Source organism: Peromyscus maniculatus, chromosome 19 (genome assembly GCF_049852395.1).
Source record: "Peromyscus maniculatus bairdii isolate BWxNUB_F1_BW_parent chromosome 19, HU_Pman_BW_mat_3.1, whole genome shotgun sequence".
Lineage (NCBI taxonomy): Eukaryota > Metazoa > Chordata > Mammalia > Rodentia > Cricetidae > Peromyscus > Peromyscus maniculatus.
The window spans coordinates 12,491,523-12,563,611 of record NC_134870.1 but is presented as its reverse complement, the minus strand read 5'-3'; the positions used below and the strand labels follow the sequence as shown (position 1 = coordinate 12,563,611).

General features: G+C 37.7%; 1 long non-coding RNA gene across 1 annotated transcript; it reads right to left on the bottom strand.

The window, feature by feature from the left end:
* Positions 1-18,564: 18,564 nt before the first annotated feature.
* Positions 18,565-70,078, bottom strand: LOC143269474 (uncharacterized). Its single transcript, XR_013045895.1, has 3 exons — positions 69,993-70,078; positions 21,753-21,851; positions 18,565-19,050 (listed from the first exon to the last, which is right to left on the bottom strand). It is a non-coding gene; the product is annotated as an uncharacterized LOC143269474 (long non-coding RNA).
* Positions 70,079-72,089: the final 2,011 nt, after the last annotated feature.

Genomic DNA, 72,089 nt, shown 5'->3' with positions numbered 1-72,089 from the left:
AGGTGCCCTGAAAAAGTAGAAGTCATTAAAAAAAAAAAAACATTGGAGATGGAGAAACAGGTCAGCCTAAAAAGTGCTATCTAGTGTGTGAAAAGAATGTTAAAAAACAAACAACAACAAAAGACCTACAACAATAAAATCAGTCAGGTGTGAGGAGTGCTCTTGTAATCCCATCACTGGGGAGGTAGAGACAAGTGAATTCCTGGGACTAGAGAGCCACTCAGTACAGCCTATTTGATGAGTCCCAGGTGGGTTAGAAGCCTTGCCTCTAAAATAGGTGGAGCACACTTGAGGAGCACTACCCAAGATTATCCTCTAATCTCTATATACACTCACACACACACACACACACACACACACACACACACACACACACACACATACTCCCCCACATATACACCCCCCACACAAACATGCACACACATACAAAAACTAATTATTACTGCTGGCTTTGGCAGCACTCTCCAGTCCCAGAGTGTAGAGTAGGAGTCAACTTCCTGTACTCCATTGACTAGCTTCTGCTTCTGCACCCTTCCTGAATGAAAATGTTTCTGATCATCATGATCTAATGCTCTTCATAACCCCAGCACCTACTTCATGATGAAAGTACCAGAACCAGAAATTCCTGCCACAGTAAATAACTTAAAGACAAGAATTTTAGTCAAAACACTAAAACTTTTTTTCAAAGTAAGTAATTTCTATGTAAAAGTAAAAAAAAGACAGTGCCAGTCCAAGATCTGGCTTGTCCCAGAATTTCACGCATTTTGAAGAATGGAAGTGGTTACATTGATATCTGTATCTGAACGCATCGAATGTCCCTACTAGATATACAATAAACACGAAAAAGTAGTAGGGAAGTTTATACCTCTGAATTCATAGAACCCTCCTTAGAGTCCAGATCAATACCGCCAAATGCCTCTTTTATTAGGTATGTTCTTTTATAATTTTGTGAGCCTGTCAACTGTTTCATTAATATTTTATAACAGAGAGTAAATGTCTTGAGGTTCCAAAATTGTCATAAACTGCCCAGATTCACTCTGCTGGTTACTATGGCATTAAAGTCATTTGATAGGAGTACAGAAGGCTCTTGTCTGTGCATAGCTTCTATTTTCATAATGTAGACAGGAGAGATCTATAAAATCTAACTTTAATGGCGTCGAAGATTTGAAAGGGTATTTTAGAAATCTGTATACATTTTTATATTCTAGACATTGCTCTTGGTGAAAAATGCTTTGCACCTTTCCCCCCACAAACATCAGCCTTTTTTAGTTTTTTCATAATTCTAAAATCTGGGATCCTCTTTACAAATTGATAAGGAAAATATTAAGGTAGGAAGCATATGAATAACATCTGCAAATACATTCTTCTCAGAATAAATTCTGCTAGAATTGTAAACTATATTAGAACTGTGTTGCAATAAAACATGTCTTGTATGAATTCTACTTGACCTATCACTAAGAACTGTGTATATGAGAATGTGTGGAGTGTGTATACATGTGAATGTGTCTGTGGAAGAGTGTGAGTGTGTGTATGTATCAGATATATATATATATATATATATATATATATATATATATATATAGAGAGAGAGAGAGAGAGAGAGAGAGAGAGAGAGCAAATTTTAATTAGGAAATCAAGGTAAGTATTGCTAAAAGCTTTCTAATAAATGTCTGCACATTAACAGGAGCCCCAAATTTGCTTTTTAAATAGAGATGGTATTTAGGAAACATGTCACTGCTGAAAATTAATTTAAAGGTGTGCACAAAGAGATTTTTTCTCATGTATTTACCTTGAATATAATTAGACAAACCATAAGGCTGTAAGAGTGATCACATGTCCTCCAGGTTATTGCAAGCACCATTCTTGTTCTATGGGTGTGCATCTGTGTTGATGTGAAGTATCTATTGAGAGTCACAATTCTCCATCTTGGACATGAGTGTCACTACACTGAAGTACAACCGCTTGGACCACTATATGGATGCTCATGACCTGTCCTGTTAACATTCCATCTTGGATACAGTGGGGAGGCTCACAAGGTCTTCACGAGAGTCTAAGGTTATAGTTGAGGTATTCAATCAATTGATAGGGAAATCTTTGGTAGTGTACCTGTGCACAAGTCACTCAGGGGAATCCAGTGGTATAGATTTTCACTATTCATCCACGCTGTGAGGGAAATTCTTCAGTGGTGCTGTTCCCTGTATGTTGTCCAGGATACTTCTAATGGTGTAATTGTCCTTGAGTCCCTCACACTCTAGCAAGAAATCCCTATAAACTTAATCGTTTGCCAAGCTGACCTTGGATGAAACCCCTTGTGGTTGGTTAGTGCCCTTTCTATGTGTGGTAAATTAAGGCTTCTTTATGTCTCTTCAAAAAGTCATACATCAACAGACTAGTTATGATTTTGTGGTAAGGAGTGCTTTTTTTCTTTTCTATTCACTTTAACAAGGAATTATAAGGCAAGATTAGCCTCAGAAAGGCCTTCAGGAAAAACCTTCATGGTCAAAGGCAATCACTGTACAGCTTATTTTCTTAACTCCAAAGAGTTAAAACAGTGTGTCCAAACCTACTGCATGTACTCTCATGATGCTGTATACAAGAATCCATACAATGGGCAAGTTTGTATATAAGCAAGTATAATCTACAATTTACAAATTCCAGAAATCAATTATTTACTTTGTGTTCTTTTTAATTTACTAGCAATACCAAATAATTATCTTGTCACTGAAATATGTCAAATAATCCATATTAGTTTTTAGTGAGAACATCATAATTAAAACATTTTATTTTTGATAAAGCTAATGTAATCATAATTTAGCTAGTTAGTAGACTAAGTAAAATAGAATTAATGCTGATTTTGTTCCTAATTAGACAGAATGAATATTAAGGCTAGGAAAGATACTTCACCAAGATACATGTAACTAACTGCACTCTCATTGGATCTGAGAACTAAATCGTGATGTTGGGGAACATTATTTTAAAGTGTGTTGCTTTTTTCCTATTGCTTTTGTTAACAATTCAAAAATGTGTTTGATTAGATAAAATTAACCTGCGAGCAGGAGGCTGAGGCAGCAAGTAGCTGACAGGAAGTGGTAAGGAGGAACCACGTGTAGCAAGGGTTTTTAAGTGGGGCTGAGAGAAGGACACTGGGTTTTTGGAAGACACCAGCCAAGGGAGACGGTTAGCTACTTGCTATTCAGCCTCTCTGAGTGAGCAGAATTCTACTCCAAACCTTGAATTGTGAGTTCTATAGATTTAGATAAAGTTTCCCTTAGTACTTTTGAAAGAGTCAGTGCCTGAGGGAACAGAATCCCCTCAGGCTTTGACCCTTGCAGTGGAAGCCAAAGGGGCAGCCTCTGTAGATAATAAAAAACAGTGAACAACACTGTGAAACACATTGTCTTACACACTCTAGAATTATACAAAGAACTATTGAAACTCACTGTGTCTGAATCATCCCCAGTGCCAGGCAGTTGCTTTTGCGAACAAATTGGAAGTTGTTGTGTTTTGATAATTTTAGCAAATTGGTTGAAAAGAAATTAAAATATTCATTTGCAAGACCACAGGTTAGAAAATGCCTCCCGAGTTTTGTAATTCAGCCAAATATGAAAATCTGTCTTTAGAATCAAAATACTTCTCACTTTGGCGACAGAAATTGCATAATTACAGCTACATTTTTCAAATACATATTCCTTTTAAAATGTTTTCTCTCATTTGTAGATCCTAGATTTTATATCGTTACATAAAATCATGTGTGCATATATGCCTTGAAGATACAAGCAAACTGATAAAGGAGATTAGTGGAGGGAAAAGAGAGGTCATGGGAGAGAACATGGCCCAAGGACAGTGTATGTTTATAAGAAAATGTCTCCATGAAACCCAATAATATGTAAAATGAGTACAATCTAATAGAAAACAAAACAAAACAAGGCTGTGATAAAATGAAAGACATCACTACCAGAACTTCAGATGTCCCCACTACATCTACTTTTACATCCCTAGAAAGGCAGTCACTTGGGATTTTGTTTAAATAGCCCTAATTTGTTTACAACTTATCACATGAGTATGTATTTCTATATAACACAGTGTATAGTTGTATGTGGTTTCTTGACAAATTTGTGTGTGTCAGGGGGAATTAAACATACATTCTTAATGCGTTCTTTTCATCTTAGATTCCTTTGAAATGTAGTTCATTTCTCAATTTTTCTACAAAAATATGTATTAATATCTATAGACAGCTTGCTTCTGATAACTATGATCATAGGAATGATCTAGAAAATTAGAACAAATATATTATTTTTAAAAAACATTATGAAACTCATCCTTTAAGTTCAATGACTTTTAAAACTACTTTTAAGTTAGATAATCTTCTAAGTCCTATACAATCAATTAAAAATTTTATGATTATTCCTTTACTAATTTGTTTGTGTGTTTCAAAACCTTCAGTACTGGAGATCACATTTCATTAGTCCATTTGAAATAATGGGAATAGATGTAATGAGTTAGATTGTTGCAGGGGACAATCCATGAGATAGAAACATTGTCTTCTTTTTTTCAGAATAACCCCTCCTGTCTCCATGACATATGTACCAGCACCACTCTGTGTACCAAATAATAGGAAAGCATGTATTTGTTGCTTTTCTCTTTAAAATAAAATTTCAAAAATGTGGATAATTCAATATTTATTTTAGGTTCCTTAATGCAAGACCTGATACACATTAAGGGATGCCCACTCTGTCTTAGCAGAGCATGGTCACATTTGGGTCTTATTGAGTAGTTGCAGGGGTCACCAAACACCCTAAAAATCTGTTGGAAAATATCAGTCTGCATCAGCACTCAGAAAAGCACCTTTCCCAGAGTTCAGCCCAAGGTCAGCAGAAAAAGTTGATAAAAGCCTATGGGAAAGGAGTTAAGAAAGAATGGGGAGGCAGTAATATGGCTGTGAAGGGAAGAGCATTTGCTATACTAACTTGATGACTTGAATTTATCCCTGGAACTCACACAAACATGGAAGGACCCACTGCAGAAGGTATCCCTGAACCCACATATGCACCATTGCCACTATTGCATACACATTGCATGCACACACACACACACACACACACACACACACACACACACACACACACTACAGTAAAAGTGTTTTTTAAAAAAGAATAGAGATGCCTAGTCAAGGAATTACTGTTCTTGCCATGACAGAGTGTTGCACTCACTATCATGCTAGTAAATTCAGGATAACAGGGATGAGACAGAGTCTTCTGAAACCAACTCCTTATTACCCTTGACTCATAAAGGGCCACCGGATGGGCGAGAACAGGGAGAGCTGAAAGAGCACAGCATTCACCATGGGACACTAGATCCTCAGCATGGGTTGAACTGTTCTCAGATTACGGTCTATCTTCCTAGAATCTTTGTTATGGACTCCTTTTGTTTGCCAAGATTGACTGGTTTTGATTACGATTGTAGTACACAGAGGAAAGAGGAAAGATGCAAATCATTAATAGTATTGAATATACTCACACTAACATTTCATAAAATGTCATTGAAATGCTTGTGAGACACTGTGTATAGTATTATGGTGAATACTACTAACTCAGCCCTCACCGTTCATATTTTAATTTATTTTTATATTCGGTAATATATTTAATAGGTGTGTGTGTGTACATGTGCATGGAGGTCAGAGGACAACTTTCAGGAGTCCGTTTTCTTTTACTGTGTACATTGAGGATTGAACTCAGATCCTCAGGTTTGGCATCAAGCACCTTTGCCCACTGAGCCATCCTGCCGTCCCGAGCTTCATGTTTCAGAATGATGGTCACAATAGTTCAGAAGCTTACCTTTATTCACTAGATTCCAAATTCCTAAAAGTAATTACAGAGTTACTAAATGAAAATGATTTCAGAATCTGACCCATTTTGGGGACTAAGCTGCACAATTTGCTACTTGTGTGAACTGAGGAACTTAATATAATCATTGTGAGACTCATTTTTCTCAATGTAAAGCACAGATAATGATCCTTTCCTCTAAGTTTTGTGGTGATATCTTGTCCCCTAATATATTGTGCACCCTAATAAACATATCTGGGGTCAGAGAACAGAACAGCCACTAGACAGCCATAGAGGCCAGACAATGGTGGCACACACACACCTTTAATCCTATCACTTGGGAGGCAGAGATCCATCCAGATCTCTGTGAATTTAAGGCTACACTGGAAACAGCCAGGCATGGTGACACACGTCTTTATTCCCAGGAGGTGATGGCAGGAAGCAGAAAGGTATATAAGGCATAAGGACCATGTGGCAAAGTACAGATTTATAGAAATGGGTTAATTAAGACATAAGAGCTAACTAGTGAGAAGCCTGAGTTATTAGGCCATATAATTTGAAAATAATATAAGCCTCTGTGTGTTTATTTGGGTCCAAGCGGCTGTGGGAGCAGTGGGTAAGAGAGATTTGTCCTGATCGCAGGCCAGGTGGGACACAGGAAAACTTCTGGCTACCTTTAAGAATTCTAAACCTTTCACTCATAATGTAAGAGCACATTTTATCACATCTTCAGTAGAAGAAATCTCCTTGACATGAGTTCTATTTCACAGGTTTGGGGAAAATATGTTACATTATTTCCATGCAGAATCACTGACCAACTCAGTGAGAGGCAGCATGTCTTACTAACTTTTCTGAACAATTGCATGGCTTAATTAAAATTCTCTCTACTCAGGACCAGAGGTGATAAAACTTACCTCCCACCCACATCCCCTGCAAAGGTGAATAAACAAGATTTGGGGCAAAACTGCTTAAAACTGTTCAATGGGCAAATTTTATTGTTCCCTATGGTTGTATGTAAATACATTATGTACATATGCCATGTTTTCTTTATCTGTTCAGCTGAGGATCAATCATCTATTGATGGATGTAGCAAAAATCTTGAAAGATCTTATTAATATAAACAAACCCAGAGCCAGATACTGGGGTGAAAGCTGAAAGATCAGAAAAACAGAACAAGCCAAAGCTAAGCTCACCTCACCTCGCCAATTCCTTAGCTGATCTCGTTCCTCAAACTGGAAGCCCCTGAGTCCTCATCCAAATGGATCTCAGCTGAACTGCTGCTAAAAGCTAAAAGCTTAAAAAGGGCTCTAATTCCTGGTCCTCACACCTTATATAACTTTCTGCTTCCTGCTATCACTTCCTGGGATTAAAGACATATGTCACCATGCCTGGCTGTTTACAGTGTAGCTTTGAACTCAAAGAGATCCAGACGGATCTCTGCCTCCTGAATGCTGGGATTAAAGTTATGTGCTATCACTGCCTAAACCTATGTTTAATCTAGTGGCTGTTCTGTTCTCCGACCCCAGATAAGTTTATTGGGGTGCACATTATATCAACAACAGGTGGGCTTTGTGAATATTAGTGTTAATTGTTGACGTGACAGAATTCAAATTCACCTGGGAACTGGGTCTCTGGGCAAGCCTGTGGAAGATTGTCTTGACTGTATTAAGTGAAATGGGAAGTCCCGTTTAGGTGGCTAGTACCATTTCCTAGATAACATCCTGGAGTGTAAAGAGGAAGGGGGCAGAGCAGGGATCCGCACTCACTCTGCTCTGCTTCCTGGTTGTGGATGGGATGTGGCCAACCCTCTGAAGGTCCTGCAGCCCTCATTATTCCATTGTGACAGACTGGACTCTTGGAAGATGAGCCAGAACAAGCTATCCATCCCTCAAGTTGTTTTTCTCAAAGCGTTTTCTCACAGCATCAGAAAAAGGAATGAAGGCAGACATTCTGACGCTTACATTTTCTAGCTCTTGTGAACAGAGCAGCAAAAGTGTGTGTGTGTGTGTGTTTGTGTATGTGTGTGTGTGTGTGTTTGTGCGCTCGCACAGGTATCTCTGTATGTTGTTTTAAGAAAACAAATAAATATCCTATCAGTGTCAGTCATGCCATATGTGGTCACAGATTGACTGGTGTGTGTTTAAGAGTGCCCCATCTCTACACCTTACATAGATAGTGTAGTTACTGTAATGAATGAGTTAGTACATTACACCATGCTAAGAAAAATAACATTTCTCAAAGTAACAAATATTTTGCACAAAATGAACCATGTATGAGATCCACAACTACATGCCATTAATTTTCATAAAACTATTACAGTCTATATGGTTAATATATAACAAAACTCATAAATTATTAATGGGATTAAAAAATAGAAAGGCGTTTTATTTCAGAACACTAAGAAACTTTCTGTTAAACAATTTTTGGGTTGAAGAGGAAAGAACAACTAATATTCTAAAAGTATTCTTGAACATAATGAGGATGGCATTACCATCTAGCAGACTTCATGGAAAATATTGAAAATACAGCCTTAAGATCATCTCAAGAAAAATGAAAGGGCAACCAAGTGTTCAGAATTTTCTTTTTTTTATTACTAAGCCTTTTTCTGTTCATTTTACATACCAACCACCGATGTCCCTCTCTTCCCTCCTTCCACCCACCCCCAGCTTTCCCTCCCCAACCCACTTTCCAAAATGTCTAGCCCAGGCTGGCCTTGATCTTTTGATCCTCCTGCCTCTGCCTCCTTCATCAAATCCTGCCAGCATGTACCACCACAACCGACTAGAATTTTCAATTAAAAAGAACTTCAAAGTCAATAATGAAGCAAAGCAAAATACAGTACATTAGAATGAAATAATAAACAAAAGCAAAAATTCTAGAAAATGGATGTTTTTAATGAATGTACAAGTTTTTTGGACAACAAAAATTATTCACACATTTTGCCAAATTAATAAAGACAATGGAGAAAATAAACATACAAAGGAATACATGACTATAACAACATTGAAAGAGAAGAACTTTTTTATTTTTTAAAATTTTAGAAAATTATACTTTGAGAACTTTGCTGCAAATTGATTAAAACTGTTACAATTAATACATTCTTAATAGAATGTATTTTTCCAAAACATAACCTATTAGAGGTTGACTATTCCAACACACCAGTTTCTGTAAAAGAAAGACTTCAAGTTCTTGAGTAAATTCTCCACAGTTAAAATGGGTTAGCTAGTTCCCCAGAGAAAATGTGGCAGATCCTTCCAGTATGGATGATCAGGAGCTACAAGATAGGCTTTGAGTTGGGAGAAATAAAGAAAAATTCCCTAACATCTTTTTTCATGAACTCAACAATGACTGTTAAATCATATGAAACACACACACACACACATACACAGTTGTAAAACAATATATACGTGTTAGTGAAAACATAGTATGTAACTACAATACAATGTTAGTTTTTACTATCTATCTATCTATCTATCTATCTATCTATCTATCTATCTATCTATCTATCTATCTATCTGTCATTTATGGAATGCAAAATAGATTATTTCTTCTGTCCTGTGTGTGTGTGTGTGTGTGTGTGTGTAAAATGTACATGCTTTATATTATGTTCAATGTTTTTGTATAAATGTGTTGAGCATATATAAATTAGGAACAACACTAGTATTTCTACTTTCCCTTTCATTATTTAACACTATAGTGGATGTTTTGCTCAAGTTAATTAAATGAAAGTATGTAATAACTGCATATGAACTAGAAATCAAGCAAAAAACTCTCCATTAGCCAAAGGTCAAGAGAGTTCCCAGGAAACCTGAGAGAACTGATAATATTGCCCAAGAGCAAGTAGGGCACTAAAAACATGAATAATATATAAAAATCAATAATTTTTCATCGCAACAATAACCAGTTAGATATAAAGTGGTAGAGACATTTCTATTTTCTATTGCCAAAGAAAATGAAAACACAGAGAAACAAATTTAGTGGACAGTAAGTAGAACCTATAAAAAGTTTGTACAAAGGAAACACATCTACTTCTTCAAGAAGAGAAGTCAACATTATTAACAGTGTCATTTTTTTTTCTGAAAGAAATGTATAAATTTTATACAATTCAATAAAGTGCTGTTAGATTCATTCCATGAAGGCAAAAAACTTGATATTAAATTCAATGTGGAAAATACTAATGCAAGAATCATTTGGAAAGGGACTGAAAATATAGCTCAGTTGGCAGAGTATTTGCCTAGCATCCACGAAGCCCTAGGGTCTACCCTCAGCACCGCATTAAACCAGACATGCAGTGCACACTAATAATTCCAAGATTTAGGAAGTGGAAGCAGCAGCTTATGGTCATCCTTAGTTACTTAGGGCCAGCCTAGAATACATAAGGGCCTTCCTCAAACAAACAAGCGAACAAACAAACAAGAAACCACCAAGACACTACATCCGTCAGTTGCAGGGCACTGGGAAATCAATCTAGAAGTGACTGTGAACTCTCTCCCTGCCAGCTAGCTTTGCAGCACTGGAAGGTGTTGTGAAGGCTGTTGGAGGAGAAAAACCATCAGTGGTCTTAGCTAGCCCTGTACTGGGCCAGGTAAGATGTGCTCACTGGTGCAATAGTAGCAAGACTATGAGGCAAGCAACGTCTCTCTTGATTGAACTTGAGGTCTGCTCCACAGGAAGTAATTCATGCCTGGTATTATAAATATGGTTAAAAAAAATAAGTGGTTAAGAAGATCACAGGCTCTAGCCGGGCATCTACTACTGTGGATTTGCTAGTCATATTGTCAAACTTCCTTATATTACTGATGTTCATGCCATAGAGTTTTGCTGCTTTAAACCATGACGAGAGATGTTTCTTATTGCAGTATCAGTTAATACAGAGAATCATATAACTACTTCAAGTGCTGAGAATAAGTGACTGTGAATGCTCAGCAAGGTTGAGGCATCTATGTCAACCTGCAGTTCCCTCAAGGCTCAGAGAACACTGCAGAGGAAATAGAATAAAGAATGTAAGAGCCAGAGGATGGCGGTGAGCACTGTGAAATGCTATCTTCTCGACAGTACATGGCTGTTGCACAAGATCAAGCCAGTTAAAAATTCCAGTATGCATTAGAGATGGGCTCCCAAAGCCACATCTAGCTGAAGAGCTATTGACAGTATATAGCTGCAGGGAGAGTGAGAGTCATATTTTGGGGGAGGGGAGCAACCACTGATAGGCTGTCCATGCTCAGTAGATTGTTCTACATCCATGTACATATGAGTAGCACTAACAGGACTTAATGAGTTATTTAAAAAGAAGGGCATGTAGTTGGAAGAAAAACATGTTGAGGAAGATATGGAGAGAATTTGATACAGACAATGCGGGAGAAAGATGATCATATATCATTGTATGTATGTACAAAATTCTGAAGAATAAAGAAAAACTAAAAAGACATGAATTTGGGAGAGAGTTGTCTGTGAAGGGCCATAGGGGGAATTGGAATGTGGAAGTTAGGGTGCATGTAATATGTTACAATGTATACTTGTACTAAATTTTCAAAGCATGCTTAAATTATACTATTGAATAGAGAAAAATAAAAGAATATCTAGTGAGATAAAGAAGAGAAGTAGTATAGTCCTGGCACATACAAACAGACCAGGGGAGAATAAGAACTTTATGAACAAACCAAAGTGCTCCTGAAAGTTAAATATATGATTAAATGAGCTAACAAATCTCTGAGGCAAAGGTTGGCATTTTGATAGATGATGGTGAGGAAACTGGCTATCCAAGATGGAAAAGATAAATGTCTATGTCTCACACTATATGTAAGAAAAAATATCTCTCCATAGGAATCATTGACTTATAAGTTAACTTTGTGTAAAATTAGTGAGAGGAATCTGTATGATCCTCAGCAACCCTAGCAAAGAGGTTTCTAATTTTGAGGTGATATCCAGATATAACACTTTAAATGTTGATGAATTCTATGGTATTTGTAAAAACTAGTTGTGGTGACTATTCTTGGTTGTCAACTTGAGGGTATCTGCAGTTCAATAAAACCCCCAAATGGTGGAGCACACTCATGAGGGATTTTTTTTCTTTTCTTTTTTTTTTTTTTATAGTAAGAAATATTTTATTATGTATACAATGTTCTGTTTGCATGTATTTCTGTAGGCCAGAAGAGGGAGCCAGATCTCATTACAGATGGTTGTGAGCCACCATGTGGGTGATGGGAATTGAACTCAGGACTTCTGGAAGAACAGCCAGTGTTCTTAACCTCTGAGCCATCTCTCCAACCCCGGGGATTTTTTTTCTTAATGTTAAGTGGGAAGATCTCCTTCTAATCCGAATCTTTGAGGCAGCATGTTGTAGAATATTATTTGAAGGTGTGTTACTTTTGTTTATGTTGCATTTGTTTAACTCTGTGAAGCTGTGTACTGTGTCTGTCTGAAACACTTGATTGCTCTAATAAAGAGCTGAATGGCCAATAGTGAGGCAGAGAGAAATAGGCGGGGCTATCAGGCAGAGAGTATAAATAGAAGGAGAACTCTGAGAGAGAGGAAATAAAGAGATGTAGGAGCCAGAGAAGGAGGAAGACATCAGGGGCCAGCCACTCAGCTACACAGCAAGCCATGGAGTAATAGTAAGATTTACAGAAGTAAGAGAACAGAAAAGCCCAGAAGCAAAAAGTAGATGTGACTGTCTAGAATTAGATATGTTTCTGTAACTCACATTTCTCGAACTCTTCTGCCAAAGGCCTATTTTTTGCATGGGGTCATCCTTGTGATAGTTTTAAACAGAACATAAATTTTCATTATTTGAATTACATTTACATGAGGCATAGATCTGAAGAGTCTTTGGCCTCAAGCAAAGCTGTCCTTTGGCAAATTGAACTGAGAAGCATTTGACTGCAAAAGTCATGTCCACAACCGAATCTATGCTAAATGGCGTTTCAGGATTGAAAAGCAAATTTGTTTGCCTCATCCCCTAGTCAATTTATTGCTTTGATTTGTGTTTCTGCTGTGTATGCTGGTCTAGTCTGCAGGTAAATCCACCACAGCCTGTTTGAATAAATGGATGTTAATGAATAGAATATTGAGCTTTTTCTTGGCTAAATTACCTTTAACAAGACATTTTAGAGTTAATTTAATCAAGTGCCCTAGGAAGTTAGTAAGTGGCTTACTTAGTTCATTAAATGAGGTAAGTGGAAGAAAATAAAAACAATAAATACTGTAAAGTCTAGGTAATCTGATCATTTGCCACCTATTTTGAAATTGTTCAAGTGAAAAATGTAAACTGTTGTCATTAATCACTTTCCTCTCTGTCCTATATCCTTGAGGGGTAGATTGTTAAGTTTATTTAATCCATTTTATTAAACTCAGAAATGCTTTCAATTGTGTCTTTAAACCATATAGAAATAGTAGATAACACCTCTATGCAAATGTCTATATACATAGAGCCCTTAAGCAGAGAAACAAAACCCTGCATTCTTTTCTTACAGTGATACACATATTATTTTTAAATGTAACTGATAGGTAAGAGGAAATACATGGCTGTCATTTCTACTTCTGAGAAATGCCAGGCATTCTAAACACATGTGTCTTATTTAAAGTTTGCATTGAAGTTTCATTTTTTTAATGTCTTTGACACAATTTTGAGGCAAAAAAAGAGCTTTATTTTTCTTGATTTTTTTAAATTGAAAAACAAAGGTTCTGAGGTTCACAATTTTGAGGCAAAAAAAGAGCTTTATTTTTCTTGATTTTTTTAAATTGAAAAACAAAGGTTCATTGACATGAAAAGGTGATCTTATGATTAGTTTTTGCTAAGCCATTTATCTTGTAAATATTAATGATTACATGGCCTGGAGATTACTTGAAAATAACAAACACTTGACATTAGTCTCTCTGAGTTTAATATTGCACCATTCGTTTGTGCAATGTATCTGTGATTTCCTGAAGAATTTTCACACATTTTTGGAGATCCTCTATGAGGATCAGTCTCAAGAATACATTAATTGGAAATTGAATGTGCTTTCATAAGAAATCCCACACTCTTTAGGACATAGATAAGAATGAATAACTTAGGCCATCAGTCTAGATACTTGCTTACTTGCTAGAAGCACATGTCTGCTGGTAAGAGTTTGAAATAAAATTGGCACCCGAGAAAACGAGAAACCCTGCTTTGTGAGATTATTCTTTCCGTTACATAAATATTCACACTAAGACTGATTGCAGGTTTTCAATATGGATGCAGTTTGAAAGCAGTGCTCGCTGTGGACTCTCAGGGGCCATTGAGCTTCATCTCTAGCAATGTGTGTGGCTGAATGTTTCCATTGTTGTATAAAGGCCTGAAGGCATTTGCAGAAGGGCTTTGTGTATATACTTTTGGACTGAGACAATTGTTTGGATCACTTGGGTTTTGATCCATTCCACAACTAAGCTAATATATGAAGAACAAAAACATAGAGGGATGAAGGTCAGCCACTCCCCTTCTTCTATTTTTCCAGAAAACTTTCAGAAACAAATCTCTAAGGGAACCAGATGAGAACTTGGCCAATATCATGCTACAGAAAATATGACTGATGTACTTCATGAGACTGAATGAGCGAAGAGATTTTTGTATTCCACACACAGGAATCTCTCTCAAATTCAGGGTTAGTTGTCCTCATGATAAAATATTAAAAGTGAGTTGAGTTTATGATCCAATTGGAAGAAAGATTTGTATATGAATATTACAGGTGTAATGACTGATGACTGAAATACAACTTTAATGCAATTAAACATCTAAATGCTTATCCATCTGACACTCATTCCCAAGCTTTTGTGTTTCTTGTCTTTTCTCTTCACATAAATACATAAACTGCCTGTGAGCAGAAAGTAATTCAGATTTTTCTCTGGAGTTAGTATTTCACAATGTATCACTAGTCTAGAGCATATTTCTCTAGTAACTCAAGTTGTATAACCTGGAATGTCTTCTTTCAGCTCATAAATTCTCCTTAAAACTGGATCCTATTGTGCCTAGATGGATGCATGCCTATGGTAATTACAATCCTTTTAGGTGAAGATTTTCCAGGAGAGTGTGGGGAGTAAATCTTCCATATGAAAATACCCTCTCATCCTCTGAGCCATGTTTTGTAATGAAATGTCCTTCACTGAGGAGAAATGATCTTTCTTTTCTGACATTGTAGTCCTTTCTGCCTTGGAGTAGTACTGCCTTTCCCAATACCATGGCTATAATAAGTACAGAGTTAAAAGAAAAAAAAATAGAAATTCTGCTTAAATATCCAGGCAATGTTCTTAGAATTTCTGTTACAAAACTGACAGTGTTTAATGATTGCATCTAGTTGTCCAGTGATGGTCAAAGTCTCAAGAGGCAAGCAGTAGTCCATGTGGCACAGCCATATCTGAACGGAATGGCAAAATCATAAAGCCAGCACAGCTGCTTGACAAAGATCCAGCAAAGCTGAGCTGCGTGATGGCTGCCATGCCACCTTTGGTTTTCATCTCCACCTGTTGTGTACTTGAGGGACTTTTAATGTTTGTACAATTTAAGGATATTGGATTGATGGAAAAATTCTAATGAATCATTTATGCCTTCTCCCAGGAATGCTGCTTCTAAGTTTCCCCCAGGACAATCCTGAGCATACTATTCCCCTTGTTTTTAAGGAGATATTCTTATCTACTCATAGGTCTTCCTTATGACTTGGAGATTGTGACACATAAAGAAGCCAGAAGTCTCTTCATGAGGCTTTGAGACATTCTTGAAACATCTGTCCCTGTACTTACACAAGAACAAGATATTCAAAACAAAGTAAACTTTAAAAGGCAACAAGATTTGGTGGGCTAGAGGAGTTGGCCACAGTTCAGATAATAAGCCTCTTTTCCCAGACAATCACGTGGCATATACCTCTGCCCTACACAAAGACATATTGATGACCAATAAAAATAGAGTGCAAAGATGATAAAAAAAATGAGATGTCAGGACCTCCCTTTCTTAGAAAAGTTAGCTCATGCAGAGCCACTGTGGTGACATATGACCAAAGAACAACAGAATGCCAGGATTAGACATATAGACAAATCCTATAAAGATATAAACATTATATTATGCCAGAAATTGAATAAAAACTGCAGCAGCTTTTGCCTGAGGATTTTTCCTGGGCACTCTGACCATTAAGAGTTAATACTACACTGCTAGAGACATGGCAAAATGCCTGGGGTGGCTTGACAATTTTGTTTTGGTCTAGTGTCCTTGAAGTAACCAAAGCTACCAGCCTGAGAACAGGCTGTCATGTTCCTCTAGATTCTTAAAAATTGGATTATGGAGTTAATGAGTAACTCTTTATTAATGATATCAAAACTTGAGGGAAAATGATTAGAAATGATAACTCTGTTCTGTCATAGTTTATTAACGATGACTAAAAGATGAGCAAAACACGTGTCAAAAAAAATGATATAATCTATGTTTTGGAGCATCATGAATGTATGCCTGCTTACTAAGTTTTGTATAAATAAAGAAGCACTCTGGCTGCTAGTCAGTCAGGCTCCAACATTCTCCCAACCACCATGGCCTGGCTCACTTCCTTCCCTCACCAACTTCTTACATCCTACCTGTCCCACTATGAATGACTCCCGTGTGTTTCCTCTCTGTCCTTTTCTCCTCAAATGAAATTAAGGAGTATCCTGTGTCTATTTCCTCCATCACTGCTCTTGCATCCACCCAGCTTCAGACCCTGCCCTCATCTGGAGCTGGACTCCGGCACCCATGAAAATGGAATCTGATTCCGAAAGCTCCTGAAATACAAGGTTTGGGGTGGGACTTTGAATCTGTGTTTTTAAGAAGTTCTCCATGTCATGCTAATGCAGGTTCAACATTGACCATTAAAGTGAAAGGCATTCCGATGTTTGTGTGTGTATGTGTGGGCTTGAATCAAGTTTCAGAAAGATATATAGGCAAACTGTTTCTTTTGTAATATTTAAAGAACATTTGTTGTGTGTATTTGTATGTGTGTCTGTGTGTATATGTGTATCTATGTGTATTGTGTGTGTCCATGTGTATGTGTGTATCTGTGTATATGTGTGCTTATGTATATTGTGTGTGTCTATGTGTATATGTATGCCTATGTGTATGTATGTGTCTATATGTATGTGTGTGTCTATGTGTATTGTGTGTGTCTATGTGTATATGTGTGTCTATGTGTACATGCAAGCCTATGTTTATTGTGTCTATGTGTATGTGTATATGTATGTCTATGTGTATTGTGTGTGCCTATGTGTATATGTATGCCTATGTGTACTGTGTATGTCTATGTGCATTGTGTGTGTCTATATATATATGTATATGCACACACACACATGGTTACCAACAGAAGTCAGAAGAGGATGCTGGGTTCTTGTGGCTATTGTTACAGTCAGCTGTGAGCTCCTCACCGTGAGTGCTGTGAACCAAACTCCAGTCCTTGGCAAGAACAGGAAGTATCTTTACCCACAGAGCCATTTCTCTAGCTAGAAACATGTTTCTTAATGTTCTTTCTTCATTTGGAAGGCTTTCTCCTCATTATTTTTCTCCAATATTTGCTACAAGCTTCAATTGCCATTTACCTCTGAGCTGTTACCTTCCATAATCGAGTACTTCCAGGGTTAACTCATGAGAAAAACCTGGAGCCCTCAGAGGCTTTCAGAGCACTTCAACTTTAAACACAGGGCAGGTAGATCTGAATGTCAAGGTTCTTAGAAAGGTATTTATTTGTAGTTAAGAAAGCATGAGAGGGGTCTTCCAGAAGTTTCTGTTGAGTTCCCAGTTTCCTGCTAGTTATTTTAGACTAAATTTTAGGTTCAAAAACAGTGAAGTCCTCTCTTTGCCATTCTTAAAATATGGCGTAACCTGCTAATTCCAGGTATTTGGGAGTTAATTTGGAAAGAAGGAAATTATGTGTGATTATCTGAATAGGGCTCCTCTTGAGTGCCCCTAGCTGTGACTACTTCAAAGAAGGTCACTTTCCTAATCATTTACAAAGTGAAGCGAAATCCCGGTTTTGTTCTTTGCTTTTGATCTTTTCTTTCCCCACACACTTTTGTTTCTTTTCTGCTTGGACTCTTCTCAAAACCATCTCTGTGTCTCACCCAGCACAACCTCTACTTCCCACCTCCCTGGGCTCTCTCCTTCCTTGACTTTATCCCTGTTCTTGAGCTGTGTACTGGCTGGCTCCAATTAAGGAAACCTATGTTTACTCTTCAAGACCCACCCTTGAACCAGACTCCTTGTAGATAAGTGTACTTATTGTAAATGGACTAATCTTGTTCAGAGAAACACATTAAGGCATTAAAAATAATGAGATTATTGGTTTTGGTTTTGGATAAACAGGAAAGGAAAACTCTTGCTGTGTCTGCCTTTGCTCCGTTCCCTGCTTGCTTAACGTTTTATTCATTTTTTTTTTTTTGAGTAAGCTCTGAGAGCCAAGGAGCTTTGAAACAACCTCCATGGGCTCCTACCGACACCTGATCACTCAAAACAAAGTACAAGTATTTTTTTCTTGTTCCTGTATAAGACATTATTTTGATTATTTGGATGGGTTTAGCATTTGGAACACGAAGAGATGTTACAACATCCTAGGGTCATAATATTTTTCCCTACCTTTCTTAAGCAATGGAAACGTAACCTATCCTTAGAGTTTCTTGAACAGGGCATTTTGAGTTCACAGAAGTCAACTCCACTCTTTTTCTGACTGAGTAATTATCTCCAAGGATTAGAGAGACAAGCATCCAGAGGCACCAGAAAATTTTATCGTTTTACTCAGTTGTACCAAATATTCTTGAGCACTGTTAGAACTTTCCAGTTGCTTTTGTTTTAAATATTTTAGTGTCTTTTTCTTAATATCTTATTAATTCTTTGAGAATTCCATACACTGTGTTTTAATCACATGCATGCCCCCTATCCCTCAAGTCCTTCCAGATTCCTGTCTTTCCCCCTACTTCCCTACGGCCCCAACTTCCTGTTCACTCTTACTTTAAACAATGTTTCTTAATTGATCACTTAAGTTTGAAAAAAAAATCCATGTAACATATTTTGAAAGCTTTGGTTGTGATTGTGTCCAAAGTCCTGAGAGATTTTTCTCCTAGGGAAATATGCGCAGAATGCTCCCCCAGCTGCTCTTGGGTCAGCAGAGTCAAACGTTCTCAGACACTTTCTTGGCTCTCTTTGCATTTGTATTCCCAATGGTGCTTACTTTTTGCCAGCTTTGTTGAATGAAGTTATTCTGTCCTAAATTAAATTAAGTGAAGAGACAATGTGTTTAGTTTGGTTTTCACTGTCATTGGTACGATTAGAAAATAATAACTTCAACAAATACTTAAGAATCTGACATTACATGCCATGACAAACTCAAATACATTTTTTATTTCAATGTATTGCACATACCTTAAAAATATACATGCATAAATGTATTTATCAATCACATGCTTTAACAACTGTTTAAAAAAGACTAAACAGGGGCTAGAAAGATGTCTCAGTGGCTATGAATTATTTCTGCTCTTTTAGAAATAATTAAGAGTTAGGTTCCCAGCACTGATATTACATAACTACCTATAATTTCAGTTCCAGTGAACTTAATGACCTCTTCTAGCCCCAAGAGCACCTGAACACATGTACAATAAACCTGTAACAGACAGACACATATGAATACATATATATGAAGAAATAAATCTTCAAATAAAACAATTAACTAATTAATTAACTAGGGTATTGGTGAGATGACTCAGCAGGTTAAGTCATGTGATGCAAAGCCTATATCTGTGCTCAATCTCTGGCCCCATGTGGTGGAAAGGAGGGAACTGACTCTTTTCAAGTTATCTTCTGATTGCTACATGAGTCATGGTATGTTCACTCTCACTACCTCCATTAATTAGATAAGTATAATTAGAAAGAAAAAAATTAAAACAAAAAAATACAGTATAGAAATATAAGAAAACTCTATATATCTCCTGGAATTAATAAACACTGATTTTTTTGTCCTATTTGCATTGTAAGTTGCAATAAGAAAAAAATATAGGTATAGTAGAAAGTTTCTATTGCAAAAACCAAGAGAATAAAAGGAAAAAATTCATTGTCCATTTCTTCATTCATTCTATTCAAGGTTATTATGACTTCAATCTAACTTCTATCACTTCTGATTTTATAATTTTACTTAGCATATGTACACCAATAAATGAAATTTAACTTGTGAGTGTTTTAAATTTGTAAATACCCTGTTTCCAGTTGTTCTGCAACTGGCTTTTATTAAAATGTATCATACCAAATTGCAGATCTACTTTAATTCACTCCTGGCTGTACATTATTCCGTGCTGCTAATGATTTACACATTTTAAACCGTGTCCTTGTTGATTGTTAGGGGTTTTGTAGTTTAAAGTAATTCTATAATAAGATACATTTGCTCCCTTTTTTATTAGTTCTTTTAGTAGAATATATTTTGATTATTCACCTCGCTTCTCCCAGGTCCTCCAAGATCCGCCTCCCCATGCTTTTCCCATGCAGCTTAACTTTATGTCCCTGCGCCCCCCCACACACACATCAAGTCCAATTTTTGCTGCATGTACACTGGGGTGTGCAGCCATCCAGTTGAGACTGGTTGCTCTAGCAGAACCCATACCCTTAAAGAAAATTGACTCTCCCTCTCCCAGAGGCTGTCAAGTACAAATACATTTTTATTTCATTTTATGACTTGGAGGTGGTATTTTCTCATTAAAAGATCCATTTTTGAAAATGTAGAATATTGGAGAGTATATAAATTTTCTATTTGCTAGGTTCTCTTAATGCCTTGAACAATGTATCATACATGGACAATTTAAGTTTGCTAAACAATACATATGTCAGACATTGCATCTGTCAACACAAATGACAGATTTCATGATGAGATCTCCTAGATTTATTAAGTGCTAGCACTTGCCACTGTGAATTTTATGTTTGTATGTTTTGTGTGTACTGTGTCAGTTTTCTTTCCTTTTTTATTTGTAGGAATTTGTTATGAATTCTGGATATAATATCTTTGTTACTATGATGCAAATATATTTTAATGTGCTACTTCTATGCTAATGCTCTAGTGAGTTGTTTATCACTTGATTTCAGTTATTAAAATGTAGCATATTATACTTTTATCTTTTGGTTCATGTGAAAGTATAACATTAATACTTATTGTTACAATTCCTTTTGATATATAGTTTCTCCTTGACATTTGAGAAGTAGTATTTTAACTTCAAAGAAATTTTTTTCTTGAAATGATAAACTTGATGGAAGTACATAATAATTACTATGGGGCTATACCTATGTGATGCATAATATTGATGAGTTTTGAGTTCTTAAAGATCTAGAGCTAATGTTACTGATCAATGATGAGATTTTTATAGTTGTTCCATCTTAGGAAGGATCAAATCTCAGCATTCAGGTGATAACACTTCAGGGCAATTGCCATTGACCAATATACAAAGCATCTCCAAAAAAAAAAAAAAAAATAGATGAGTCCTACTTATCAGATTCAATGGTGGTTGTTTTCCTAACTGACATGTTTCCTTTTCTTCCAGATTTAAGTCATTGGACACTCAGATTTTAGATAACATTTATTTTTCAAACACAGGGAACAGCAGTGAGGAACCAGCAGTGACAATATCTCTGACTCCACAAGTTCACTAACCACACATTGTACTTTTCTCATGGGCTACAGGTTCCAGGCAGTAGAAAATAGTTGGACTTTGGAAGTTCATGGATCTCTTCTCCCAGAAGACTGCTTTCCAGCAAAGCTGAATGAGTCCTGCTTTTCTACATGTATAAGTTAAGTTTTAGGTATTGTTTGTATGATGGTGACTATTAAGCTCAGAATAATGGAATTGTAATTATTCTGCTCAGGTCCAGGGTCAGAACACATCCCTTAACTGGAAGAGCACTACATACTGTAAATGCTTACTTATTTTTACCTTACTGTGTCTGCATCATACATCCACATCCATTACTGACAGTGATCTTTTTATTCATTCAGCTTTGTTGTTACTTTCCTAGCTGAAAGAACCTACGGTCTGTGTAGGAATTAAATAAACAGATATGATTAAACATACAGTTTTGGATCAGTATGCGACTATTTTGAAGGGTAGTTGCACTGCTCTCAAATAACAACCTGAGCTTTTTATTCCCCAAGCTGTTTGTAAGTAGGATTCCTTTCATCTCCCCATGCTGTCCAACATGTATTTACATCTTTCAATAGTACCTTTCCTAGCACTGACATCAAGGACCATGTATTCTTTCCAATATGCTCAGTTTCCGATGGAAGTGGAGCTAGAGGGTACTAGAAGGAGATGAAATAAATAATTGTTTTAACACTTAGCACGCTCACATAGGAAGGGAATCTACACCATGGGCAAACATACATATGCAAGTCCTGCAACATAAAGCTGAGACTCAGAGGTCAGTTCATGGCCCACATGGTATTTTCTGGTTGCCATGGCAATTGCTTGTTTTCATTGGTCAACTGGGCGAATGGCCACATCTGTTCTTGCTGAACACTCCTTCCTCAGCTAACAGAGAACAGAGGGAATAGATTCACTTCTCCACATCAAGGGGTAGGTCATAAATCTCAGGTCACAGAGTCACGGTTGCCCTTGAGTACTCTCTTTTTGTTTCTTGGCTGCCCAAATGTTCTTCAGTTCTTCTATAAACACAGCTAAATATGCATTTATTCAGTGGAGTAAGACGCATAACATTCCCCTTAGGCAATAAAGAAATATACATATGTATACACATATAAATATGGCAATAAATTGAATATTGAAGATGGGTAATGCTCACTGGCTCAGTGGTATTCTGGAATTCAAAATCACAAGTTCCTCTGGATAAATTTAGTTGCATCTATCTTTCTTCCTTTAAATGGCATGCCTTGAGTATGCAGTCCTTTACTAAGTATTCAGATACCTCCATTCTAGTTCTACATGAAAATAGAAGTTTTGGCTCCTGGACACATTTGTACTAACCTCAGAGAAATAAATAATAACTACACTGAGTCGATTTTTTTTCTACTTCTTGCAACAATAGAGAGAAACCAGTAATGGCAAAGATGTGTAACGGTGTTTGTGTCAACATTTGACTCTATTAGACAGTCACAGGGGAGAGAAATTTCTATCATTTCTGCCATGTCCTTATAAAATCACAGCATCACAGGTCTAGACTGAGAAAGTGAAAGGACTGGATCTCTATTATTTTATGTGCCTCATTTTTCACAAACTTCTAATATGATAGTGTTTTCATCGTCTCCGTTGCTAGGGTTATGTGGTATATGTGTACAGGCGTGTGTGCGTCTCTCTCTCTCTCTCTCTCTGTGTGTGTGTGTGTGTGTGTGTGTGTGTGTGTGTGTGTGTGTGTGTGAAAACTGGCAAACTCGGCTCTGACTTGGTAATGCACTTAGCTGAAAATCAATTCGTTTCCTAGTATTTTTATAGGATGGTAAGGAATGGAGTCTAAGCAGAAAGTGGAAATGTCTGACTAAGAGAATGATGGCATTAAATAGTCGAAGCAAAACCTGAGGACATAAAGGAAACAAGATGGAAAGCAAGAATCCAAGTCCAAAGGTAGTAAAGAGCTTAACCCAGGGTGAGAAAGAACAGAGGGTCCAGGTTAATGACAAGATCTGAGATGTTTGTCCACACAGACAGGATGTGAATTTAAGTCCTAGCCTTGAGGAGCTGGCAGGATGCTGAGCAATGTTCGACCATGCTGGTTGAAAGCATATCAAGGAGCAGAGACCACATTCCTGGCTATGATTATACTGATCAAGAAACAGTGAAGGGGAAGGTCATCCCCTGGCCCTAAGGAACATGAAGACTGAAGAAAGGCTGCGTTCTCCCCAGGGCAAGGTTTACGTCTGATGTTACATAAGAGAGACCATATCAAAAGTCAAGGATGCTCTGGATGGGTACTGGGAGATGGAAGCTGTTGGGGAGGGGAAAGAATTGCATCAAAGGATTCATCTTCCAACATGGCCGGTGACCTTCTGTATAGTCAGCCTGATTCAAATGCATAGTATCCAGCTGGACATGTGGAAGACTTCGGATGTGCAGGACAAAAACTAATTTATGCCAGTCATGAGTTTAAGAAAATTTTACACTGTGTAAATTCATATTCTGCTCTTTACTCCAGAGATTGAAAAATCAGCACTTCTGGTACACATGTCATATAATAGAAAACATGGGTTTTATTTTACTTATGTTTTTCCCAGTTCCCAACACTGAGTTGCTAACACACTATTTTTTTTTTTTGAGGGATCATCATCCTTTTTGTTGTAATGAGGCAACTCTCAGTGGGACCCTCCATAACTTTAGGATGGGGCAGGTCATCCTAAAGAAAGATCGGGGTTCTCCTTTTCTTTGTTTCCTTCTTCTGAAATTTGGTATACAAAGTCTTACCATGGTACTTTCATACCTAAGTTTTGATCAGAAGTCAAGAACATTCAATTCTATTGTCTCCAACTCCCAGAGCAGGGAAACCTAATAATCTGTCACACTTACACATTGAAACCCTCATGAACACTCCCAGTGACATAGAATTTCTGAGTTGATGAATCTACTCTTATTTGGGGATGGTGCATATCCCCCACTCTGTAGGCCAGAAGTACCTGGCTTGGGAATCTAGGGTCGTTCTATATTTCACTTCCTCTGGTTCTTACCCAGAATCCTATGTAACAACTTTGATTATAAGTGGGTAGGCATATTTTCCTGAGAGTTTTGCTGGCTGGTACAGCAATCAGATGGACCTGAGCAGAGAATCAAGACACAGCCCTGGATGGATGTAGAGCAAGAAGGTCACAAGTTCTGGTGGTCTATGATTTGTGGCTTAGGCCTGATGTGGAGGCAGTCCCATGTGCTGGAGCCCTTCACTGATGGAATGCAATGCTAACTTCAGGCAATTAGTGTTAGAATTGAATTAAATCACTGAACACCCAGCTAGAGTCTGAAGGATTACAGAACTAGTTGCTGGTATGAGACAAAAGCTGGCTCATTTGATGTCAAACACTTTTTGTGGGTAGGAACAGGTCATATTAGCATACTTTATCATTACTGCAAAAACAGTTGAGAGCCATAAAAGAACAATAAGCAGATCTCTGAAGTCACCATTTCTGAGGGAGCCAAAGGGCATAGACTTATATACATAGATCAATTAGTCTGTTATTATAGAATAATATACTACTAAATATATATACTAAATGCTACTTTTGTGTATGTTGCATTTGTTTAACTCTGTGAAGCTGTGTTACTGTGTAGCATGAATCTTAAAAGTTCTTATTAATAAAACAAACCTGAAACCAGGTATTGGGGTAAATGCTGGAAGATCAGAGAAACAGAACCAGCCACAGCTAACCTTACCATGTCAATTCCTCAGTTGATCTTGTTTCCTCAGACTGGAAACCTCTGAGTCCTTATCCAGAATGAATCTCAGCTGAACTGCTGCTAGAAACCTAAAAGCTTAATCAGCTATAGTTCCTTGTCCTCACACCTTAAATACCTTTCTGCCTCCTGCCATTACTTCCTGGGATTAAAGTTGTGAGTCACCATGCCTGACTGTTTCCAGTGGGTCTTTCAACTCACAGAGACCAGGATGGATCTCTGCCTCCCAAGTGATAGGATTAAAGGCATGTGTGCCACCATTTTCTGGCCTCTATATCTAGTGGCTGTTCTGTTCTCTGACCCCAGATAAGTTTATTAGGGTGCACAATATTTTGGGGAACACAATATCACCACATTACTGTGCCTGTCTAAAACAACTGATGGTCGAAAAAAAAAAAAAGCTGAACATCCAGCAGCAAGGCAGGAGAAATGACAGGCAGGGCTGGCAGGCAGAGAGAATATATAGAAGGAGAAATCTGGGAGGAGAGATCAAGGAGCCAGGGAGAAAGAGGAGGCTATTATGGGCCAGCCACCCAGTAACACAGCCAGCCACAGAGTAAGTGTAAAAGTAAGACATAAAGAAGTAAGAAAAGAAAAAAAGCCCAGAGGCAAAAGGGATAAGTTAAGAAAATCTGGCAAGAAAAAAGCCAAATTAAGGCTGAACATTTATAATTAAGAATAAGCCTCCATGTGTTATTTATTTGGGAACTGGGTTATGCACCCTGACAAAACAGAAAAAAAAAAGCCAAATAACAACATTTTAGCATACCAATGTGGTGCTCCAGTTCCATAGTTCCTGAGAAAGCTTAAAAAAAATACAGCTTCTTTAAGAGCTTCTGCCTGGTGGGAGGGGCTTTAGTCCTGCCCCAACTTCAAAGGCCTTACCCCCTATGAGAAGTGAATGGGGGTAGGATAGGATTAACAGCAGAAGGGAAGGAGGGGAAGCAGTGGCTGGTACATAAAATGAAAAAAAAAATTACATAAAAATAAATATATAAAGAGTTTCTGCCTGCTGGCAAGCCCTTGAATAGCCAATACATTAAGTAGGAACAAAAGACTAAGTAAAAATGCCTGCCACAGTGCAAACATCGGCATTCTAGAGCTCTAGGAAGGTTGAATACAGTTCTTGGTCAGACAAATGTCTGACTGGCTTTGAGTTTCATGCTTGGTTTTCATGACCCAAGAAGTCGGATAGAATCTCCTCTTTGTGTATTTTCAGGAACAAATTGTAATCCCCAACAAGGCATTTTTTTTTATTTCTTCAAACAATCTTTCTAAAGTATCTGCATTTGAATAAGCTAGTAAAATATCATTCATGTAATGATAAATTATAGATTCAGGAAATTATTTATGTAATATTTCCAATGGCTGTCATACAAAATACTAGCATAGAGTTGGGCTATTTAACATTCCCTGTGGTAGAACCTTCCATTGATATCTCTTAACCAGCTGAGAATTATTATAAGTAGGCACCATGAAAGCAAATCATTCTCTGTCCTTTTCTTGTAAGGGCATTGAGAAGAAGCAGTTTTTTTTTTTTTAAACTGATAACTATAAGAGGCCATCCTTTAGGTAACAGAGTATGCAAAGGAATTCTGGATTGTAGAGAGCCCATTGACTGAATTACTTTGTTAATTGCTCTTAGGTCTGTTATCATTCTTCACTTAACATATTTCTTTTTAATAACAAATACAGGAGTATTCCAAGGGCTGGCTGATTCTTCAATATGTTGAGCATTTAACTGTTTTTGTACCAGCTATTCCAAGGCCTGCAGTTTCTCTATTGAAGGCCATTGCTGAGCCCATACAGGCTTGTCTGTTAACCATTTTAAAGGCAGGGCTGTTGGTGTCTTTGAGAGATCAGCAGCTGTTGTACACTGTTATTTTACAATCTGAATGGCTGGTGACTGTTCTTTATAATATCTTCTAATACTTCTCTCAGAAACATGTGTTACTTTATGGTTTGTTTCTGAGATTGGAAGATGCTAATCTGGGTATTCCATTGTTGTAATAAATCATGTCCACATAAATTCATAGCTATATTAGCCACATATGGTTTTAATTTTCTTCTCTGTCCTTCTGGCTCTATACATTTGACCCATCTTGCAATCTCTTTCACTTGAGATAATGTTGCAGTCCCTAACAGCTGAACATTTACCTCCTAAAGAGGCTAATTTGAATGTCAAGATTCTGGTGAAATTATTGTTACATCTGCATCCATTTCTACAAGACTCTCCATGAGAACATCGTTTATTTGTATTTTTAATTTTGGTCTTTCTTCATTTATAGAAATTTGCCAAAAGATTTGCCTTATGGTTTCTTCTGTATTTTCTGTTCTCTCTGCTATAGCTGTTCTATCACCTCGAGAAGCATGGTTTATTACAATAGGCATTAGGCTATTTAATTGCTCTAAGAAGGGCTTTTTTCTATGATGGCAGGAAATGACTGAACTTAATTTTACATGGGAGCCTGTGAGAGGCCCTTCAGGGAGTTTCCCAAGGGCAAAGGCAAAGGATTACTTGGTCTGTCCCTTGTTGGTCTACATTCGTTAGTCCAGTGCTTGCCTTTACAACACCTTCTGCATAATCCAGAAGGCAGGGGCATTCTGTTGTCATTGATCCTTGAAGAAACATTGTTTATAGGAATGCCCTGTTTACAATCCCTTTTTAGGTGACCTTGTTTACCACAATTAAAGCATCTGACATTATTATTTTCCTTCAAACCTCTTGAAATTATCTCTCCTATCCATGTATCATCATGGTCATGAGAGTCAATACTAATTGCATCCCAGATACATTCCCCCAAGGGTTCTGATCATGCCTTTAATGGCCTAATTACCCCTTTGCATGCTGCATTGAATTGTCAAAAGCCAGAGATTCAATTATTATTTGTCTAGCTTCTGAATCTGTGAAGGTTTCTTTTGGGCCCTGTATAACTTTTGTAAATGACTCAGTTTTCTTACCTACTTCTTCAATTCTGTCCCATGCATTCATGGCTGCCATTTGGCATAAAATTAGGGTGTGGTCATCATGTAAAAGTTGTCTTTTTCAGCATAATTGCCTTCTCCAAGAAGTTGATTTGGGGAAATTTCCATACCTCTAGCCCTACATTGTTGTTCTACATTCTTTACCTCCTCTTTCCACCAGGTCACCCATAATAACTGTGGACCAGCCTCTAGGACAGCTATAACCAAATCTTTCCAGTCCTGAGGGATGATTCTATTACAAGTTGACCACAAGTTTAACATCTGCTTTACAAATGAAGAATGCATGCCATATGAGAATATAGCTTCTTTAAATCTCTTCAAATCTAACATTTCCACTGTAGTCCAGTTAGTTCGTAAACAGCCTTGAGCATTTGGCTGTTCCTATAAGGTTACTGGGTAGAGTAATGTTTGCTGTCTGGAAACCTTAGGCTGTTTCTCTGTAACTGTATAATTCAATGTTGAGAGAGGTTCACCTTTAAATTCTTCTGTCTGGGTCTGAATTTCTCTATAAATCATTTTAACAAGTTTTTCTAAAATGTTTTTCTTAGTACTCAAATTGACCAACCTTTTTAATGCTAAAATAAAAATGATCAAATAATATTCATAAATGACATTATGTAAATCCCATCAACATTAGTTATATTCTCATTTAATTGTTCCATTTTCAGACTGCCTAATTTGTTATCAAATAAAGACTAAATTCCCTCCATTGTAAAAATGTTTCCCATTTTTTTAATGTGGGAAGAATTTCTCTTTTAACTAATTTCTCCCCTTAAGATATCTTAATTGACTTACCTACTCTGCCAACTGCGTAGAACAGTAGAAGTCAAAGGGAGTTTCAAGGGAGCTATCTAGTATGGTAGCAGTCTGAGATGGGAATCCAGAGATAGCCCACAACCACCAGGAGAGAAGAAGTCAAAGAGACTCTGGCCCATGTGGGGTGGAGATCTGGCCACATAAAGCTTGGACCTAAGCCAGGGGCCTGTAAGGTCACAAGTGGCTTTTTAGTGAATTCTTGCCACAAACATCAGGCTGCCAGATATAAAATGAATGACTAAATTGTCTTATTAATAAAAAAAAAACAGCCAGATATTGCGGTGAAAATCTGAGAGATCAGAGGAATAGGACAAGCCACAGGCAGCCTCAACTCACCAACCCCTCAGCTTCCCAAAAGACCTACACCCTGTATACCCATGCCTGTATGTCTTTCTGTTCTGCCATCTCACTTCCTTTTTCCACCCAGCTACATCACTTCCTCTTTCAGCCCAGTTCTGTCACTTCCTGTCTGTCTGTACAGACCTCCAGACCTTTATGGTTAGCTAGTGTTGGAATGTATGTCATGTGCCACCATGCCTGGCTCTGTTCTCAGTGTGGCCTTGAACTCACAGAGATCTGGATGGATCTGTGCCTAACGAATGCTAGGATAAAAGGCATGTGCTACCATTGCCTGATTTCTATGTTTAATATAGTGGCTGGCTTTTTCCTATGATCCTCAGATAATCTTTATTAGGGTGCACAATATATTGGGGGACACAATACATCACCACAATTATCTCCAATTTTCTGTCTGGGACCCTAAAGCTGCTTTGCCCACAGACAGCAGGAAGCAGTCTAGAGGAAACAACGTCCACATTCCCAAGAGAGGTGTGGGAGGCTTTTCGTTATTTTATGGCTTATGGATACCTGTTATCATTTAAGGGAATACAGAATACTGACACAAATTTATAGTTATTTTTGTTATACTGTGTATATGTTTCTACTCTTATTTAAAGGATTTTTATACATTGGTAAAAATTTAAGGTTATTTTTGTTACAACACATTGTATATATGTTTCTATTCTTATTTAAGTTATTGTACCTATGCAGTTTATTTAAAGATGTAAGATAAAATTCTAGTTTCTGAAAACTGTACTTATAAACTACATAGGATAATCAGGAAACCTAGGTTAGTTATTAGTAATTTATAACAATCAAAGTTGTAGATATATTAGGTATGCTTTCCAGATCATATAGAGATATATTTTATATAGATAGATGGTCTTCAAACCTTTCAAAGACATACAAAAATAAGTAATTTAAAATGTTTTGTTAACTTAAGGTTTTTCATGACAATGAGACACAGCTGCTCCTGGCAGCACCAATTTACTTCAGAGAAGATGATGGGCATTGAAGAAACTCCTTATGGAGTTTACTTTCATTGTGGCAAGATTAGTCACTGGGCAAAGAAACTATTCTTGCCTTTGAATGCTTGACTATGTATTCCAAAGACTGGCCATGTAGTACCACAGGAAAGTAACTTTACAAAACAAGGTAGAACAGTCCTTCAGAATTTTGCTTCACAAAAGAGTTTGCCAAATGTTCTGCAGGACACATAAGAAAATGACTGTTGACCCTTGCCAAAACAAGGTAGGACACTCCTTCAAAATTCCTGCTTTATAGAAAAGTCTTCCAGAAACTCTAGGCCTGTAGGCTAAACATGGATACCCTAATGTTGCAGAAGAACTTTGGGTGACTGTCCTGATAGCTAAATGTCTCTGTTAGATTATATTACATTCTTCTGGGTCTTTGATGGAGTTGAAAACTAGATAGTTATAGTTGCAGTTTTTCTTAGTTATGATAGAAAGTAAGTTAGGTATAGAACTTTGAATTCACTATGATAAGATAGATAATGCATTATTTTCTTTGTATATGCTAGCTACAAATGGACAGAATATAGTAAATGTAATTCCAGCTTGATAATTGATTTTGTTGTAACATGAAGCTTAAAAGCCTTGAACTCATTGACACAGGGGACAACTTTCTGAACAGCATACCATTAGCACAGGCACTAAGATCAACAATTAATAAATGGGACCTATTGAAACTTAAAAGTTCTGTAAGGCAAAGGACACTATCATTCAGACAAAGCAGCACCCTACAAAATGGGGAAATATTTTTACCAACTCCACACCTGACAGAGGACTGATACCTAAAACATATAAAAGAACTCAAAAACTAGATATCAAAATCCAAATAACCCAATTTAAATATTAGATACTGATATAAACATAATTCTCATTAGAGTAAACTCAAATGGCTGAGAAATACTTAAAAAGTATTCAACATCCTTAGCCATAAAAAATGCAAATCAAAACCACATTGAGATTCTATCTTACATCTATCAGAATGACTAAGATCAATATCACAAGTGACAGTTGATGCTGGTGAGGATGTGGAATAAGGAGACTACTTATTCATTACTGGTAGGAGTGCAAACTTTTACAGCCGCTATGGAAATCAGCATGGCAGTTCCTCAGAAAATTGAAAATTGATTTACTTCAAGATTCAGCTATACTCAAAGGATGCTTCATCCTACAAGAAAGCTTGCTTGCTCAATCATGGTCATTGTTGCCATATCCATAACAGACAGAAACCTTAAACAACCTAGATGTCCTTCAACAGAAGAATGGATAAAGAAAATGTGGTACATTTATACAATGGGATATTATTTGTTTTTTTTTTTAATAACATCATGAAATTGGCAGTCAAATGGATGGAACTAAAAAAAAACAACAAACCATGCTGAATGAGGTAATCCAGACCCAGAAGATAAATATGGTATGTATTTATATCTATGTGGATATTAGCCATTAAATAGATGATAAACAATCTACAATCCATAGACCCAGAGAGGTCAGGTATTGAGGAAGAGAAACACATGAATCTTCCTGGGAAGAAGAAATAAAGTAGATATTATGGGTGGGTTGAGTGTGGGCAGGGACAGGAATGGAAAAATCAGTTGGTTCAGAGATATAGGGTTAGGGAGGGAATGTGAAGAGAGACATCTGGATTGAGAGGCATTTAAGGAATGATATAGAATCCTAGTACAGTGGAAACTTCCTAAAATAGATGAAGGCAATCCTAATGAAGTCTCCTAATAATGGGAATATCAAGTCCCAACTGGCCATCTCTTGTCACCAAACAAGGCTTCCAGTAGAAGGAATTGATTGCATTCAATTGAGTTGTTGGCCAAGGGGTTCCCATGGAAATCCCCAACAATTCTGACTATTAGAAAGATAATGGGTTGTTCTCCAAAAACTGACAGTGAGGCCCCATTGCTAAGGACAACATCTGCACAACTCATTGAATCTGGAAAAGTTGAGCTAGAGACTACATGGAAACTTCACCCTAGGTTTAAGTGTCTGGTGCAGGAATCTACTCTGTGGGCTACCAAAAGAGAAATGTAAACAGCAACCCAGCCACAAAATCTTTGACCTACAATCTGTCCTGCCTATAAGATATGCTAGGGCAACAAAGACACAGAACTTGTGGGAACAGCCAACCAATGTCTGATTTGAATCAAGGCCCAATTCATAAGACAGAACCCATATCTTACACTGCTTCAATGAGCAAGAACCAATGACTAGATAGCCCAGGGACCTAGGGTAAGACCAAATAGTACTGGCCAGGCCAAAAAAGAAAAAGTAGTAATAAAATAACTCCTAATGATATTCTGCTATATTCATAGGTCAGTCATCAACAGAGAAGTTTATTCCTGCAGTAGATGGGAACAGATACCAAGACTCCACACCAAGAAATTAGAGAGAGAGAGAGAGAGAGAGAGAGAGAGAGAGAGAGAGAGAGAGAGAATCCTTGGAACACACAGCTCTAAATATGATGTCTCCATTAAATTTCTCCAAGTACAGTGCCTACATGAGTCTACACCCAGTCCTCCCCATATATATTTCAGCTTAGTATTTTTATGGGAGCCCTGAGTGTGTGAATGAGTGAGTCTCTGATTCTTGTGCCTGTTCTTGGGGCTCTTTTCCTTCTGCTGGGTTGCCTTGTCCCAGTGTGATGGTTTTTGTTTTATCTTAGTATATTTTGTTTAGCCATGTTTGGCTGTTATCTCTTTTTTAAAAAAAGAAAATGTGATGAATTCTTAGACTTATATTCACTTTGGATTTTCATAGTCTTTTATTCACATAGTTTTAAGTGGGATTGATAGTGGAGATAGGGACAAGAAAAAATAAATAATTGTAGCCTTAAAGCCCACCCAGCAACCCCAGAATGTATCCCTTTTCCTGGGCTCAACACTAGGGCCCACAATCCCAAAAGATGTACAGGAGGCCAGGGGAGACACTGTTCACCATCTGCTACACCCTTTAAGCCTGTCCAACAACCCCAGACTGCACTGCCAGCCCTTGGTTCATATCTCAGCCTACTATTTTGAAAGAAGTCTTTGGCTTTACCAGAAACAAGGTAAGATCTAGGAACCCCAGGTAAGACACCACCCACTGCCAGCTAACACTCCTTAAAACCTGCTCAATAATCCCAGACTGTACCCCCCCACCTGGGCTCCATGCTAGGACCCACAACCCTGGCAGTCTTACAGGAGGCAAGTATAGTCCTAGGAACCCCAGGTAAGACACTGCCCACTGCCCACAAAACCCTTTTAAGCCTGCCCGACAACTCCAGACTGAACACTTTCACCTCCACATCCCAGGCTCCATATCCTGGTCTACAAATTTGGAAGGAGATTTCTGCATTATCAGAGCCTGGGACAGATCTAGGGACCTCAGTGCTGGCAGCTGTACTGGAGGCCAGACTAGTCCAAGGGACTTTAGAGGCCAGACCAGATATAGGGATCCCAATCTGCACCCCACCCCTCACTCCATAATCCTGGTCTACAACTTCAGAAGAAGACTTCAGATTAACCAGTGGCCAGCCCAGATCTAGAGAACTCTAATCCCTAAACCCCCAGATGCCCAAAGACACACTAGTCTCTGGAACCTTTGGCCATTTAGGTAAAAAAATAAGATAGAAAAGAAAAACTGAGGAACAAAACACCCATCTAACAAAAACAAATTCAAGAATAAACAACTAAACCTATAATCATCCCAAATCTAGATGCCTAAACACCAGTGTAAGAATGCAATAACAGAAATGGCAATATGGCATCACCAGAGCCCAGCTATCCTACAACAGCAAAACCTGACCAATCCAACATAACTGAAGCACAAGAAAACAATCTTACAAATGACTTTATGAAGATGATAAAGGTCCTTAAAGAGGAAATGAAAAAAATCCCTTAAAAATTGAGGAAAAGACAAACAAAAAATTGGAAGAAATTAATAAATACCTAAAAGAAAGCCAAGAAAAAACAAGCAGATAAAGTAAACCATTCAAGACCTGAAAATGGAAAGAGAAACATTAAAGAAAACACAAACAGAGGGGATCCTGGAAATGGAAAAATCTCTGTAAGTGAACAAGAACTCCAGATGCAAGCATCACCAACAGAATATAAGAGATAGAAGAGAAAAAAATCTCAGGCATTGAAGATACAATAGAAGAAATAGATACACTGGTCAAATAAAATGTTAAACCTAAGAAATCTCTGACATAAAACATCCAGGAAATCTAGGATATCACGAAAAGACCAAACAGAAGAATAATAGGAATAGAAGAAAAAGAAGAGACCCAGCTCAAAAACCCAGAAAATATATTTAAGAAGCTCAGAGAAGAAAACTTTTCCCAACCTAAATAAGAACATGCTTATGAAGGCATAAGAAGCTTATAAAACACCAAATAGATTGGATCAGAAAAGAAAATCCCCTCACCACATAACAATCAAAACACTAAACATACAAAACAAAAAATATTAAGAGAGGAAAGGGGGAAAAGCCAAGTAACATATAAAGACAGACCTATTAGAATCATACCTAACTTCCCAACAGAGACACTAAAATCCAGAAGGGCCTGGACTGATGTCTTGGAGATTCTAAGATACTATAGATGCCAGCCCAGACTACTATACCCAGCAAAACTGTCAATTGTAATAGATGGAGAAAACAAGATATTTAATTACAAAGTCAAATTTAAACAATATCTGTCTACAAACACAGCCCTACAGAAGGTACTAGAGGAAAAAAATCCAACCTCAGGAAGTTAACTACATCCATAAAAACACAGGCAATAGATAATTTTACACCAGAAAACCCTAAGAAGGGAAACACACAAGCACACAGAGATACACACACACACACACACACACACACACACACACACACACACACACACACCACCTCCACCACCACCACCACCACCACCACCACGACCAACAACAACAATAAGAACAACAATAAGAAAATACTAGGAATTAACAAATATTGGTCATTTATATCCTTCAAGATCAGTGGACTCAATTTGCCAATAAAGAGACACAGGATACGAAAACAGGATTTATCATTCTGCTGCATATAAGAAACACACCTCAACATCAAAGGCATACATTACCTCAGAGTAAAGCGTTGGGAAAAAAGATTTTCCAATCAAATGGGCCTAAGAAGCAAGCTACTATGGCTTCATAACATCTAACAAAATAGACTTCCAACCAAAATTAATCAAAAGAGATGGAGAAGGGTGTCAGAAAAAGCTTACCTCAAACAGCACCTGAATTGGGGGCTGAGGATTAAGAAAAGACAGAGACAGAAGATAGAATCAGGAGGGCTTTCAGTAAATACTGCAGGAGCCCTGAATTCATTTCTCAAAGCCCTTTTATACACTAAGCAAGGTGACAAAAGGACTTTCTTATCATGATTCAAGAAACTGACAAGTATAAACAATTTCTATTATTCATTCTTGATGAGCAAAGCATCTGGTAAGGATGGCCTTTGAGAAAACATCCTGTTTTTCATCCTTGAGGAGCAAAATCAAGCTTGAACTCTCTGACCTTAAATCAAGATGGAATCAAGCCACAAGATGAAGTCACTGTGGGCTCCCACAGAAGAGTATTTCATATTGATCAAAGGAAAAATTTACCAAGATGATGTCTCAATTCATTTATGCCCCAAATGTATGGACACCCACATTTATAAAAGAATTATTACTAAAGCTTAAATCACACATCAAACCCCAAACAATAGTAGTGGGAGACTTTAACACTCTATTCTCACCAATGAACAGGTTATCCAGACAGAAACTAAACAGAGAAATAATGGAACTAACAGATGATATGTCTCAAGTGGACCTAACAGATATCTACAGAACATTTCTCCCACACACAAAAGCATACACCTTCGTCTCAGTACCTCATGGAACCTTCTCCAAAATTGGCCATATACTTGGCCACAAAGCAAGTCTCAACAGATACAAAACAATTGAAACAACTCCCTGCAGACCACCAGGAATTAAATCTGGATTTCAACAACATCAGAAACATCAGAAAGCCTACAAACTCATGGAAACTGAACAACTCTCTATTGAGTTACCAGTGGGTCAAGGAAGAAATAAGAAAGAAGTTAAAGACCTTTTAGAATTCAATGAAATTGAATGCATAGCATACCCAAACTTAATAAGACACAATAAAAGTGGTGCTAAGAGGAAAGTTCATAGCACTTAGTTCCCTTCTGATGAATTTAGAGAGATCTCATACTAGCAACTTAACAGCACACCTGAATCTAAAACAAAAAAAGCAAGCACACCCAAGAGGAGTAGAAGTCAGGAAATAATCAAACTGAGGGCCAAAATCAATAAAATAGAAACAAAGAATAATTCAAAGAATCAATGAAGCAAAGAGTTGGTTCCTTCAAGAAAATCAACAATGATAAACCCTTAATCAAACTAACTAAAAGGCAGAGAGAGGGAACATCCAAATCAACAATATCAGAAACAAAAAAAGGAGATGTAACAACAGATTCTGAGGAAATTCAAAGAATCATTAGGTCATACTTCAAAAACCTTTACTCCACAAAATTGGAAAATCTAAAAGAAGTGGACAAATTTATTGATGGATGCCACTTACCAAAGTTAAATCAAGATCAGATAAAGAATTTAAATATACTGAAAGCCCCTAAGGAAATACAAGCTCTCATTAAACTCTCTTATAGAAAAGAAAAAAAAAAAAAAAAGCCCAGGGCCAGTACTCTTCAAGTTATTGCACAAAATAGAAACAGAAGGAACACTGCCAATTTCATCTTATGAGACCACAGTCATTCTGATACCCAAACCACACAAAGACTCAACAAAGAGAACTACAGACCAATTTCACTCATGAACATTGATAAAAAAAAATACTCAAAAATACTGGCAAACTGAATCAAAGAATACAACAAAAAGATCATCCACCATAACCAAGTAGGCTTTATCCCAGAGATTCAGGAATGGTGATGGTTCAACATGTGAAAATCTGTCAAGGCAATCCATCCTATAAACAGAATGACAGAAAAAAACCCACATGATTATCTCATTAGATGCTGAAAAACCTTTGACAAAATCCAACATCCTTTCATGATAAAAGTCTTGGAGAGATGAGGGATACAAGGGACATACCTAAACATAATTAAAGCAAAATATAGCAAGTCAATTGCCAACATCAAATTAATGGAGAGAAACTCAAGAAATTACACTAAAATCAGGAATAAGACAAGATTGTCCACTCTCTCTATACCTATTCAATATAGTACTTGAAGTTCTAGCTATGGCATTAAGACAACTAAAGGAAATCAAGGAGATACAATTTGAAAAAGCAAAAGTCAAAGTATCATTATTGCAGATGATATGCAATAGTATATATAAATGACCCCAAAAACTCTACCAGGGAGCTGCTACAGCTGATAAACACCTTCAGTGATATGAATAGAAATACAATTAACTTGAAAAAAATCAGTCATCCTCCTATATACAAACAATAAAAGGGCTGAGAAAGAAATCAGAGAATCAATACCCTTTACAATAGTCTCAAATAGAATAAAATATCATGATGTAACTCTAACTCAACAAATGAAAGACCTGTATGACAATAGCTTTAAGTCTTTGAAGAAATAATTTGAAGAAGATATCAGAAAATGGAAAGATCTCCCATGCTCATGGATAGGTAGGATTAACATAGTAAAAATGGTCATCATACCAAAAGCAAATACGCATATGCAATGTAATCCCCATTAAGATCCAAACACAATTCTTCACAGACCTTGAAAGAACACTACTCAATTTCATATGGAAAAACAAGCAAACAAAAAACAGAATAGCTAAAAATATTCCAGTATAATAAAAGAACTTTCAGGTATCATCATCCTTGAGTTCAAGCTCTACTATAGTGCTGTAGTAATAAAAACCACATGGCATTGGAATAAAAACAGACAGGTGGATCAATGGAATTGAATTGAAGACCCAGACATAAATCTACACACCTGTGAACACCTGATTTTTGACAAAGAAACCAAAATTATAGAGTAGAAAAAAGAAAGCATGTTCAACAAATAGTGCTGGTCTAACTAAAATATCCTCATGTAGAAGAATACAATTAGATCCATATCTATCACCCTGCACAAAACTCAAGTGGATCAAAGACCTCAGTCAAGATATACTGAACCTGATAGAAGAGAAAGTGGGAAATAATCTTGAATGGAGACAACTTCCTGAACTGAACACTAGTAGCACACGCACTAAGATGGATAATTAATAAATGGGACCTCATGAAATTGAAATATTTCTGTAAGGCAAAGGATACCATCAATAAGACAAAATGGCAGTCTACATAATGAAAAAAGTTCTCCACCAACCACACATCTGACAGAGGGCTGATTTCCAAAATACATAAAGAAGTCAAGAAACTAGATATCAACAAAGAAAATAATCCAATTAAAAAATGGGATACAGATCTAAACAGAGAATTCTCAACAGAGGAATCTCAAATGGCTGAGAAACTTAAATGTTCAGTGTCCTTAGCCATCTGGGAAACGCAAATCAAAACTACTCTGTGATTCTATCTTACTCTTAACAGAATGTCTAAGATCAAAAACACAAGTGACAGCTCATGGTAGAGAGGATATATACCATGGGGAACAATCCTCCATTGCCACTGTGAGTGCAAACTTGTACAGCCACTCTGGAAGTCAGTGTAGTGGTTTCACAGAAAACTGTGAATCAACCTACCATAAGACCCAGCTATACCGCTCTTGGGTTGATGCCCAAAGGAAGCTCAATCATACCACAAGGACACCTGTCCAACTATGTTCGTAGCAGCTTTATTTGAAATAGCTAGAACTTGGAAACAACCTAGATGCCCTTCAATGGAAGAATGGATAAAGAAAATGTGATACATTTACACAATGAAGTATTACTCAACTGTTAAAAACAAGGACACCAGGAAATTTGAAGGCAAGTGGCCAGAACTAGAAGAAAATCATCCTGAGTAAGGTAACCCAGACTGAGAAAGACAAACATGGTATGTACTCAATCATATATTGAAATTAGCTATAAAATAATTAATAAGCATGCAGAATACACAATCCCAGAGAGGCTATGCAACAAAGGGGGTTCATTAGGGAACACCCACTTCTCCCTGGGAAGGAGAAATAGAAGTGATTTCATGAGTGGACTGAGGGCCAGTCAGGATGAGAACATGAGCGATCTTGTTGCATTGTGTGTGTGTGGGGGGGGGATAAGAGCACTGAAAGAGACTACTAGAAGGGAGGGGGCATTTTGAGATCAGGTCAAAACCTGGTGTAAGAAAATCTCCCAGGAATCTACAAGGATGACTGCATCTTAGACTCCTAGCAATAGCAGACACGTAGCATGATTTGGCCATCTCCTGTCACCAGATTGGTGCCTAGCCCAATTGTCATCAGAAAGGCTTCTGTCAGCAACTGATGGAATCAGATGCAGACCCACAACGAAACATTAGGCAGAATTTGGGGATCCTGAAGAAGAGGAGGAAGAAGGATTGTAGGAGCCAGAAGGGTCAAGGACATCACAAGAAAACTCACAAACTTAACTAACCTGGGCTTATAGGGCCTTTTGGAGACTGAACTGACAACCAGGGATCCCACATGGGACTGACCTAGGCCCTCTGCATATATGTTATAGTTGTGTAGCTTGGTCCTCTTGTGGGACTCCTAACAGAGTGAATAGAGAACAGGGGCTGTCTGCAACTCCTTCACAGGTCTTTGGGACCCTATTCCTCTTACTTAGCTCCCTTACCCAGCTTTAATACATGGGGAGGTGCTTAATGTTACCGAAACTTGATATGCCATGCTTTGTTGATACTCATGGGAGACCTATCCTTTCCTAAACAGAAATGGAACAGAGGGGGTTGAGGGGAAGGGACTGGGAGGAGGGAGGGGAGAAGAAACTTGGCCTGGATGTAAAATAACTAACTAACTAACTAACTAACTAACTAAATTTATTTATTTTTTTTAAAAAGAATTGTAATTTAAATACATATTATTTAAGTGTCTCTTTGGGACTGTCTTTTCAAATCTACCTATGAGAGCATTCTTGTGTATGAACGTTTGTAAGAGTGACAGTGTTCCGTATTATGTGTTTACATTTATCTCACTTGACTAACAGAACTAACAGGTCTCCTACGGTTTCATCCAACCATTATGAAAGTGACACCAGGAAGGAAATATTCTGCTTAAAAACTCTGTTTAAAAACAACTTTTTAGTAACTGAATTTTATTAGATACATCAGCTTTTATTATTTTCTTGAAAATGCAGAAGACATACAATTAATAGACAATAATTGTTCCACCTAAATGAACCAGGAACAAAATTGATGATACATACTTCTTGATAGAATTATATTGGCAATCTCATGATACCATCATCTCCAAGTGTTGGATGCATGTGTGTGGATAAAACCATTCACCTTTAAGGAAAGGGGAAATAAAACACAATGTACAAATTGATTACAAAGGCTTCTGTTCAGACTTAAAACTAAGATCTTACAGCTTAGGACAAGGATACTGAGCAGAGAGACTTTGTTTTATTGCTGCATGGAGATTCTTTTCTTTTTCCAGTGTTGGGTAGCTGGTATCCCAGGGACCAGCCTGCCTAGTGGACATCACAGCATGTGAAGTGATGAACACAGCAAAGCATTCACTTTACCTGTTCTATTTTTTTTTCTTATTCAGTTCAGTTGTGAGTAAAAAGCTGTTTCTTACAATTTCTTAAATTTAACTCCTTATGTGAGTTCAAAGATGACAAAGCCTATTTTTCTTGTAGCTAAAATTTTGCTCTAAGAAAATACTCTTTCTCCTGCTGTGAACCTGATTGACATTTTTAAAACCCCCCAGGGAACTGCTGCTGGCGGCTAAGCTCAGAGCAACAGGAAGGAGACTGACATGATATGGTATGTGTTTTTTTTTTTTTTTTTTTTGTGATATATATTTTTTATTTTACAATACCATTCAGTTCTACATATCAGCCATGGGTTCCCCTATTCTCCCCACTCCCACGCCCTCCCCTTACCCCCAGCCCACCCTCCATTCCCATCTCCTCCAGGACAAGTCCTCCCCCGAGGACTGTGATCGACTTGGTAGACTCAGTTCAGGGAGGTCCAGTCCCTTCCTCCCAGACTGAGCCAAGTGTCCCTGCATAAGTTCCTGGTTTCAAACAGCCAACTCATGGAATGAGCACAGGACTTGGTCCCACTGCCTAAATGCCTCCCAAACTCATCAAGCCAATCAACTGTCTCACCTATTCAGAGGGCCTGATCCAGCTGGGAGCCCTTGGTATGTGTTTTATGTACCAAACTGCCTTGATTTCTATTGGAAAGAGAGTTGTACAAATGCTACCAAAAAGCAGTCAGTCAGTGGAATTAACCAGCATATTAGAATTCTATCAATGTTTAAATGTTTTATTTTCAAATTCGATTACTTGGAAATATTGAGATATTATAAGGGTACTATAGCATTCCCAGCATTGAGTATTCAAGATCTGGGTTTGTTTTTAAGAAGCAATTCGGGCCGGGCGGTGGTGGCGCACGCCTTTAATCCCAGCACTCGGGAGGCAGAGCCAGGCGGATCGCTGTGAGTTCGAGGCCAGCCTGGGCTACCAAGTGAGCTCCAGGAAAGGCGCAAAGCTACACAGAGAAACCCTGTCTCGAAAAACCAAAAAAAAAAAAAAAAAAAAAAAAAAAAAAAAAAAAAAAAGAAGCAATTCGGATCTAGATTATTAATAATCTACTTACTGTAGTATTAATTACACTAGACTACCCATTGTAGCTAGAGTTTTCCTGCCTTGCCCACAATCAGGACAAATCTTTGTCTCCTGCCAGCCCCACAACTGCTCAGACCCAACCAAGTAAACAGAGACTTATATATTGCTTCAAACTGTATGGCTGTGGCAGGCTTCTTACTAACTGTTCTTATAGCTTAAATTAGTCCATTTCCATAAATCTATACCCTGCTATACAGCTCGTGGCTTACTGGCACTTTACATCTTCCTTGTCCTGGCAGCTGCAGGCAGTGACTCCTGCCTTCCTGTTCTTTTATTTCTCCTCTCTGTTAGTCCCGCCTATACTTCCTGCCTAACCACGGCCAATCAGGTTTTATTCATTGACCAATCAGAGCAATTTGACATACAGACCATCCCCCAGCACAGCCAAGTGCAGACCATCTCAGACACCTGCACTCAGGCCCATGGTCCTAATCATCCTCTATGCAGACCTGCTGGGTAAAGCCACAAGGAACCCAAGAACAGGCTCCCACAGGACATACAGAACATCCCACAGCAATCCATGTATACAAATTTGGAATACCTGTATAATATGAAGAGGAGGGAAGAGGAGGAAGAAGAAATGAGTAAAAAGCTGGATTCCTTACTCCTATTTTTTTAAAGATTTAGTGTGTATGTGTGTGTTTGGTGTGTGTGTGTGTGTGTGTGTGTGTGTGTGTGTTTGTGCAGTGTATTTGCATACATGTGCAGATCAGGGGACAAAGTCAACTTCAAATGCCATCCTTGGGAATGCCATTCATCTGTTTTGAGCTGACATCTTTCACTGGGCTAGAGCTCATCAATTAAGCTATGAGAGTGCACCAGAGAACCTTTCTGCATCTCCCCAGCACTGGGACAGAGCATACAACTATACTAGGCATTTTTGTATAGGGGCTGGTGACTGAATTCAGATTCTCATGCTTGAGAGGCAAATATTTCATGAACTAAACCATCTCCCTAGTCATCATGTTTGTGTGTGTGTGTGTGTGTGTGTGTGTGTGTGTGTGTGTGTGTGTTTGTGAACATATGCATGCACATGCTATTGTGCAGCTGTGAAGGTCAGAAGACAACTTTATGGGGTCTGGTTCTCTCCTTCCACCTTCCTGTGGGTTCTGGAGATCAACCTCACACTATCAGGCTGTGACAGCAAATACTTTTATCTGCTGAGCCAGTTTGCCACTCTCTACTCCTAATTTTTCATTGGTTTAACTCTAAGAAATGATTGTTAATCATTTTAAAGTTGTCTTTGCACTGGATTGCTATGTCCTTGGAGCTGTTGCCCTGTGTTGATGCTAATATTAGTTTCTTCTTGTCTAACCTCTACTTGGGTAGTTAGTAAGTTAAGTAACTATACTTCCCAGCACTCCCTCAGTTTTATATCTCAGTTCAACATTCTGCAACTGCATGCTCCTTAGATCAACTCTCTTATACTCCAGGATGAGTTCTTGTTTGTTCTTTTAGAATAAGTGTGTTCTTATTCTAGTTCATATCAGGACTGTCTTGCTCATTTTGTAATATGCTTCTGTTTGTTCTGTTAGACCTGTTTCCATTTCTTATTTCTGCTAGAGCCCTTCTGTCTCAAAGACTCTTCTGTAACATGCAGATTCTTTTCTCTGCAAGTGTGATATTTTCCTTAAAATAACTTGTTCTTTCATTCATCGAAACATTACCTCCCGGAAGTATCAAATATCCTGTCAGACAAGGAATATAAGAGGTCACATGTTAGCCAGACTCCAGAGCCCTGCTCCAAGATAGAATTGATAATAAAGCTCGGATCATAGACAAATGACAAATAACTGTTTATTGAAAAAATCTTGCTTATTACATTTTAAAATTTTGTCCTTTTAGTAGAATCTGAATTTAAAAGGGTAATTGCCCCGTTATCTTTGCTAATACGGAAGATACAATGAAATGTCATGATGCCACTGTAGACTGGTCTTTGTCATTCAGTTCTGTCACTTTTTGTCTGACTTATTTCCCCATGTGTAACTGTGTGCACATGGACTGAAGGTTTTCGTGTCTGAGGGCTTGGGCCTTTCATTATTTTCAGCTGTGCTGGTGATTCTGCCATGATTCTTATTCTGTTGTTTTAAAGAGTTCTGTGTCATAGAGTTGGTGATGCAGCGCTTCAGTCACCATGTCACTTACACACTGAGTCTGATGTCCTCATCCTTTACTGAAGCATGTCTTTGGTTTACGTTTAATTACTGGTAATCATGGGTCAATAGCAATTTGCATTACATGGTGCGGAACTGTTTGTGTTCATTATTCAGTCCCTTCTTGTCTGTATTGAATAAAGAGATGTTTACTATTATCTCATCTTTCTCTCTTTAATTGGAAAATGTAGATATCCCTTAACTATTCTTTTTATGTTTCACTTAGAGATCTTGAGAGAAAAGATGTGTGACTCAGTGTATCTAACACAGTTATGGATTTGATCACTTCTCTGTTACCAGATCCTAGATTGCTTTGACTCTGTGTCTCCATCTCTCCTTTGATCTGCTATAATTGTATATGCTAATATTGCATGAATTTTAGTGTTATTATAGTCTATAGTCTATAATCACCTATGTAATTACCTTCATTGAACTCTAGCTTTCCAAGGAGCTGTTTGGAATAATTTCCATTCTTCCAGAACTTTTTTTCGAATTCTTATTTGAGATCTCTTTCCTTTAGTCTTGGATGGCCTAAATAGAGATGTTTTATATTGTTACAAAGTTATTCTTGATATTTTAAAAGAACTGACTTTGGTTTCATTGATTTTTTTCTATTGATTTCTTGCTTTCAATTTCACTGATTCCTGCTAAATTTTTCTTCTTAGTAAGCTTACTTTTAGCTTAAAATGCCTGTCATAGCTTAAAGTGCATTCTTTTCTCTAATATCCAAAGCTGGAAACTTCAGTTATTTAGGACAGAGAATTTTTTTTTTCTTTTTTTGTGCACTCAATAATATGTATATTCTATAATCATTGATTTTTTTACAAATTTTGATAATATATTAGTTCAAAATCATTTTAAATTACTCTAGAGACCTCCTTGACTCACTTGTAATTGAAAAACGTTATTTAATCTCGAGTATAATTTTCCTTTTTGTGTGTGTGTGTGTGTGTGTTTGGGGGAAGAATTCATTTCTAGCTAGATTTCAACGTAACTTAAGAACATAGTGTCTATGATTTATACTTTATTAAAATTGTTAGGATATGCCTATGGTCCCAAATGTGATTTTTGTGAATATTCTGTGTTATCTGGAAATCAATGTGTATTCTCCTATCATTACATTTTTCTATAAATGTCAACTAGATTAAGTGGAATGATGCAGTTTATCTGCATGCTTACTTATGTTCTCACCACTGAGGTCACTGTTAGAGCAATGTGGCTTTGTCTGTCTTGTAGGTCTATCAGTTTTGATATGCTATTAGTATTGCATATGTGGTCATACTTCTTAGGTATTTCTGAAAATTAACCCCTTTTCATTAGTTTAGTGATTTTTTTCTGTTCAAAATTTAATTAATGTATAATTACATCATAATCCCCCTTTCCTCTCCAGCCACCAAACCCTTCCATGTCCACTCTCCACTGCTTTTCAAACTCATGGCCTCTTGTTCTCTAATTATTGGTATGTATGTGGAGGGGTCATGTTTATGAATATATAAATTCAAACTGCAGAGTCCATTTAATGTCATATATATATATATATATATATATATATATATATATATATATATATATTAGGGGCTACTTGGTATTGGATAGCCATTTAGGGAGCTTATTCCTGGGAGGGAAAGTTTAATACTTCTCTCTCAGTAGGCATTAGTTGCCTGCATTTATCCATCTAATGGTGGGGTCCTATGAGATTAATTTCCTCCTTCCAGTTTGGTATTGCTATTGTTGGTTAGGCAACCATGTTGTTAAGATTTCATGGATGAAAGTTTGCTGGCATATCTAGAAGACACAGTCTTGCAGCAAATTTCCTGGTTCTTGGGCTCTTCAAGTCTTTCCCCTTTGGTCAGTATACAATGCCATTCCTTAAACATCATAATTTTCTTCATTTTGAAGTCTGATTCTTCTGTAACTAAGAAAACTCTTCCAGTTTTATTTTGACTTGCATAACTATGGAGTGTCTCCCCATCCTTTTCATCTTACCTGTCTGCCTCATTGCATTAAAGCGAGTTTTTTAGAGTATCCTTCTATAGACTATCATATAGAAACACCATACAAAAAGAGCCTATCCCCTTCACTCCCATTCTGACAGTCTTCATCTTTTGATGCTAAGATTTAGGCCACTCATGCTTAAAGTTGTTATGGCATAGTTTACTTATGCACCATGTTTGTGAGCATTTTCTATGATATACAGTTGTGTTTTCCACCTTATTGTCCCACGGTCCTCTTTATCTGGTTTTAATTGGGCATGTGATATGATATTATACTCTTTTTAGGATTTATTTTTTATTATTTTTAATTATATGTATATGTTCCTGTGTGTCTATATGGGGATATTTCAAGATCCCTTGAAATTGGAGTTACACCTGGTTATGTGCCATCCAATGTGGGTGCTGGGGACTGAACTCAGATTCTCCACAAGTGCTGTTTGCACTATTAACTATTGAGCTGTATCTCCAGCTGAAGAAACCAATTTGTCTCTCCAGTTTATTTTGTGGTCTTGTTCATTCTTTCCTATTTGTTTCAGAGTTTCTTTAAAAGTCTTTCTCAAACAAATTGTATCTTGTAGGTATTCATATGCAACTCGATATGGCTACTTTAGCCTCATTGATGTAGTCATAATGTATAAGGCTTTTGTAACATCGAGATTCTATTATAATAGTAGCATAGTTACTATTCAGTCAACCTGAGTCCTCTTGCTATAACTGGGCTGAATATGATCAATCTTTTAGTGGCCTTTAGTTTATAGACTTAGACATTCTTTTTCATTTGTCTTCTCGAAATTTCTAGAACAGTGGTTCTCAACCTTCCTAGGGCTATAATGACTGAATACAGTTCCTCATGTTGTGGTGACCCCCAACCATAAAATTATTTTCATGACTACTTTATAACTGTTATTTTGCTACTGTTATGAATCGTAATGTAAGTACCTATGCTTTCTGATGGTCTTATGCAACCTCTGTCAAATGGTCGTTTGACCCATAAATGGGTCATGATCCACAAGTTGAGAACAACTGTTCTAGAGGTTTTGTTGCTATTGAAAATTCTTAGCTGTGTCTTCTTAAAAATAGTTTTGCAGCTTCTGAAATTCTTATTACACATTGGATAATCTCTCTACATTGTGTCTCAGTCTCCCAGCTCTATTTCTGCTATTTATAATCTTGTGTGAAATGTCTTCACTAAGTTTCTAGTTCTGAGTAGTACATTTTAAAGGCTAGATTCATTGGTCATTTTTGTAGTTTCTGCAGCTTCCCTCCTGTTTATTTCCAAGAATTTTGTAATTATTTAAATTTTTTCCATGATACTGAAAATATCTGGATGACATTTGATTCTTTACTGTCTGCTTGCCCTTGGCTTTGGTTATATATAATTTTGTGTGTGTATGAGCACACTTACTGTTTCTATTAAATCTTCCTGATGATGTTAGCATTTCTTAAAAGGGTTTCTGCCTTTTTATTCTACTCAAATTTTGCTATTTGACAATTCAATAGGTCTAAGTTACCTGTAGTTCATGGTCTCCTTAGAGCCCAGCCTTCAAGGTCTTTTCAATAAAGATATTTATTTCTTCATGGGTCTTCACTGTGAATTAGAATTGGTCCTCTCAAAACTGTAAAATGGCAGAAAATTATTTACCCCTATAGATTTTTCTCCTAACATTTTATCTTTTTGCAAGGAAAGGAAGATAGTTAAATATATATTTAAGCATATAGATAAGCTTCATATATTTAAGCTTCAGTGTTGGTGACTGCACGTTTTAGCTCTTCTTTCCAGTCCTCTGTGGTGTCTCACCATTGGTTGCTAGGGTTCAATTTCTGCTTAGCTGGGGCGCTAGGCCTATAGTATCACCTTCCCAGACAGTGCAAATCCCCATGAGATCAGCTGTGGGTCATGGGCCTTGGATAATTTTGGTGTGTGCACTGGTGTCTTTCTGTCCAAATGTGGTTCATTTCCTGGGACTGTGCACAGCATAGTTTTGATTTTCCTTTTAGGTTGCTTGCTTTTCATCCCACAGAGCTTTGAAATCCAGGAAATGCGTTGTAAGTTTAAGGCTCTATCAGTCTCCATTTTTGGTATTTCAGATAATTTGGTGACTTAAAGCATTTCTATTTTCCTGACAGGAAGCATTTTGTAGAGACACCTCTATCTTCTGTGCATCAAGTCAATAGTGGAGAAAAATAAAACACAATTCTCCCACCATCACTCAGGAGTCCCCTGGCCTGGCTATCATCTAGAATTGACACCCTCCTCTGCTGCAGAGTACTGTTGTACATCTCTTCTGTCCTTACCATCTTCTCTTTGTTGTTCCTCTGGAGCTGCAGCTGAAGGAGGCTCAGAATTACTACATAATTTTATAACTGCGTTAGGAGACCAATCTAAAAGATACTTATATTAACCTATTTTATAGCAGTTTTATTGGACTATAGATTTACTCGTATGGCTATCAATTGAATCTCATTACCCAGCAGCAAAATGACTATTTAAAAATGTGCTTCTTATGGAAGCTGAAAAATCAAATAAATGCTAACTCATAAAAGATAGCATCCTTATTGCTTTTTAATCCATGTGTAATTTTTTCTTCTCCTATTTGGTTTTTACTTTAAAAAAAACAAAGCATGCTTATTCATCCTCAGTAATATAATTTAGAGTTATAACATACAGTAAAGACAATCAAACAAACAAGTTTCTCAGTGTTTTCAAATTCTTCTCATGTTACTCTGAGATTAAGAGAAAATAAATCAGCATTTCCAGAAATGCTCAGGGATTTCAAACTTGTGATTATTTAAAACATATTTCTAACAAACTTCACACTATTATTTAGACATCTTACACTCATTCTTAAAGAATGAAATGCACTTAGTTTAACAGAGCTGACAAAGAACTACAACCAACTAGAATATTCACACTGAAAAACTTAATTTAAAAGTCACATCTCCCAGGAAGGCAGAAGCCCCTCATGGACTCACAAGTGGACACTGCCCCTTTAAGAATTTATTTTTCAAAGGACTTACACCAATTACAAAATATAGGTGAACTTCTTACTAAAACTTTTGTCTTATTTTCATTGCCATTTTCTGTTCTCCTTTCTAAACATTACATTATACCCATGCGTATACGTGTTTACATATGCACACCTGCATATGAGGGAGAATGTGCATTTTTTTGTTTCTGAGAAAGTCAATCAATTTCCATATAATTTTCTGGTTTCATTTTTGTTTAGAGCTGAATAGTATTCCATTTCACATATGTACCAGATTAGCATTGTCCATCCACTTGTTGATGGACACCTAGATTGGTTCTATTTCCTTGCTAAATCGAGTAGAGTATCAATCAATGAATATGGGGGTACAGATATCTCTGGTAGGTGTGGGATTCTCTGTACTGTGTTACTTCTTAGGCCATTTTCCTGAAGTACCATAGAGCCAACCCCCTGCTACCAATGACCTCAAATTTCTAGAAGTAGAATCTTAACTTTGTAATTTTTTTTTAAAGATTCTGATCCAAAATAGGTTCTGGGAACCACTACTCTGACGGGTGATAGACGTATATTTCTTTTTCCAAAATGTTCACTCAAATTCAAAAGCAAAAGTTCTTATTAGCATCATTGTCATTATTAATTTTAAATGATTGATGATCTTGACTTTAGTCTTACTGGCTTAATTAATTGTTAATGACAGTCATTTAATTAATTGTTCATGTCAACAAATACATGGTTCCTCTTTTCATAACTATTCATAATCTCATATGGAAGGTACATCTTTCATCAATGCAAGGCATAACCCACCTGTCACCGTTTTATTCTGCACAATTTGCTAATTAAATGTGCCTTAGAACAGTTCTATTCACATATGTAAGTATAACTTTAGTAATGGAGATAAATACATTTACTTTAGGAGTGTGGTAAAAGATCTTTGGATATGTACACACATACACACAGATAATATATATATACATATATACATACACACACACACACATATATATATATATATTGTATCTCTGTTTTCTGATTTGTTTAAATCATTACAATTGGCTTTTGTTTGTTTGCCTTTGTACAACCAGGCAGTTCCTGGACCCAAGTAGGTACCTAGTAAATGTGTCTTAAATCTCTGAGTTTGGGGTTAAAATTTTAGCAGTAATTTCACTGTCACTCTCATATATAATTTTGCAGCAAATTTTGTTTTCCTTAAAGTATATTCATGTGTGTGTGTGTGTGTGTGTGTGTGTGTGTGTGTGTGTGTGTGTATGTTTCTCATTTCTGGGAAATTTATTTCTTTAGAAGTTCACTTTTTTTTTTGTAACCCCTAAAACAACAACAAAAATGTAATTGCTTTATCTTGTCCCAGGCAACTGATTTAAACAATGCTTTGCTACTCAGTTCTCTAATCCTACCCTTTATAGAGAGAAAGCACTTTCCGCAGTGATTCTGCTGGGGGTTTCGCCATCTGTCTAAAAAGAGGATAGAAAAACAACCTAAAAATAGTTCATCTCTCTTGGGGCATCTCTCTTTGCTGATTTGCTTAAAGTCATCATAATTAGCTGTTGTTTTGTCTACCTTTGTAGCTAGTAGCTAGTCCCTGGACCACAATAGGTACCTAGTAAATGTATCTTGAATCTCTGAATTTTGGGTTAAAATTATAAAGGTAATTTTTACTTTTACCCTCATAAATATAATTTAGCTGCAAATTATATTTTCCTTGAAGTATCATCTTATTGAATTTCAAGTAAGCACCAAGCCGTTGCATTACTCAAGAATTCTGTGCTAAACAAACTGCTGGGCTATTTCTTTCATGGTGTATGGAGTTTTGGCTCTGCATCCATATTGTACTGGGTTGATAGGGGATTTCCATCTTATCACATTGCCAATTTTTACCAGATCAGCAATTAGACAGTGAACACAGCATAGCACTGGGAAAGGGAAACAGAGCTGCACAAGAGGAAGTTTGAAGCCATAAATGATTGCTGACATACAAAAAAAATATATCTCCCCCAAAGATCATGTGTAACTACGTATGTCTGTGGAAGACATCTGGCTTCAAGATGGCAGGCTATGTCTGTGAGGAAACAGAAAACAGCTTGTGGTGATATTTTATTTGTACTGAAGTGTAATTTTAATTTTATGTTAATAAATAAAGTTGCCCTGGGGTCAGAGCTATTAGAGCCATAGCAAGAGCATGGTGGTTAGAAGAGCTAGGTAGATTTCTGTGTGTTCAGGGATACAGCCAGTATTGGAGACATACGCCTTTAAGACCTGGAGGGCGGTACTTACAGGCAGTGATGAGGCAGTCATGTGGTTGGGTTTACAACCAATGAGAAGGCAGAACAGAAAGATTATTTAAACAGGGACACAGGAAGTACCTCCCTCTCTCGGGGAAGCTAGGAGCACTGGAGGAGGTAAGATTTTATCTCTGAGCTCTGACCTCTCGGCTTTTCTCTTTTACCTTGGCTCTGTGTTTCTTATTTTAATAATACGATTGGTTACATCAACATCTGGCGCTTAATTAGAGGAGGTGATAGTTCATCAACCACCATGAACATCCAATTTAAACTAACTTGTACCTGTAACACATGTCTTTTCATTTAATCAGATAATAACTTGCCAAAAAGGAACATCCCCAAAATTAGTCTTGGGGGAAGGTTTTTGTTTTTGTCTTTTAGGACAATGAAGGTTAAGGAATCTAAAGAACACAAGACAAATGAGACAACTGAAGAAAAGGGACAAATCATCTATCCCAGGAAACAGAGTATATTGGAGTATATGGCATATGGGTATATATTATCTAAAAAATTTTATGTCTTCTTAAATGTTTGTTTCTGCTTTTCTCTAAAGATTTAACACTATTGGTTTTCTAATAGTCCCAGTTCAATTAAAATTTAAAGCTGACTTTGGAGTTGGAGAATGGCTCTCTCCTTCTTTAAACTCAAGCATGTTGTTAAAATGAAAATACAAACTCCCTGTATCATGACAGAATAAAAGAGCCATTTTCTGCTATGGGACAGGACAAAAGCCAAATTAATTAAGGGACTATTCTATTACTAATCTCAACTCTTTGATTCTATTCTGATTCTTTAAACTTTTCTTAAAGTATAAATTTTATATCAAAATTTACAAGATTAATATATATATACATTTTAAACTTTGTTAAGATATGAATGGTCATATAGAGTACTAACTAATTCTAGAAAAAAGGCTTCAGTTAGCTGCATATATATGTCTTTGTGTTCGAGTCTCTTATCAGTTTTCTGCAGGAAATCACGGCCAGGCCTAACATCAACTAAAGTCTCCGGAAAGAAGATGGGGCCCCACAACAACAACAACAACAACAATTCCACGTGGACAATAATAATATCACTAAGCTGACAAACATCATCTACAGATCAGCTTTGAACTACAAGGTGCTCAGAACAATTTTGAGATGACGAGCTGAGATGATCCAGTCTCAAAGACTACTTGAATAAGGACTTGAGATAAACCCTGAACTTTGGCTTTATACACAGACTGGATAATAATGAAGGATATAGTTACCTTTCCTAGAATTTGACAATTAACCTAAATTTTTCTTTCAGGACAAAGATAACTTCACCCATACCCAACAGGAAGCAATTTTAAGAATATGACACCCACATTGCCAAAGAAGTGGTGTGGGGCGGGTGGTTTTTTGGTTCTTTTAATGGGTTTTGGGTCTGGGATAATTTTCATTATTTAGGGGGGTAGGTTACAAGTTGTCAAGGGTTAGAAAAAAGGCTAAGCAAAGGAGATTAGATTTAAGGTTCTTGTTTAAAAAAAAAAAAAAGAAAGAAAGAAAAGAAAAAGACAATTACTAGTTTTAAATACTTTACATTATTACCAACTATTAGGATATAAAGAAATGAAAGTTAGTAGTTAGACATTACAATAGAAATTGTAGTCATATTAGATATGTTTTAAAAATTGAACAGATGTATTTTAGACAGGTCATCTTCAAACCCTTCAGAGATCTACAGAATATGGCATTTAAAATGTTTTAATAACTTAGAAATTTTTCTTTTTTGAGACATGTCAGCTCCTGGCAGTACCAATCTACTTCAGAGAAAATATGGGCATTGAAGAAACTGCATATGGAGTTAATTTTCATTGTGGCAAAAGTTAGCCACTGGACAACAAAGTATCCTCGTATCAACAGGACAAAATGGACAGACAGAACACGAAACAAAGGACTACCGATTCCTGCCAAAACAAGTGTGGTTATGGCTTTATCAGAAGGCATCTTCTGAGGCCAGGACAATATGGCACCATCCCTGAAGTGGCCTTCACAATCTGGAAAAGGTACAGTGCCCTTTTCTTTGAAGGCAGCTAAACAGACAGTGGGCCGATGGCTTCTGTTGTGCAATGGAACAGCAACTGAAAGCTCACGCCTCTCAATAGTAGACTGGCATTTAATAGAGGGATGTGGAGAAGGGCATGCTTAGATGAAGCCATATATACACAGCCAAGAAGAATGGACAGCTGAATTCAAAAACCATCAACAAATTCCAGAATTTAAAATCCTGAATCATGACATGACACTAGTGGAATTCAGGTGTTTCTGGTACATGGACTGCTCTCACCCAAATGAAGGTTGAACTGTTGACCTTGTGTACAACCTACTTCACAAATGAGTCTGTCAGATACCATAAGCCTATAGGCTGAAGACAATGCCCCAACACTGTGGAGAAACCTCAGGTGACTGTCCAGGCAGCTGGCTGTTTCTGTCAACTCACAAAATTTTTGGAAGTTGCTTTTGTGCACTTCCTGTTTTTATTTTTGTTAGCTAATATTATTTCCTTCTTGGGTCTCTGAGGGAGTTGAAGATTAGTTAGTTATAGTTGAAGATTAATTAGGATAGAAAGTAAATTAGATACATTTTGGACTTACTAAAATAGGATAGATAAGGGAATTATTTTCTCTGATTTGTCAAATACAAATGGACTAGACATCGTTTAGGTATTTGTTACTTGTATATATTGTATATAGTTATTGTACTTTTGTATATAGTTTTTCTTTTGTTAGTTATAACCTTTTGCCTTTTTTCTTTTTATTAAAATAGAAAAGGGGAAATGTGGTGATATTTTATTTGTACTGAAGTGTAATTTTAATTTTATGTTAATAAATAAAGTTGCCCTGGGGTCAGAGCTATTAGAGCCATAGCAAGAGCATGGTGGTTAGAAGAGCTAGGTAGATTTCTGTGTGTTCAGGGATACAGCCAGTATTGGAGACATACGCCTTTAAGACCTGGAGGGCGGTACTTACAGGCAGTGATGAGGCAGTCATGTGGTTGGGTTTACAACCAATGAGAAGGCAGAACAGAAAGATTATTTAAACAGGGACACAGGAAGTACCTCCCTCTCTCGGGGAAGCTAGGAGCACTGGAGGAGGTAAGATTTTATCTCTGAGCTCTGACCTCTCGGCTTTTCTCTTTTACCTTGGCTCTGTGTTTCTTATTTTAATAATACGATTGGTTACATCAACAACAGCTCAAATGGAGATTCTGCACAAACCCAATTCTGCAACTGTGGTAAAGCCTGAAGCAGGGAACTGCTGTAGAAAGAGATTGTAAACCCTTTGTGTGAACACAGAGTGAAGAGTGTAACCCGGAAAACAGTGGATAATTAAAAAGAAAATGAGAGCATTGTAAATACCAAACATCAAATGAGATGTCAGAAACAAGTTCAAACAAATTAACAACAGTGGTGAGTTGGGGCTAAGTAGCTTAGCTCTTTATATTTAGCAGTCCATCTGCATTTATTGACTACACACATTCAAAATACAAGCTGATACTGTATCATGGAAAATAAAGGCAGAAAATTTCCCAGTGAGTTTTCACAAAGGAAAATATTCTAAGGCCATGAACATAATTCAGGCTACACAATATTAAGAGGACTGAAGAGAGACATTTCTCTTAGATAAAGTGAACATTTGATGTAATAGTCATACTGGTCACCAAATAACCAAATTTAATGAAAATATGACAAAGATGTTTATACTGGGATTGTAAAACATCTTTCAGATCAATGGAGATGGAAAAAGTAAATATGAGGCCTCAAATATGATAAATTAGCTCAATCACATTGTGTATACTATAGAATTATGTATACATAAAATAGATGTTATTTTTGAACTCTCAAGAATTTTAAAAGGCAATGCAAGGATGCAGAACAATTCCAAAACCTGAGAGTGGGACATGCACATTGTATGTCCTGACCAACATACAACATGGATAAAAGCAGGTGATAAAACGGATGTCAGATCGCTTAGTAAATAATGTGGCTGCTCAATGAAACTGGAAAAAAATGAGACCCAAAAGAATTTAGGGCTGGGAATTATTGATGTTCAGAAGTGATGGATCATTATCTAACTTCATGGTGACATGCCTGGAATTGCAAAGAGGCCAAAAGGGCAAAACTGAATTTACAATAGCAAATACAAAAGTAAATTGAGGCTTTTCATCTATTATCACAGAAAACAGCCATAATACTCTTTCTTCTCCCATAGTAGCACCAATAAGAAGAACCATTTAGTGGTGAGAAACAAGCCCTTCAGACTCAATCATGAGCTCCAGAGAGTTCCTCCGCTGACAGAGTCTCAGGCTGAAGGAACCAGTCACAACAGGATGTGGAGGGTCACAAAGTATTTGGTAACAAGTGAAAGGTTTTGAAGATGTCAAGAACCAAACATAATGGAAATTTGAGTGTGATGACTCTGAGGCCTTTCCAACAGTATCTGCTGCTTCCGCTTTGTAAATCTTCAGTGCAGTGTTGGTCTGACATTCACCCTGAGTACTTAGCACTGTGAGCATTGTCGGGCCAGACAGTACCAATTAACCCTGCCTGAAAAAAGACAATTGCAAGTTGTGAATTTCAAGGGGTTTGTGTTTGTTTGCTTGTTTTTTGTTTGTTTGTTTTTTTAACATACATATAAAGTTTTCTGCTATTACTGAAACACAATGATTTGATTTTAGAAAGCAAAGATTAGGATGATATTGTACTATCAATAAAATGTTTGATGTTAAAATTGCTCTTTACATTTTTGGTTCCTGGTTTCAGTTAAAAAATGTTCTGTTGGTTTTTTTATTTTTTATTTTTGTTTTTGTTTTTTGATCTTGGGATTAGAAACAAATTTTCAACAATTTCTGAAGTGGCCCTAAATATTAAATGTACTTCTGCAACTTTGTACCATTTATTTATACAAAGCCCACCTTGGCATTGAAGATTATGAAGTAATAATGTATACAAACTCTGAAAAGGCATTGAAGACACCCTGCACCCTGTACCAAATGTTTGGCCAGGATTTATTTTTTTATGTGAAAATAAAAAACAATCCATCTAAGTCATGTGAAAATTTGCTTTCATTTAAATACATGCTAAAATTATGTACATACCACTGAATTGTTTTATGAAAAATTTCTTTAGAATTTATCATCAATAAATATTTGATTTGTACCTCTTTTATATACCTATAGATCTGGGGTAGAAAACATTTTTAAAAAGCCCTCCTCTGGCTCGTGGGGACCAGTGGTGTGAGGGAGTCAGATGAGGAGTTTTCTCACAGGATACAAGGCAGGAATGAGAAGTCAACTAGAATGAATCTAGACCTGTAGCGTCCCAGTTCCCCATGTAAATGGATCAATCCAATTATTCTTACATGAGACACGTCCCTCACCATCTAAGAGTTCTGCAAAGAAAAGAAAAATGAAAACCGCAGTCAGAGCAGGGGAAAATCATTTACTTCTGTGATAGTTGGCTTATAAAGCTCAGGCTGAGATGAATTCAAACATGGGGAGAGCAGTCTGAAGGCACTCTGCTCCGATGGTCCCATCCCGTCAGTGACTACGTTAAACATGTGAGAGAATCTGTGTTTGGGATGTGACTGGAGAAACCCATCTGAGTAAACGGAGAAAAGAAAGACAGCTCACACGGCGCAAGCAAATCTGAACCACTGGGTCCTGTTTTAACTACAGGAAGCCTTGCAGTCTCTTAGACAAACCACAAAAAAAGATTCTGCTTTAATATTCACTCTTCGTGTGTGTGTGTGTGTGTGTGTGTGTGTGTGTGTGTGTGTGTGTGTGTGTGGTGTGTGTGTGTGTGTGCATACACACATGTACATGTGATATCTATAGTTTGATTAAAAAAAAAAAAACAAACACATGATATCTCTGTTCTTCAGATATACTTTCCTTTTGTGTTTTGAGTGGCCCCTTCAAATCTTGTCTAGTAAGTTCAATGCCAAAGCATGCTCAGGGAGTTTCTACCAATCGCTGTTTTTCTTTGAATATGATTTAAACTTTTTAAATTTTCTCTTCTATTTCACAGCTATTTTGAAAACTTACAATCACGGTGTATTGTGGCTATTGCTTTGTTATTGTTACCATTCCTTTGGTAGATTCTTTTACACGTGTTCTCTTGAGTGTGTGGCCACTGAAGTGTCTGCTAAGTGGTTAATATGTCAATGGCTTTATAGTAATTGTATCTGTCACTTATTTTTAATACTTCCACAAAAGAATTGGCAGGAACAGCTTAAGGAAGGATATTTATTTTGGTTCATGGTTTCAAGGGCACATCTACTTTAGCAAATAAAACATTGCAGCTGTGTGACAGGCACATAGCAGCAGGACTGGAAGGGCATGGCTTCTTACATCCTGATGGATCAAGGAACTGAGGGTGATGGCCAGAACAGGAAATGGATGTCATCTTCAAGGTCCACTTCCATGGACCAAAGTGTCCCAATACGTGATCCTCTTGAGGGGATTGCATATTTAACCCACAACAATTACTAACAGAAGCATCTTTATGGGCCAGAAGTATTAAGTTCTACTCAATACCTCTACGAACCTCAATGAATTTTATTGGAGTATTTAGGTAGACAGTATACCAGTCCGTGATGCTGATGCAAAGGATGTGGGACTTCCAAAGTTAAATATCACAGCAAGCACCTTTCCTGTCAAAATTCAGCCAATTTTCTTGAGTCAGCAGTCTCTAGGTTCTTGGTAACTCAAACCTAACTTAATTTAAATCCTTCCTCTACGGAAGATTATTATATAGTGAAACAGACAGAAGGAGGAGCATTTGTAACTCACACGTTTGTTGGAGAATTTAAATGTAGGATATAAACAGAATTTTAAAACAGTATTAAAATGAATAAAAAAAATTGAAACTTGAGCAAAAATGAGATGATATTTCTTCTCCAGACAGAAGACGAATGAAGCTATCTACATCAGTAGCCACCGGATACACAAAAACAAACAATACAACTATCAGAATATCCAAATAAAAACAATATTAATACCAAATGTCAATGAGGACATTAAACAGTAAATCTGTCATACATTTGTAGTAAAAATATAAAATGTACAGATACTCCTGAAAATAGTCTGGCATTTTATCAGCTATTTTGATGGATTAGGAAATTTGCTTTACATTTCTTAGTACTAAAGGTGAAAGCACATTTTTCTGTAGGAACTCACGTGAGTATGTCCTTAGAATCTTTATTTTAGTAACCCCAAACTAGAAAATATCTACATGTCCCTCACTGAATAAATTGTTAAGGAAACACACCAACTCCGCAGTCTTGAGTAAAAAGAACATGACTGAATGTACAATAACTTCAAGAACCCGAAGGAAATCATGTTGAGTGAGAAAACACTATTTTAAACAACACATGACTGTATTGAGCCCATCCCTGTGAAATAACATAATCACTGAGAGAGTGAAAGATTATTGACATCTAGGGTTTAAGGAGTGGCAGAAATCAATGAGGCTATGACTGAATAGAACTGAGAAGCCCTATGGTACAATAAAGTGTCTTAATTGTAGAGCTGTTTGCCTAAAGCTACATATATTATAATTATAGTGTTGTGCCCTTCTTGTCCCAATAGTGCTGTTTATATGGGTGAAATCTGAATAAATCCCATAGATTATACTCATGATGGTGAAAATTTCAGATCAATCACTAGCCATATAAATCGGTGTGCTAAGAGAAAAATGCATGACAACTTTGTTGAGGACTCTCCAGTACCTAATAGAAACTCATTTTGTAACTGCCTTGAGTTCAATCCAACCATAATTTCCACAAGTCATAGCTGTAACTCCGCCCCCCTTTTTTGAGGTTCGGTGGCTAATGAAATGTCCAGAAAACCTTGTGGGCTGTGACTTCGAGGAATTGCTGTCTCTGTACTGCTTCTGCATTCAGTTTTTCTACCTTTTTAAGGACATGAAAGCCGGGTCTGTATTCTGATACTAGGAAAAGAAAACAGTACATTTTACATAAACTGCTTTACTCTAGACATGTTCAATTCATGCATCCAAGTGTCTTTCATTATTAGCTGGCTGCAGTTCCAAACTGAGGCAACGGTGGTGTGATTTGAACGTGAAATATTCTCCAGCAGCCCATGTGTTTCAACACTTGGTTCCCAGAGGGTGGTGCTCTTCTATTTTGGAAGATTGTGGAGCCTTTAACAGAAGATTATTGGAGGGACTGTGTTCCTAGGGGCCAGCCTTGGTATTTTAAGGTCTTGCCCACTTCCTGTTCATTCTCTGCTTCCTGACTCTGACTGTGGGTACAATGTGATTGATTCTCTTCCTCCCTCTGCCAAGCTTTCCTGGCATAACTGATTGTAGTCCCTCCAACTGAGAGCCACAGCAAACCCATTCACCCTGTAAGCTGCTTGTCAGGTGTTTGGCCATAACAACAAGAAAAATAATTAACACATTACAAAAAAGGTTCATCCATACATTGCAAGGATGGGTCAAAGTTAGAAATTCTCACAGGGTGATGGGTGATTTTTTTGTCATCATTTTATACAGAAGAAATTGCACAATTATTTTAGTGAATGGTTATAACAAAATTTAGTAATATTCATTGTAACAACACTTCAACATTGAAAAATAGAAAAGTACTTTCCTAATTCATTAAATCATCTGATAAAGATGCATACAAAACACCATCAGAAGTATACCCATTAATGCAAAAAAAAAATACACTCTCTCAGTGATTATGTTATTTCACATATAACTTTTTGTTATTTCTGTTAATGAACAATAAGCTGGTGACTCAAACTACAATAGGAAAAAACTGTTCTAATATTAGAAAGAGGTTATCTGATGACCTTCCTAGAGTATTTAAAAGTATCAATTAGTAAGCAATAGAATTAATAAGAATTTATGAGGTTAGCTGGAAAATTCTCCATAATAAAATCAGCTTTTCCTGTTTTCCACTGATAAAAATTAACAATTAAAATAAAAAATAAGAGCCTTTTTAACATAAATATAACATGTTCAGCTTAAATTACAATGAATTTTAAAAGCATGGGACTTTTATGGAGAAAGTAATAAAAATGCACTCAATGATATAAATAGGTTGAAATACAGAACTGTGCTACATTCATAAATGGCAATATTCACCAGTACACTAATGTTCTAACCTCTCCAAATTATTCTAATTCAGGAAATGTATATGAAAACAAAAATGGGTTATTTTTTATTACTTTACAACAGAAAAAGTCTAGTAATAAAAGCATGATAATGCATGGAAAGTAGATCTTTTCTAAGCTATTTTTAGAATATGAATACATCAATTTATTCAGTTTTGGCAGAAATTTGTGAGTATAATTAAACATAAATTTCCTGAGCCTGTGACATTGAATTTCTACTTCTAAATGTCCATGCCTGAAAGCAAAAGAATGTAGCTTTATTTGGCCTATCAAAACATTGAAAACGTACCCAGTGTTTTTCAGAGTGAAGTTTAAATCTAACTTGGAATGTACAGTTAGTGGAATATGGTCTGTGAATTAAAATACCCAACTCACAGGCGCCAACACAGATAATTCTAAAAGTCAAATATTGCAGAGCATGTAGAATATGATACTACCTAAATAAAGACAAACACAAAAAGTAATTTAAAACAGCACATACACATGCAAACGAACAGTACAAGAGTCATTTGGAACTGTTCACAAATGACAAAAGAGCAATTTCCTCGGAGAATGAAAGAGGACATTAAGATTGAGGTTTTGATCAAACAAGATTTTAGATTTTAGAACATTTAAAAGGAAATTGAAAACGGGCCACAGTTGAACCTTTGAGAATTGGTTTAAAGAGTCCAGTAAAAATTTGTTTATATGAAATTTGGATGTGCTCAACCAAAGGGTAGATGTGGGTCATGCTGAATAATTCAGTTATTCTTAGAGATTCTGTGCTTGGTACATGAAAAGAGTGTAGATAAAACTCACCAGATAATGGATTAAATATTATGACAGAATTGGTAACAGATAGGTGGGATTTGTGGATTTTCTTTTAGAAGGAGATAGATTTGAATTCTAAGTAGGAAGGAAGGCTTGCTAAGGGAAGTGACCACCAGTTGGCCGCGAGGATCATGGCTGAGTCCTGACCAGGTGTGATGGTTGTAGAACTGCACAGGCTTGGTTTTTTAAATTATTTAAATTATTTTTATTTTGGGGACTATAGTTTAATTATGACATTTCTCCCTTCCTGTCCCCCTCTCTGAGCCCTCCCACTCTTATTTGCCCTCCTCTCCCTCTCCTTTCAATTCATAGCCTCTTTCTTTTACTAATTGTTATTGCATGCATGTATGAACATATGTTTATATTTCCAAATATAACCTGCTCAGTCCAAATAGCTCTGCCTGTATGCACGTATTCAGGGCTGACTATCTGGCACTGCATGCTTAAAAGCTTGTGTGTGCAAATAGAGGGTAAGGTGTGGGGTCTGTAAAGTGGATCCACCCTGGAGTCAATTGTCAGATCCTTACATTGTAGAAATGCATGTTATTTTGCTTTGCTCCAAATTATTTGTTTTTAAATATTGAGATCAAATCCACATAGCCTTCTCCAACTACTTTTGTTTATTTGTTTTATTTTGTGTGTGTGTGTGTGTTGTTGTTTAACTTGTGTGTTTGTTTGTTTGGGGGCAGGGTGTTTTTAGCATCCAAAATACGTGTACCTAAGTCACACATATGTACCTTTCTATCTGGTAGCTTTTAGTATTTGGTCAGGGATCTTGACTATCAGAAAGGAAAAAAGAAGAAAAGAAGAAAGAAGAAGGGAGGGAAGGAGGAGGGGAGAGGAAGGGAGAGGAGGGAAAAAGAACCCTATATCAACAAGGGATAGAATAGAAAAAGAAGGAAAGAAAGAAGAAGCAAACTTCCCTAAATCATATATTATTACATATCCTGAAATGATAAAAAGGAGATTAATAACATAACAGGCACCCATATTTCTAAATTGAGCTGGGAGGAGATATGGCGCCACTTTCTGATATTCTAGTAAAATTTAGTCATGCTTACAAGTAACACTGTTATGTAGAACAGGGATGACAAGGTGCCTTTTGGTGCCTATTTGATTTATTTGAGTTTTTATGATGGTCATTGACTATAAACTAGGGATGACTCTAGCACATTTAATATTTTGAAGGTATTTGTTGTGTGTTGAGATCCTAGTAACTAAAAACCCCACATATACAACATAAATTTGCATCACAACATATAGAACATTTCCTTAGTTTTTGTTGAACAGATCATATGATATGAGACTTAATCTCCTGTCTCTAACCACACAGTCCTTGGAACTGATGTGAGGTTTATAAACACAGACTTACAAAGACTTGAGACCCTTGTCTCCACTTAGCTGTGTGAGGCTGTTTAATATGCTCATTGTTCAGTTGGGAGTTCCTGTCAAAGATCTTCTTTCATGAATCAAAGTCTCAAATAGAGGGGATGGCTTTGAACTCTGGACATTCATTCCCTTTGTTCTTTGTATGTCAATTCAGTTTGCAGCACTACAATTTGAGTTCCTAGTTCTCTATGAGGATGAAGGAGATTTGGTCCCTAAGAAGCATGTGGTAATGATGGAAAATAACCGCATTGGTTGTCCCTTCTTGGAGCAGAGGTGCTAATGGCATCTAGTTAATAGAGGACAAGGATGCTGCTAAGCGGTCTGCAATGAGTGGGAGAGCACCGACAAGAGAGAATGGTCCAACCTAATAGAGATGCAGAGAACTGCTACCATAGATACTGCTGTTCATTGTGAACAAAGGAGTGTGAGCAGAGTTCAGCTGGACTCAGAGCCTGCTTCTCCTCCATCAGATACAAGATGCCAACTCTCCTTTCTCTGTCTCCATGCTCATCAGCTTAACTCTGTATGATCCAGACACAAGAAAAGTACAGCTTACTTCCAAAGGAAGGACAGTTTCGCTGTTGCTAAGAAACATGAGGTTGATGATTTGTAAAATGGACTTTGAAACCCAAAGAATATAGTCAACTACTTTTAAAGCAAAATGTTCCAGGAAACATAAGACTGGGTCCGTTCTACTATATGAAAAACAAGATGGAATTCTTTACTATCTCATCAGATGAGTGCAAAACCATTGTCAAAACAAACAACCAACAAGAAACACACACACACACACACACACACACACACACGCACACACACACACACATATACATATATATATATATATATATATATATATATATATATATATATGCATGTATATACGTATGTGTACAACCCCTAGGACTTAGAAAATGTAAAACTAACTTGGCTAAGAACACTCAGATAGTAAAGGGCTATATACCTAACTGAATCCCAAGTTCAATAGCAAAGAGCTACTCTTTCTTTGATAATGGAAAATTACATTTGACTGTGAAATTGATAGATGCCCTAAACATCTATCACTCCATTCAGAAAACTTAAAACAGACGGAAGATAATATATGTTCCATAGACAGCACACAGTTATCCCCAAAAATTTGAGTGAAACACACACAGGGAAAAAGCACCTGCAGTGCGCACATCTGCATGTGTTGTGCAAAGCTTAGCTTTATTTGTGTAATCAGGAAACAGACAGACTGAGAAACATTTCTAGAAGGCTCTGTAAGCTCCCTCCCTCCCTCCCTGTAAGATCCACGCTCCCCCCCCACCTTCATAACATTGCCTGTGTTAAAAACTGCTGCAGATCTCTTTCACCCTATTTTCAGTCTCTCCCTTCCTGTTTTCCTTCCTTATAACTTCTTGGCTACTGGAAGTTGACTAAATGTTTTTTTCATTTCAACCATTAATAACTCAGTGGAGCAGGGGACCAGGAAGTGAAGTAGAAGAATTCCACTGGTGGTGGCCCTAAATTACTACTGTCCTAGCTTGGTGTCTGTTGCTATGGTAAAACACTGGCTGAAACCAACCTGCAGGTTATGGTCTGTCATCAAGGAAAATCAGGAGAAGAACTCCAGCAGGAACCTGGAGGCAGGAGCAGAAACAGAGATCATGGCAGAAAGTTGCTCACTGTCTTGCTCCCATGGCTTGTTCAGCCTGCTTTCCAAGATGGCTCAGTACACCTTCCTGCCCAGGGCAGCACCACCCCTAGTGGCCTTGGCCCTTTCACATCAATCACTAATGAAGAAAATGCCCCCACTGACAGACATGTCCTCAGGCCAACCTGATGGAGGTCATCCTCATTTGAAGTTCCCTCTTCTCAGGTGAGTGTAGCTTGCGTTGAGTTGACAAATATGAACCAGCACAGTCTCTATCACAAAAAAAAAAAAAAAATGCTGTTTATCCATGTCCATCACAGCTAATCACCTTGTTGTGCCCAGATCGTGACCCCTAGAGAGACCACTGAAGACAAGCATGTCGGAATGCAAAAGCAAGGTTTAATTCAGAATATACAAGCCAAGGCAGGGACTTCGTCCAACAGATCTAACACAGTGGAGGCTGGAGCAAGTGCCCACCTCTTGCAAGCTCAGTTTTTAAAGGCAAAAACCACAAGGTTACATCATTTAGAGGTGCTAGTACGGGTACAATTCTGATTGGCTCGCTTCTAGGGGCTTTCTAGAAATCATGGCTTAATCTTACTTCTAAGGGGGTGGTTGCCCACCACCATTTCTCATTGGCTGCCCTCAGGTGGGGACATTTCTGTGGTCAGTTACCCTGGAAACAGGGAGAGGACATTCCATAGTTTGGCAGGCATTATCTCGTGACTACCTTGTGACTCGGTACTTGTACACTTCCTGGTTTCCGGAATCTGAACTGACTGGTTTTAGTAACTAATGGCCTGTACCTAAAAGGAGAAATCTTAGGCCTTAGTTTTAGGGTGAAAGCATTTTAGTCTTATTTCTAAGATGGCTCATTTTGATCTCATAACCTGTGTCCTGTGAAAGTCGGCAAAATTAGGATGACTTTTAAATCATGCCACATGACTAGGAGAAAAGCGTGTGGACTTGGGAAATCTAGAGACTCACAAGCTGGGCTTCCAAATCCAGAGGACTGTGGCTCTAAACTTGAAAACTAGAGGCTCACTGCTCTGCTTTCTCAAGACAAAGGCTCAGACCTCTGAAAACTAATACCCAGCCACTAGATCCAGCTCCCCAGCTTTGGGGTGTGGGGATTAAGTTCTCAGAGCTCCTATAGTGATGGAGACTTGGAGTCCTTGCAGTCTGGACTCCCACTTCTAGCTCTTCAGGACCCCTTGTTCCATGTGCCCTGAGCTCTCTATTGTCTCCTGCCTCAGAACTTCCGCCATGCCCTGCATGGCTTTCTCAGGTCTTTTCCCTCAGGTGCTCGCTGGAACTCTTCAGTCAGAGCTGTTGGCGTCAGGGCCCTTAGTGCATGGGAGTCTCAATCCCTGCCTCAGGGCCTCTGCTTCTCCTGACATAGGAGTTAAAAGCCCTGTGGAGAACCACAAAGGCTTCCTAGTGAGATCTGAGCTTGCTTTACCCAGCAGGGCTGGTTGACCATGTGTGGTTACAAGATGGTTGGAAGGGTCTACACTTAGCTGTGCTAGGGGGAGGTCTTTTGCTCCACCCCTTGGCATTCCTATAAAAAGCCCTTTAGAAGATACAGGATTGGCCTGTGGATATGGATCCAGGCCCTCCTGAGGGTATCCTGTGTTTCTGTTTCTCTCCCCTTTATCTTTCTATCTAAATATTTCTCACTCCTCTCTCCTCAAGAGTACCCTGGGGGAAAAGCTGGAGCTGGCTCCCACAGAGAAACTGGTAGGCCCCCCACAAAGCCCCGGGTGTTTGATTGTCATACAAGCAGCTCAATGCAAGCACCCATGATGAAGCCCATAAGTGGACAAAGGACAGTTCAATAGAAGCCTTTGTTGAAGCACCAGAGGAGAGTGAGAAGTCTTCCAGGCTCACTGTAGGGGAACGGAAATCAGCCTGCCTACATGCAAAGGGGTGTGTCACACCTCTGTTTGGATTGCGTTTCTAGGACTCCATCATGGTTCCAGGTTTCCCAAGCACACTTAGCACACCAGGGCCGTCCACAAGCTTCACATAAGCACAGCCTCCTTTTCTGTAGATCAAAAGCTTTGGGTTGAGTCCATTGAGAGAGTCCCCTACCTTTGGTGAAAACCACTTTAACAAAAAAACTGCATTTTTTAACTTGTTGCTTTTCGGTTAGCATACATGCAATGGGTGTCATTTCACGCATGTTTTTTGTCCGCCCCCCCCTGCTCTCTTCTCCCTATTCTCTTGCCCACCTCCGACCCTTCTAGCCACAGTACTCTCCTGCCTGCCTTCACATCACATTCTCTGTTATGCTCTTTCACTTCCTGAACCTCTTTTCCTCTCTCACTGTGTGGTCTCCGTTCTAGTTTCCTGACTGGTAAACACAGTGATGTCATATATACAATCAAAAGCTATAATAAGATGGAGCTCAGTAGACAGAACCTGGCAGATATGAAAAGTCCTGGATTGGATTCCCAGCATAGCACAAGCTGGGAGTGGTGGTACAGGCTTTTGATTTGGCCACTCAAGAGGAAGATGAAGGAAGATCAGAAGTTCTAGTTCACCCTTCACTAAATAGACTTTAGGGCTAGCCTGGGCTATAAGACATCCTGCCTCAACTGACTTGCAACCAACCAACCAATTAATAAGTAAATAAAAAGCTTTTTAAAAAAGGATCTTTATATGTTATATGAGAGAGAATGTGTGACATTTGATTGCCTAAACATGAGCAAAACAAGGACAAAACCAATAGATATGTCAAAGTGCATGGAGAAAAATCATGAGGCTTCAACCCTATGCAAAGAATTACAGGTTGAGGGTGGGAGAAATGGTCCTCTCCAGGGAAGAGCACACCAACTGGTTACCCAATACCAAAAGGTCAGCTCTAAAAACATACCTACAAGCAACATTATACAGACTGAGCAGGTTATATTTAGGGAATGTATGTGTATATAACAAGAATTAATGCAAAAAGAGGCCATGGGTTTGAAAAAGAGCAAAGAGAGGTCTATGGGAGGGTTTGGAGGGACAAAAGGGAAAGGAGAAATGTAATTGTATTATAATCTCAAAAATAAAATCAGAAAGAACTGCAAAAAAAAGTAAGCACTAAAGAATCTAAAGCTGCTAACCAACCAATGAGCCTGTGACCTGAACAGGACCGCTTCTCCAAAGAAGAAACACCAGGAGATGAAGAGTCCTAAAGTTGTTAGCCATGGCGAAAATACAAAGGCAACTGCTTCATCTCACCTGTGTGAGAATGGCCTTTAAAAGGAAGTACAAACGGGAGCAGCCCCCGTGGAAACCAGTATGAAGATCTCTCACGGAGCTGACCCTAGAGCTGCCTTATGACCCGTGCACCACACTCCCATGCTTGCACCAAAAGGACTCCAAATTCCACCCGAGACACCTGGGTCACCGTGTTTATTGATGCTCCGTTGACAACAGCAAAGAAACGGAAACAGCCCATATGTCTGTCACCAAGTTGCGGGACAATGAAAATGTGATGTATCTATAAAGTGTAATGTAATCAGCCGCGATTAAAGATGAGTTTGCAAGATGATGGATAAATCTGAAATGACATATTAAGTGAGGTGAAAACTGCTTTTATTGGGTCCAGAGAAGCTGTAGTCACCTGGAGTGCACTGAAGGGTGACAGATCTGATGTTTGCTGGAGCTGGTGAAGGCTGGAGCAGTCACTGTGACTAGAGCAAGGTCTCTTGTGTGGTGATATACAGTGTACCCCAATAAAACATACCTGGGGATCCGAGGACAGAACCAGCCACTAGATTAGACATAGAAGCCAGACAGGGGTGGCACACACCCTTAATCCTATCACTCAGAGACCGGCCTGGATCTCTGTGTGTTCAAGGCCACACTGAGCTACAAGAGAGAAACAGAACCAGGCAGTGGTGGCACACACCTTTAATCCCAGTACTGGGAAGCACACACGCCTTTAATCCTAGGAAGCAACGGGTGTGTGGAGAAAAGTATATAAGGTTTGAGGAAACAGGAACTAAGGCAGTTCAGCTGAGACCCATTTGGGTGAGGTCTCAGAGGATTTCAGTCAGAGGATTGGTGGAGTTGACAAGGTGAGGTTGGCCGTGGCTTGCTCTGCTTCTCTGATCTTTCAGCTTTCACCCCAATATCTGGGACTGTTTTTTCTTTTTTTCTTTTTTATTAGAAGACCTTTTAAGGTTCGTGTTACACTCCTGCAGCAGATGATGTGGCTTCACTAGCTGTATTCACTACAGTGGTTCTTGCAACCAGGCTTCCTCAGCGCGATCACTGGTTGCCACGGAAGGGTAGTTTGGCTGGCAGCTCTACTACACTCAGGGCAAAGCAGCCCTGGGAATGGAACTGTTTCCTGTCAATCAACTGGCGGACTGCGCTTTACAGCTTTGTGCAGCAGAAACATCAGAAGTGCTTACAATAAATATTTGAACATGGGATTAACATTTTAGCAGCGTTTAGTGGTGCTTGTTTCTAGCAGAGTATTTTAAGAAGGGCTGCCAGCTCGTCCTAATTAAATTGCTGTCGTGATATATCTTAACTGTAAGAGACATTTCTGTTATTCCTGCAAGAAAGAAAACTTATTTTCCTGACTCATAAATATGCAACCTCATAGCCACCTATTTTCTTAAACAATAAAAATTTACACTAAATAATAATTATAACTTTTTGAAACCATTTTTTTTTGTTCTCAGTTTATAGTACATGCTTATTTCAAAGACAAATACCTGTGTGTTATATTTACTGTAATTCAAAAAAATCAGATTTTTAAAGAGAATACATCAAAGTCTCTGATAAAGGTTTTCTAAGGAAAAGTAATTGAGTATACATATATACACAAAAGTATGTTGAAAGCATGGTGGAACACTGCTGTAATGAAATGGACAGAGTAAGGTAGGTAACAAAATCAAGGTCATCCTGGGCTAATAAAAAGCAAGTTTGAGGACAGCCTAAAACATTAAACAAAACCAAACAAACAAAAAAGGAAGAACTTCTCAGTTTAGACAACTGTTGAACAAGCACAACATCGTTTGTCTTCAGCACCTCACAGCTGGGGTTAAATGTCCCAGATGACCAGTCAGTGACACAGGAAGACCCTGAGGAATTTAGGATGAGCCATCAGGAAACTTTCTGAGCCTGTGGCTCACCTTGTGTGGGGAAGGGATAAATAGACACTTGGACAGAGCCTCCGGGTTATGAGAGATGGCGCTGGGGACCCCTGGCTTACTGTATTTTGTGGTTTTATCTAAGGAGGCACAGAGCAGCTGGCTTCCCCACATGGCATTCTTTGAGATTGCTAAGTAACTGCTAACAAAATATCTTATCTAGTGACTTCTCACAGAGTGGGGGTTTTGATAAACACTTAACCTAGGAATGATGAAAACAGGGTGCTTACCTCATACACTTCTGGATTTTCATTAACAGAATATTTTAAAATGTATCATGCCTGATGTGTCATTTGCCTTTCATTTTGGCACCTGCAAATGCAATTGATTTGTATGAGTGACATGTTAACTAAACCGCAGGCTTTCAATCAGAGTAAATCAATTTAATGTGTATGAAAATTACTCTTCCTTGTCTATTTTCCAAATTCAGCATCACTAACTTAATTGAAATCTATGCTATGCCAATGCATATGTGTATAAAAATGCATGTATTTGTGTGTGAGCACAAATGCATGGTTTTGTGTGTGTGTATGCATGCAAATGCATGTGCTTCTATGTATGCAAAGCATGTGTTTGTGTGTATGCTCTTGTTCATGTGTGCTCGCATGTGTGTGTAGCACAAATCTTAAAAGAGTCTTATCAATAAAATCAAACCTGAGGCCAGTTATTTGGGTGAACACTGGAAGATCAGAGAGACAGAACAAGCCACAGCTAACCTCACCTGGCCAACTTCTCAGCTGATCTTGTTTCCTCAGACTGGAATCCTCTACGTCCTCATATCTGAATGGCTCTCAGCTGAACTGTGCTGCTCAAAACCTAAAAGCTTAACCAGCCAAATGCTTAACCAGCCAAATGCTTCTAGTTTCTGGTCCTCATGCCTTGTATACCTTTCTGCTTTCTACCATCTCCCTGGGATTAAAGGCTTGCTTTCTGGGTTTAAAGCGATGCTTGGCTGTATCCTTGAACAGATGGATTTCTGCCTCTGGAATGTTGGATTAAAGGTGTGTGCTACCACTGCCTATCCTAAGTATCTAGTGGCTTTTCTGTTTTCTGACCCCAGAAAAGTTTATTAGGGTATGCAATATTTTGGGGAACACAATACCACCACATGTATGTGTATGTGTGTGTATGTGCATGAATTCTAACTGCCTAGTTCCTATTATCATTATTTTAAAGATGTGTGTTGTGGATATCACTCTATATAAATAAAACACTGGTCAGTGACCAGGCAGGAAGTATAGGCGGGACAAAGAGAGAGGAGAATTGAGGGAACAGGAAGAAGGAGGGGGAGACACTGCAAGCTACCGCCAGGACAAGCAGCATGTAAAGACGCCGGTAAGCCACAAGTGACATGGCAAGGTATAGATTTATAGAAATGGGTTAATTTAAGATATAAGAACAGTTAGCAAGAAGCCTGCCACGGTCATACAGTTTATAAGTAATATAAGCATCTGAGTGATTATTTTATATGTGGATTGTGGGACTGCGGGGCTTGGTGGAACCTGGAGAGAAGCCCTCCAGCAACAGATGTGACACCAGCACTTGTATTAGCTGGGAATAACTGTTTTATGTTTTCAACAGTTATACTTCTTATATTAAGGGGGAGGGGTTGACCCAAACTTTCTTTTTCCTGAAATCTGTATCTAAAAGCAGAAGCTCTTTCTATATATTTGAATAACAAGTTTCTCATTTTGTGTTTCATCAATATATTTTTACACACTTTATTAAACCATTTCCATGTTAAAAAATCATTTTACATATATCCTGAGGTCTTTGAAAAGACTTTTTTTCTTTAGTTACATTCAGTTCAGCAAATTAACTAAAGCTTACATTACCAGCATTTTCAGAATCCTTGGAAAATCATGAGATAGGATAAAAGTGTTTTACAAATACATATTCATGATTTAATGATATGACATGATATCTCAAATAATTTCCTCATGTATTACAAATAATTGACATTGCTTCTCTATTTAACAACAACAACAACAAAATACCATTTTGGAAAACCATCTCTAGCCAGGATTTAAATTGATATGCTATTAACTAATTTGTTGTTGGACACAAAGCTTACTCTGCCTGGGTACATAGGAAGGAACAGATTCTTTTCCAGGGAAATTATCCCCAAAGTATGACTCTATGAACTTCCTTTTTACCTTTTTGTACTTGTTAACATGGTTCCAAGCAGCCCTTGACAGACAGCTGAAGTCACGGCTGTTGTTGCACAAGTCAAACAGAGGGTGGCACTCTCCTCCGTTGAACTCTCCAGGTTTAAGACCAGGCGGGTGTGTGAACTGGAGTGGATAGGCGCAGCATTATAGGAAGGG